At 37.0% G+C, this 64229-nt stretch overlaps 2 protein-coding genes and 4 pseudogenes across 6 annotated transcripts; 1 reads left to right on the forward strand and 5 right to left on the reverse strand.

Annotated features, from left to right (window-relative positions):
* Positions 1-4402: 4402 nt before the first annotated feature.
* On the reverse strand, positions 4403-8960 carry LOC143575411 (apyrase 2-like; annotated as a pseudogene). Its single transcript, XR_013142751.1, has 9 exons — positions 8805-8960; positions 8017-8145; positions 7878-7934; positions 7708-7800; positions 7418-7623; positions 6961-7052; positions 6691-6886; positions 6422-6611; positions 4403-4565 (listed from the first exon to the last, which is right to left on the reverse strand). The product of XR_013142751.1 is annotated as an apyrase 2-like (transcript).
* Positions 8961-11749: 2789 nt separating this feature from the next.
* Positions 11750-19376, reverse strand: LOC143575419 (apyrase 2-like; annotated as a pseudogene). The gene is made up of 10 exons (XR_013142752.1): positions 19194-19376; positions 18517-18645; positions 18075-18131; positions 17874-17969; positions 15652-15711; positions 14880-15030; positions 12941-13032; positions 12631-12845; positions 12343-12532; positions 11750-11979 (listed from the first exon to the last, which is right to left on the reverse strand). The product of XR_013142752.1 is annotated as an apyrase 2-like (transcript).
* An 11369-nt stretch (positions 19377-30745) lies between these two features.
* On the forward strand, positions 30746-31795 carry LOC143575420 (NAC domain-containing protein 90 pseudogene; annotated as a pseudogene). Its single transcript, XR_013142753.1, has 3 exons — positions 30746-30943; positions 31124-31419; positions 31631-31795. The product of XR_013142753.1 is annotated as an NAC domain-containing protein 90 pseudogene (transcript).
* A 1578-nt stretch (positions 31796-33373) lies between these two features.
* Positions 33374-35309, reverse strand: LOC143575430 (peroxidase 60-like). Its single transcript, XM_077059813.1, has 4 exons — positions 35070-35309; positions 34807-34986; positions 34553-34715; positions 33374-33878 (listed from the first exon to the last, which is right to left on the reverse strand). Exons 1-4 carry the CDS (start codon positions 35307-35309, stop codon positions 33442-33444), a joined length of 1020 nt encoding a protein of 339 aa, XP_076915928.1. The 3' UTR covers positions 33374-33441.
* Positions 35310-37393: 2084 nt separating this feature from the next.
* LOC143575431 (peroxidase 60-like) lies at positions 37394-38974 on the reverse strand. The gene is made up of 4 exons (XM_077059814.1): positions 38647-38974; positions 38159-38338; positions 37898-38060; positions 37394-37830 (listed from the first exon to the last, which is right to left on the reverse strand). The coding sequence occupies exons 1-4, from the start codon at positions 38869-38871 to the stop codon at positions 37394-37396; spliced, it is 1005 nt and encodes a 334-aa protein (XP_076915929.1). The 5' UTR covers positions 38872-38974.
* A 16706-nt stretch (positions 38975-55680) lies between these two features.
* On the reverse strand, positions 55681-58817 carry LOC143575432 (peroxidase 60-like; annotated as a pseudogene). Its single transcript, XR_013142757.1, has 4 exons — positions 58554-58817; positions 57953-58132; positions 57712-57874; positions 55681-56120 (listed from the first exon to the last, which is right to left on the reverse strand). The product of XR_013142757.1 is annotated as a peroxidase 60-like (transcript).
* Between the last annotated feature and the right edge of the window lie 5412 nt (positions 58818-64229).

Raw genomic sequence — 64229 nt, forward strand, 5'->3', positions numbered from 1 at the left:
AATATTTTCTTTATATATAAACACACTTAATTTTATCCCCCGTATTACGGGGGTTGTTTTACATTATTTGTTTTTAATATTTATATATGTATATTTGGATTTTAATTTTATTTATTGTTAGAAAGTTAATAATAATAAACTTAGTTTGATGATAAAATGGTTTTCACAAATAAATGATATGTTATAATCCGGTTTTAAAGTTATCTGGGTTTAGTGATACTCATTACCCGTTTATTTTCTTTTTACAAAATTGTTTCCTAATTATAAATAATATCTTTTTTTAAATAAAATAGGATATTAATTTTTAGTATATCCCTATTTTATAGGATTTTCATATCAAATATTTTATGAGATTAATTTTTAATATAATGAGATGTTATAACCCGTTTAAGAGTTATCTGGGTTTGGTGAGACATTTACCCGTGAATTCAGGTCAAATACGTGAGAAACCTTCATTTACAAATGAAACAATCTGATGGCTTAAGAAAATGCTTGTTTTACATTTTTTGTTTTTTAAAATTTAATTTTTGGATTTCAATTTTCTTTATTGTTAGAAAGTTAATAATATACTTAGGGTTTGATGATGAAAGAATTTCATAAATAAATGATATGTTATAACCCGTTTAAAAGATATCTGGATTTGGTGACCCATGACCCGCTTATGTGTTTTACTTCAAAATTGTTTATTAATTATAAATAATATCTTTTTATTTTTAAACTGGATATTAAATTTTAGTATATCCCTACTTTATAGGATTTTCATATCAAATAATTGGTAAGAATAATTTTTAATTTAATGAGATGTTATAACCCGTTTAAGAGTTAGCTGGTTTTGGTAAGACTCATACCCATGAATTTGGGTTAAATCAATGAGAGATCTTCATTTAAAAATTAAGCAATCTTGTGACTTCCATAAAAGGGGGAGCGACCACATCGCAACACATAGGATTTTAGGGGCTTCGTTTATATATATATTATAGATTAAAAGGAAGCATTAATAAATAAAATTTAAAGCTAATAAAATTAATGTAAAATATTTTTTGGGTATGTGTTTTGGGTAAACCATAAACATGTATATGGTTTCGAGTAATCAGGCTAGGCATCATCCAATCTCATACTCTGCACATACCTGCGAAAATGTTTAAATAATAATCCGACCATTACCTGGCCCATACCCGTTTCATATGTTGCAGGTTTCGGGTATACCCGTCGGGCTCAGGCTTTTTTGTCATCCCTACCACGAGGCCACCGCCATCGCTACTTCATTACCATTTTTTTTATTTTGGTAAATTTTCTTTCTTCTGAGGCATTAGTATTTTTGTCTTACGTGTTACATTCCGACGCCTTTTTTAACCTATGAAACGACATAAAGTAACGATTATTCCCATATATTAACTAGACAGTTAAATGGAATCAATGACCATTCCGTTACTTTGTCCATTTCAGTCCCTTGTCTATTTCATTACCTCATGCCAAACATACAATAATTCTTCTTATATAGAAACTGTGTTGCGCCTTGCTTGCGCGCGCGCATATAATGGATGCATGTGTGAACCCTAAAATTGGCAAAAGTGAAATTGCACTAATTTTGACGTGTAACGTCCGACTTTTTAAATAATAGATAAAGAAATATTTAAATAAAGTTTGTTATTCAATCGTCGTATTATAATAATTAATAAATTTAAAATGAGAGATGGTAGGCTTAATGGATATGGACTTAAAAATAAAACTTGGACTTAGTGAATTAATGGGCCTAAGGTCCATAAGGTAAGGGTATAAGTACCCTTAAAACCTTTCCTAAAACCCTAGATCTCACAATTCCATATCTTTCCATTTTTACCAACACACTCTAAAACACACACAAATACTCTTTTCATTTCGGATCCAAATCCGAGAAAGAAAGAAGTCGTTGGTATTAGAGCATCGTAGTGAGCAAGAAATACACCAAGATCCAACCGTATACGAGAAACCGATTCAAACCGGTTTGTCTAAGGTACGTTTTATAACGAAAAGCTTGTTCGTTTAGGTTTGGTTTGTATAAGGGATTCAAGATCTAGCTAAGACGGGCACTAAAAATCAATAAAGGCTCGAACTTTATTCAAAACGAGTTAGATCTTAGTCGTGAATGACAACAATAACAATAGAAATATTAATAATAGGAATAATGAAATAATAATAACAATAAATATAATAATGATATTATCGACGGTATCAACATGCTATGCATGTTGATTGATATTAACAATAATAATAATAATATTACACTAGTAACTAATAATAAACATTAGGTCTTTAGTGTTATGGCAACAACAATAATAATAATAAACAAACAAGGAAACAAATGGCTGTAGTCACAGCCCATCCATTCCCATTTTATCAATTTCAGCATATAAAGAATTGAGTTGATAACAATATCAACCAGCTACTATAGCAGCATGGTTAGGTCGTTGGAGTGTGAGGTCGGGGAGTGGTTCGAATCCCCGATCTCTCATTTCTTTTCGAGAGTAGGCTTAAATGCAAGGTTGGACGGGAAAGAACATGCGAAGCGAAACGAGTCCAAGCGAAGCGAACTGAGGGGTTCATGCGATGTGAACTGGGTCATTCCTAGTTAATCCAAGATAATCCAACAAAATAAACCAAACCAACACTCTTCGTTATCTCCGTATAACCCGATATATTTTAAGATAAATAATCAATTAAAGAAAAGGAATATATTGTATATTTATATATAATTAAAAGAAAGGTATATATATATACACACACACAATAATATATTAAAGGAAAGGAACATGTATTAATGAAGAAGATATATATATATATATATAATAGTGGGAGGATATGAACGCAAAATAAAGACCGTCGTTAAATAAAGTTATTTCGTTAGATTTGTTAGCCCAAACAAACGAGCCTAGCCTATCAAGTACGCTTGACTAATAAATACGAATCTAATTAATTATGTTAGTACGTAGTTAGTTAATGAATATATGTGTTAAACAGTTAGCCGCGCATAACTCAGGAAGGGCATTACTATAAACGGTGAACGTAACAGGGTCCAGATGAGTTCTAGCCCCTTTTATGTGTTATGTTTTCGGGGCTTTATACATACTATGATGTGTTTAGATTTATACACTTAACTTAAATGGTAAGTGTATATTAGATACATATTTGTGTATGAATGTGAACGTTATGGATTGATTAATTAGTATGCACGTAATGTTATATTAGTTATGATTGAAGGAATTAGAAGGAAATGAGATGAAGTTAGAATGGTATGGTATGTTAGAGGGCACCAGGCCCTAATAATAACCGAGGTATGTAGGACACTAGACCCTTATAATATCCAAGGTAAGTAGGGACCGGACTCTGAGGAGATCCAAGGTATGAAGGACACCGGATCCTTATAATTCCGAGGTATGTAGGGCACTGGACCCTTATAATATCCAAGGTAAGTGAGGACCGGATCTTTATAGTATCCGAGGTATGTTGTTAGTATGAATGTATGTATGTATGTACGTATGTATGATTGAATGATAGACGAATGAGTAAGTATCAATACGTATCTTCGGACGGTATTGGTAAGTAAGTGGATGTAATGTACGTTAATTAACTAGAACTCACTCAGCGTGGCTGACTTTTAGTATGCACGCAGGCAAGTAGAATGAGACAAGTTGCTTGATGAGGACATGTAGCAATAAGAGGAAGACTGGCATCGCTATGAAGAAGACACCGTGTCGTTTAATGATTTATGTTTTATGGATTTATGTTATGATGTTTAAGACAAGATGGTTATGTTATGAATGAATGAATGACTTTTAATTCCGCGAAAGTTTTAATTAACTCTGATTTTACGAATTATGTGAATGAGTAAATCCAACCAGCAAAAAAGTAGGGCACCCGGGTCGGCGGCCTTACATGACGTTATTTTACTAATCTCGTGAAAATAACGTTAAAAGTGGCGGAAGGTTAATCAGGCATCATGTTGTGGCGTTGATAGCCGAAAGACAACGGTACATGGATGGTTGAGTGTTATGTGCCTTATGTCCAAGGCTTGATGCAAAACTACTATCGAGCCTGGGGTCTCACCAGAAGCAGCCTCTCTATTCCTACGGGATAGAGGTAAGGCTGTCTACATCTTACCCTCCTCAGACCCTACCATGGCTTTGCTATTGGTGAGATATACTGAGTACGATGATGATGATATAGAAACTGTGTGCAAATATTTTATTTTGTATTTACAAATTATAATGACGTTCTACTTTATTTGGTTTTGATGTCTTTTAGGAAATACAAAAATTTAATAACGATAACCTTAAAACAACGTGTTGATTTAACGATAACCCATTAACCCATGGGACTCGAGTTTTATTCATGATACAATTGATTACACAATAGTAGTGGCACGAAAATATGCATATGTGGTTAGATGACGGCTTGTGAAACTGCTTCAATTCCCTTGTCTGATGACACGGCTTCAATTGCACTACCTAATGGCCATGCAGCTTCAACCAATGCATCTTGATACTTTATTTGTTTCACAAGTGTAATACTTTGGTCGGGTTGAAAGCCTATTACAAACAACACAAAAGAAGAATTATTATTATTATTATTATTATTATTATTATTATTATTATTTCATTTTGCTCATTTTTAAACAGAATATTATAGGTCACAAATTTAACCATTTTTTTGCAGACGTTGATTTGAACAGTCATTTATAATAAAATAGGGCTACCTACCGACTTCTTTTGACCTGAAATTAAAAACAGAGCTAGGTGGTTGAAGGATCCCAGCTCGACACCAGTAGACCCGAATTTTATTTTTTTGATGTTAGTTTTATATATATATAGGCAAAGTATATAATGAAAACCCATTTGAGTTGTGAAAACCCTATGTAACTTCGTTTTTTTTACACACGTAATATATGTTGTAACATTTAATACAAAACATCGAAAACATAAAAAAAATGTTTTACTATTTTTTTTTATATTTTTTACTAATTTTTATATATGTTTTCAGGAGAGAGAAAGTGCAAGTTTTCTTTTACATTTTTATTAACTTTAATTGTGAACAAGATTTAATCTTTAAAGAATGGGTTTCTAGAGTTTTCACAACTCAAGTGGGTTTTTATTCTAACCTAACCCTATATATATATATATATATATATATATATATGGGATGGTTCTGGAGAGAAATAAGATTACTGTGAGAAATGTAAGAAATGAATATGAACCACTAGTTTTATTTTATGTTTTAAATGCTTAAAGATAAATAAGGAAATTATTAATTCATGCTTTCTTTTCAATTAACTAATAAATATAATAGTTATCTATTCAATTAATATAACTTATCAAATTATTATAATTGAAAAATAATAAGAATTCATTTATTTTTATAACTTATTTTTTCTCTTTTGAATTTTTATTCTACATAAGTACAATTTATTCATACATTAAAATTTCTTTCTATCCAAAACCAATTTCTTCCAACTCAATATATTAATATCCATCAACACGTAGTTACATTGTGATAAATAGTACAAAAAACTATCTTACATGTGTTTGCATTAAATATCAACAAAAAAGTACACAACTTACACAAAAACATATAACCTACACTTGTTCTAATAATAAGAAAACATATAACATACACACGAAAAACATATAACCGACACACAAGATTCAGCATCAATAAACTACACACGCACACAAAAGCATATAACCTACACACAAAACATATAACCTACACTCGAAAATTTTATCCTACACAAATACAATTTATTCATATATTATATATCAATATCAATCAACACGTAGGTATATTGTGATGAATAATACAAAAAACTATCTTACATATGTTAGCATTAAATGTCAATAAAAAATATGCAACCTAAACAAAAACATATTACATACACTTGTTCTAAGAATAAGAAAACATATTACCTACACACGAAAAACATATAACCTACACACGTATAGGATATGTGTATCCATAATTAGAGAGTGATTTATTATGGTTATATTAGTTGTATTAATTGAAAAGAGAGAATGCATTTATTGTTGTATTTACATTTTTTTCATTTATTTTTAAACATTTAAAACCTAAAATAAAACTAGTGGCTCATATTCATTTATTACATTTCTCATAGTAACTTTATTTCTCTCTTGAACTTAAACATATATATATATATATATATATATATATATATATATATATGAAAAAAAACAATGTATTCTTAATGTTTAAACCCTATTACTTAACTCCTATAAGGCCCAAAATTTTCGTCTTCTGCCCAAAAAAAGTTAACGATCCTCAGAGATGGCCCTGTGTAAAAATGTCTCATTTTGACATGTTAGACCCACCAATGCTACCTTTATCGTATGTGATTTTCTATAAGAACTATAAGAAGGTATAACAAACTTACCAAATCCATCTACAAGCAAAGTGTATTCATACACAAGATCCATGCATAAATAGGGTAGGTCTTCGGGCTCCACATTAGGATATGTAGATTTGGCTTCTTTAAATGTCGTTTTACAAGCACGCTTAGCTGCCACAGCAAAATCTATTGGACGAGATTCAACTACACGTTCACTTGCATTAATAAAACCGACCTATATACGCAAGAAAACGTTATTAGAGAAAAACATCTTAATTTAGTTTTAATAATAATAGTAGTAGTAGTAATAATACATGAGCAGCTCGGTCATAGAAGAAAGAACCCACATACATTTTGTTTTGACCACACCACCAAAGGTGCATTCCGCGTATGCGCAAGTTGATCCATTTACTTTTAGAGCTTTTATTGCTTGTGTCCTGCACTTGTTCATGTTTGAACCAGAAGAAAGTGCTGAAACTTTGTAATCAATTCCTCCATATGAATAAACCCCTAAAAGACAAGAAGTTTAACCACTATTCATAAGGACAAGAACGGCCGAAGGTTAAAATGAAGTCAATGCTAACCATTATAACCAGCCAAGATGCACGGGTTCTCTGCGTCTTTTGCAAGATCAAGGATACCGGCTCGAGCTGCTAATAACCCGTAGTTCAAATAACTGTATAATGAAAACTAATAATAATAAGTCAATAAGCTAGAAAAAAATCGCTATGACCATGCCAAATGAGTTAATGAGTTGTAAAAAAATGGGTTAAAATGGTTACAGAAGGGTAGAACAAGTTAACTCAAACATAACCCATTTATAAAAGGGTTAGATATATGACGACCCAAATCTGAATTATTTTCGTATTGGGTTTTAATACTACTATTTCTACTGCTACCGCTCTTGTGGCCGCCGCCACCACCACCCATAATAATAATAAAATAATAATAATAATAATGAATAATAATAATAATAACATCCCATTTACAGTTTTCACCTTTTTTTTTTTTTCATATCTTAATGTACATATGAAGACAAACCTGTGAACATAAATGTAATACTTGCTTCCTTTAAGAGACATTTCTTTCACATAAGGATCATCTCCTTGAGCTACCGTTGGAGCTATGGCCGCATCTGCTTCTGAAATAGCATATGCCATTTGTACCGATCCACCACCAAGATCAACTACTCCAACAGTGTCTGAATAATCATTACCTATGTTTTTTAATAGATAATTTATGGCCACCTGTAAGTAGCCATTAAAAAACGTTTTAATATATAAATTATAAAACAATGACATGATATAATAATATGTAACTTAATTACTTACTCACAGGTAAGAACCTTCTTGACTTCCGTCCAAAACAGTTACCCTATCATCTTCTGTTTTGAAGTTGCTCTTAGATTTTAGAAGATATCTCACCTACAAATGCAAAACTTAAATGAAATTAGTACTAGATAAATATCATTAAATTTAGTTTGCAGGAGAGTTGTATTTACAGCTTGCAAAATGCTTTCTGAGGTATTGTCTCCCAGCATTCTCAAACCGGCAGTTGCCTACATATAGATGCATAATTCAGGTATATAAATAATCATAAAGCTCTTGTAAACTTATTAGCTTTGCATACAAATCACTAACCCCGACTTTAACCGGTGTATTTGGTTGCACGTCTTGTGGAACAACCTCTTCGGCTTTCTCTAATAGAGGCAGAAGAGAGTTTGCAGCCTCTTGCGAGTTGTTTGCATATGAACTCAAACCTGGTCTCACCTATATTAAAGAAGTATCATGTCATCTGAAAAATCTTAGATCTCTTCCAACAGAAATTAAGTTAGAAATGTAAATAAGAAATGAAAACAAATATCGATTGCGTAAAATCCTAAGAAAATCCTACACAAGCCGTGGAAATTAGCTGGTTTAGAAAGAAAAAAAAAAGTATTTTTATTTTTAACGCACTTGGGTAGTAGTTGATCCTGTGGTAGAAGCTTATGCTTTTGGGAAATCTAGTTCAATCATTAGACTTGGAGTTAATTTAGGAAAAAATTATATAAAGTGGTGGTGGTAACATATATTACCAAAATCAATATTTCTTTTCAAGAATTTTTTTTTAAAGTTGATGGAAGTGGTGGTGTAAGCTATGATGGTGTTGGCAGACACAATGGCAACGATGGTGGTAGTAGACTAGTAGTGGTTGTGTTGGTAACAGAATTTCAGTTTTTTTTCCGTTTTGGTTTCATGCTTAGTTGTGGTAGAGGTAGTGGCGACAAAATAATGACGGTAGTGTAATACTGTAATTTATATAGTCAAAATAACCCACTGTTTTTTTTTTGGATTATTAAACACCCACTATGTTATTTTTATTTAAGTAAACCAAAAAAAAGCAACCAATGTTCGACAAAAAAAAAAAACAAAATGGGGCAATGATGTACCTGCTCAAAAAGCTGAAGTTGTTCACCAATGTGTACAAGTTCTAAATTCTGATCAAAACGGAATCCATGAACTCTACTCCGTGAACTACCCGCATCAAAAATCACCGCATACCTATCTGGTGACAAGTCTGTCCTCAGCATGTTACGTGCCAAAAGCTTGCGGTTGGTTGAAAAAACGTCATGGTGGTGGGAGCGCACACAAGGTATCAGAAACAAAACCAAAGAGACAAGTAGGAGAGGTGTCGAAATGACCAAAATACTCCTGCGGCCACAATGCATTTTTTCGGAGAAGGGCAAGCTGATCTCCGGTTGAGGATTGTTGTGAAGAATAGTTTTTGTTCTCTTATGTAGCTAGCCTAGTTTTTGGCCTGTTAAATAAGCGCGTATAATAAGTGGCCAAGTTTAAACAAGACGCCCTCAAAAGGGACTTCTCAACCGTTTCCATTTTTTTAATTGTTTGATTTAAGAATTTATTAGTTTTTTTATTTCACATTTAATCACGTTTGTTGTATTTTTATATACATAAGTGTATATTATTATGGACGGCTTATCAAGTCCAGCTAATAGATATGATCATATCATAGGCTCATAGCCCATCTTTCTCTTTATTGTATTACTGAAATATTTGTTGTTTTATATTAAATAATATATAAAGTTTATTACATTGTTATTTGCCGATTGTGGAAGGTGATATCTTGTAATATTCCACAAAAGCACAGTTTTCCGGTACCGAAATTTGCATGATATTCTGATCCGATGTGCCAGAGATAACAAGGGGTTGAAGTATCCAGTTCTACAGGTGCACGCACATAGACAAACGTGTCAGTTATAATTCGGGCCAAGTCGTCAAGAAGTTGCCAAAAGAATAAAAAACATATAAAAAAGTCGACCTTTTCCTTGAGTTAACTTAAAAATAGACGGGCTAGCGGACTTGATGAAAATGACAAAACATGAAAAATGCTTAAGGTTTGGATGCAAATATATATATTTTAAAAGAAAAAAAAAACAGTCTTTTAAATGAAAGTGATAATTGTGACTAAACTCAAGTTTGATTTTTATAAAAGTATGTTATGCATGTATTTGTTAACTAACACATGTATGCACTTTTGTTTAAAACATGTTAAGGACTTAGAGCATTCTCAGCCCATTTCTTTAAAATATGTGAGGAGGATTTGTAAATTATATGGTATGGTTATGAGTGATTGTGAGTAGAGGAGAGAGAAAATGTTATAAGAGAAAGTTAAATTTGGGAATTCACTATTCATACCGTAGAATTTTTTAATATTTTCTAAAAGTGGTTGTGAGAGGAGGAAAGAGTAAATATAATGATAAAGGTATTATTTAATTAAACAGAAGAGAGAAAAAACAGTTATTTTTAGTGTAATTATATGATATATGAATATAGAATAGGGAATGGGTTGGGAATGCTCTTAAGGTTGTTCTTGAAGTATATCATCATCATCATGAGATGACGATGGATTTTAATTTTAAGTCATCTTTTTTTCTATTTTGTTATTAAAAATTATGGGCCGGTCATGTCATGTGATGTCTGGTTGAGTCGGGTCGCTAAATAGGTGACATTAATTGTTTTAAAATGTTATATTTGTAACACGTTTATATACAGGTTCATGTTTGATGAAAATGATATGATTGGATTATAATTATGTCATGTTTGTGTTTAGCACGTGTGCTAATAATGTCGTGTTGTGTGTGACTTGTCTAACACGCTACCTTTTATGCCAAGCCTACTGTAAAGCATCTTTCACAAATGTCTCGGGTTATGTTTTCCCTGTTGGTTCTGGTTTTTCAAACATTCGTACGAATTACTTTATTTTATTAAGAAGTGGTTCAAATTTGAACATCTAGTTTTTAGAGAGATGTACACAAACAATAATGGAGAGATGAAATTAATTTGTTAAGAGGTATCTTACAACAATAAAAATAAATTATTGTATCACGTGGACACTACTGCATAAAATATACTTAAAATGATATCTGTTGAAAGTCCGATTTAATGGTTATTTAGATTTGCATGGTTTCTATAGCAACCTTTAAAGAAGGTCAAGTCAATTTTTATTCGGTGTCATAGTGAAGACCACTTGGTATTTGAGGTGTTTAGTGTTACTTTTGGTATTTCGTTTTAATATGATTATCCCATAGATGTTTTCACAAATGATGATTTTTTACATCTTTTTATTCAGAAATCAAAGCTACTTATTTGTATCATGCAAAGACGCATGGGTAGACCGATAGCCAAAATAAAGGGGAAACCAACCCCTTAATTTTTTTGTTTTTTTCTGTTTATACGAAAGTAAAATCTTGATCGCTCCCGTAAATATTTAGAATCGCCCCCATTAAAGAGAGTGGTTGTAGTTTGATGATGAGGCCTTTTGGTGTTATTAAATTTTAATTTGGTTTTTTTTTTGTCTTTATTACCAAATCCACTCAAAAGTAATGGCAAAAAAAATAAAAAATGACGTGCGTTGACAACAATTTGCCTAGTTTTACTATTCATTTATTTATCCATACTTTCTTAGTGTATTTAATATAATTTATAACTGTTTATATTTTTATATTATAAATTCTTTTATGTTATTACTTTATATCCATCTATTTTGTATAGGTAAAACTTAAAGGACATATTATATTATTATAGTGGGATTCTATAAAAACTTAGACTACGACCCTCCTATTAAGGTTTCTAGTTATGTTATAGGTTATGCATTTGTAATGATGTTTGACTACTTTTGTTAATTATATGTAATTAGTTTGATTATCCCTTTTCTAGTATGATCCGACCCGAACCCGACTGAAAAAATTATTATATATAGATAGCTAGAACACGCCAATACAAATATAACCTACTTTATTTGGTTTCCATGTTTTCTAGGAACTAAAATACGATGATAATCTTAGAGCATTAACCGCATTGCTGATACAGCAATGACACATGTGGCACCGATTTTATTCATGATACAAATGAATATGCAGTACATAGTAGTGGTGGCGGTAATAGTAGATATGAGTAGTTAGATGGCAGCTTCTTACACTGCTTCAATTGCATTGCTTGTTGACGCTGCTTCGATTGCGCTTCCTAGTGGCCACGCAGCTTCAACCAATGCATCTTGGTACTGTATTTGTTTCACTAGTGTAATGCTTTGTTGGGGTTGCAAGCCTGTTTTAAGGAACACATAAAAGTAAAATCAATTTATTTGCGTATTTATTATACTAATATTATAGGTTATCATTTCAATCCTTTTATATTTCAATGGATTGATTAATTAGAACTTTTTTATTATAAAAAAAACACTAAATTTAATCTCGCAGTATTTAAAATTGTTTTATTTTAAAATTTATAAATTACCATAATAATATTGTTCTCTAACCATAAGAAACAATTTTTAATTATTTTTATATATTTTTAGTAAAAGGTATAAACCTTAGCTAGCAGGACCTAAAAATGACTCGTTTGACCGAAACAATCATGCATACATCTTCAACGTATGAAGAACATACAATGAAGATACAATGAACTTACCAAAGCCATCTACAAGCAAAGTGTATTCATACACAAGATCCATGCATAAATAGGGCAAGTCTTCGGCATCCACACCAGGATACGTAGATTTGGCATCTTCAAGAGTCGTTTGACAAGCAAGCTGAGCCGCTACCTTGAAAGCTTGTGGACTAGATTCGACAACACGTTCACTTGCATTAATAAAACCGACCTATATATGTGTATAAACCATAATTAGGGAAAATTATCTGCGACTTTTTATAATATATAGTTGTAGTAATATAAAAATAATGATGATAATAATAATACCTGACCAGCTCGATCGTAGAAGTACGAACCCACATACAGATTGCTTTGACCATCACCACCACCACCATTACACACACCACCAAATGTGCAATTCGTGTACGGACAATATTCATTTACTTTTAGAGATTTTAGTGCTTCTTTCCTGCACTTGTCGAAGCTTGAACCAGAAGAAGGTGCTGAAACTATGTAGTCAATTCCACTATATGAATAAACACCTAAAAGACAAGACATAAATTATAAAATAGTCATATTGTAACATGTTTAGAAATTAAGATGCACGTGTTATTAGTATTATAACGTTAACTCTAACCATTATAACCAGCCAAGATGCATGGGTTCTCAGCGTCTTTATTGAGACCGAGGATCCCAGCTCGAGCTGCTAATAATCCATAGTTCAAATAACTGCAAAATGTATCAAAAGTAGAATAAATCGATATGATAAGATGTCGAAACAAACATGAAACAAATCCATAAGAGCCCCTAAATGTTGGTGGTTTAATTGTGTCATGTTTGCTGGTTTTGTGATAATTTGTTGAGCCCAGACACTCTCTATGTATATTTATTTGTGTCAAACATTAACTATGAGTTGCAATTAACTTGTAAATGAGTTGTAATCAAGTTACAAATGTGTTAAGCAGCCTTTATAACTGCTTTATCTCACGAGTCAGATGGGTTTGCAGGTTCTAAATGAGTTGTAAATTGTAATCAGGTTGCGAACATGTAAACAAGCTAGTTAGTGGGTTGTAATAAATGGGTTAAACCGATGAAAATGGGTTAATGGGTCGAATCATTTAATTAAGCAAGTTAACGCACATGTCTGATGTCCCTTAACCATAAAAAAGGTAAATATGACAACCAAAATCTAATTAGTTTCGTATCGTGTACATGAGGCTAGAGGAGTGGCGAACTGCTTTAGAGTGGAAAGGTTTAAAGATTAGTCACTATATGATCAAGTATTTCCATCGTGACTTTGATGGGGTAAATGATGATGAGGAGGTCTAGATCACCATCGAAGGCAAGCGGTTCCACAGATAACAAAGTTCAGGTGTCTAGGATTTTTTTATCCAGGGTGATGGGGAAATAGAGAGTGGCTTGGCCCACCGTGTCCAAGTAGGATGGACTAGATGGAGAGCATCTACATAAGTTTTGTGCGACAGAGGAAAATTTTATAGGGTTACAGTTAGACCCGCGATGTTATATGGAAAAAATTGCTAGGCCATCAAGAAATCACATGCGAGTAAGCTAGAGGTAGCATAGATGAGAATCCTAAGGTGGATGTGTGGGCACACAAGGTTGGATCGAACAAGAAAGGTTGTTTTTTTTTGTTTGAGAGATTAGGAGTGACTAACATATAAGGTAAAATAAGAAAGGAAACATTGAGATGGCTTAGACATGTAAAGAAAAAACAAACTACGACACCTGTTATAACCGTAGAAAATACTAATATAGAGAGGATGAAAAGAAAGGTTAGGCGCCGGCCCATATTGACTTGGGATGAAAGGATTAGGCATGATTTGCTAGACCTTTACCTCTTCAAGAACATGGTTGATGATATGATTTCTTGAAGATTTAGGATTAAAGGTAAGAACTTTTAGAAGAAATATTATAGAATCTTGGGTTAGTACTTTGTCTTAGTGGGTTTTCTTTATCTTATTTTTAGTGCTACATGATACATTATTACAATATTTTATTTTTAAATTGGTATTTTATATCTTATTATTCATTACTAACATCACTAATTTTTTATTTTATCTATTTGTTAGTATGACTACTATTAATATTGCTATTACCTATTTATTTATTTAGAAAATCTATCAGTTTTTTATTTATTGTCTAGGGGCCTATCGTCGAACTTGGTGTTTTTTTTATTCGGTCTCACATGTTTGGTTTTAGAGCTTAGTGTCTCTCTTAGTGTCTCTTTGAAATCAACCTTTCTATTATTTGAAACAGTATGGCTTTCCACCTTTCCTAAATCCTGCTTATAGATTTGATTTGTCATCGATAGGATTCTAATGAATATGATTGTTTGTTGTATCTATGGATTTGATATTATAGGATTCTAGTGAGTATGCTATATGTTGTATCCTGTTCAGTGCTGTGTACGGATCAGACACTAAGCATCAAGATATCCAATCTGATTGTATTGATATTACGTTATCTCGCCTATTATTATTATTTTTTTTCATTTTGTATTAACATGTTTTTTTCATTTTGTCTTTTTTGTAATTAACTTATATATGGAGGTAAACCTGTGAACATAGATGTAATATTTGCTTCCTTTTAGAGACATTTCTTTCACATAAGGATCATCTCCTTGAGCTACCGTTGGAGCTATGGCCGCATCTGCTTCTGAAATAGCATATGCCATTTGTACCGATCCACCACCAAGATCAACTACTCCTAGGGGGTGTTTGGTAGAGAGATTTGAGGGTGGAGAATTAGGTTTCTCTTGTTTGGGAGAATTAGGCGGAGAATTGGGCGGAGAATTGGTTTTCTCTGAGAATTGGGTCTAGGCAAAAAGTAGAGAAATCCAATTCTCTCCATTTGGAAGAGAAATGGAATTCTCTCTGCTTCTAAATCGCGTCTCTGCTCTACTCCGTTCGCGTATGATGATGATGATGCTCCGACCGGCGATGGTGATGATGATGCCGACGTCCGGCACGGCGGCCGACGCCGCAGCCACGTCCGTTCGCGTCTCTGAGCCAAAACGAAACCCTAAATCGCGAGGCGGTGTTGCGAGGCGGAACCCTAAATCGCGGTGTTGATGTTGCGCGGCGATGATGATGACGCTCTACTCCATTCGCGGTGTTGCGACGCGTCTCTGAGCCACCATTTCTCCACCATGATGATGCCGAGGCGGAACCCTAATCACGTCTCTGCTCCCGTTTCTCCACCCATTTCTCTATTGTACCAAACAAAGGAAATGATTGTCAATTCTCCACCCATTTCTATTTCTCTCCAATTCCATTTCTCTCCCATTTCTATTTCCATTTCTTCCCATTCTTTTTCTCTGTACCAAACACCCCCCTACAGTGTCTGGATAATCATTGCCGATGTTTTTAATAGATAATTTATGGCCACCTGTACAGTAGCCATTAATATATATAAAAAAACAATGATATGATACAATAATATCATATGTAACTTACTTACCCATAAGGCTGAGGGGTGTGGAGCGCGACAGGGGGCGCGTGAGCCCATCCGCTCGCGCCCCGGGGCGCGAGCACCACACCACCGAGGCGCGAGAGGGGCGCGAGAGGGGCGCGAGCGCGGAAAAAGAGGCAGGCGCAAGAGGGGTAGCGGCTGGGAATACGCGTGAAGGAGTCTTGGGTTGCGTAAATAGAGCCGTTGGGCTCTTTGTTTATTAAAAAAAAAAAAAATTTTCTCTATAAAACCAATATCACATACCACCCAAAACCAATATCACATACCAATATCACATACCATCAACCCATTTTAACCATATCAAACACAACTTCAATCTCCAAACTCATATATAATATCCCAAACTCCTTTATAAAACCCAAAATTTTTTTCCTATATATAACCCATTTCATATAAAAATCCAAAAACAACCCATCGTCCCAATTTATTTTTAAAAATAATGTCGTCGTACTCGTCTGATTCCGACTCCTCCGAAGAGGATGATTTGCTTCTTCATGTAGGGGGAGTTTTGACCGCAACCGTGGTCAATCTCTTGCAAAATCAAGCCCATCAACCCCGACACCCGAGGGTTAGAGCACCACCTCGTGATCGTGATCGATCGGGTGCTAACGATACTTTGATGAGGCATTATTTTAGCCCTCAACCGGTATACGCGGAGTCGGATTTTCGAACTCGTTTTCGAATGAGCAGGCAATTGTTCACGCGTATAGCGAGTGATTTAGAGACACGGTATCCCTTTTTTCAACAAAGGGAGGATGCTAGGGGTCTTCCCGGTTTTACCCCTCTTCAAAAATGCACGGCTGCTATCCGTCAATTAGCGTACGGCATCTCGTCGGACGCTTTGGATGAGTATTTACAGATGTCGAAAAGGGTTGCACGTGAATCCCTTCATTTTTTCTGCCAAGGTAAAAAACATTAATTTTACTTTTTATTAAATATTTATTACATTTTGTAATATATATTGTACGTAGGAGTCATATCGACTTACGCTCGGAGATATCTGCGTAAACCTACAACGTATGACATTCAACGCATATATGAGGTGCACGCAGAAAAACATGGTTTTCCTGGGATGCTAGGTAGCATCGATTGTACGCATGTTGGATGGGCTATGTGTCCAACGGCCTGGCGAGGTCAGTTCCACCGTGGTGATCATGAAGGGCCGACCCTCATACTTGAGGCGGCGGTGTCACAGGATCTTTGGTTTTGGCATGCTTTTTTTGGTGTTGCTGAGTCAAATAACGACCTTAATGTTATCGATCAGTCACATTTGATCAACGACCTTATCGACGGGGTTGAACCACCTCAATCTTTTGTTGCAAATGGAGAACTCTTCAAGTACGGGTACTATCTGGTCGATGGTATTTACAACGAATGGGCTGTGTTAGTTCAAGCTTTTACAGATCCAATCGCCGACAAACGGAAGTATTTTACGAAGAAGCAAGAGTCTGCTAGAAAAGATATTGAAAGAGCTTTTGGAGCTATAAAAAAACAATATTATGTTCTGGCGAACCCGATACGTTATTGGACTCGGGAGAGGATAATGGACGTCGTCTACACGTGTCTTATCCTACACAACATGACGTTAGAAGACGAGGGCAAAGCTATATGCCAAAACTACCAAGGTGACATTCCGCCACAACCGTCCACAATCAGTGATCAACAAAAACTTCATAACATAGCAAATATCAAGAGCCGTGAGATACACGGGGATCTTCGACATGAGTTGGTTGAACATTTGTGGGCGTCGCGACCAGATGATCTTGTATTAGATTAGTTTTATTATTAAATATTATTGTTTGTTTAATTTTTAGTATGTTTTTTTTATTATGAATTTTCAAAAAAATGTGTGTTTTTTTAAATAATTTCTTGTTTTTTTAATAATACGTTTTTTTTAATACATTTATAAAAAAATAAAAAAATAAACCGCTCGCGCCCCCTCTCGCGCCCCTCCACACCAGGGCCCGGGGCGCGAGCACCACAACCAACACCCATCTTATCAAGTTTCTCTCTCTGCCACACGTCACAATATTATTGGCTGGAGCCCCCACTCGCGCCCCCTCTCGCGCCCCCCACACCCCTCAGCCTAAGTAAGAGCCTTCTTGACTTCCAACCAAAACAGTTACCCAATCATCTTCTGTTTTGAAGTTGCTAGATTTTAGAAGATCTCTCACCTATATATATATATATATATATATATATAAACATAAATCTAATTTAAAAAAAATATACAAAATAAATATCATCAAATTTGATTTGCAGAACGTTGCATTAATTACCGCTTGCAAAATGTTTTCAGATGCTTCATCTCCCAACTGTCTCAGACCTGCAGTTGCCTGCATCATATAGATGCATGATTTAGAAGGTACAATAGGTATGCGAATCGTGCTTGAGCCATTTTAAAAAACTTTCATAATTACGCTCAAAACCCCATAATTACCCTCAAAAACGTTTTCCGTGAAGAAAAGTCAAAATTTGATCGATTAGCATCCAGATTTGTTTTTTCGGTGAACCGATGATTAATTGAATATATCTTGACGACTTCAAGATCATGTGATGTGATTTCACGGATCATTTTTATGAATATAGGTATTTTTGTACCTGATGTATGATAAACAATTATTATATTCTATCTTTACACACACACACACACACACATATATATATATATATAATCATAAAGCTCTGGCAAACTTATTAGACATCATACGAATCACTAACCCCGACTTTAACTGGTGTATCTGGTTGCACATCTTGTGGAACAACCAATTCCGCAGCCTCTAATAGTGGCAGAAGAGAATCTGCCGCCTCTTGCGGGTTGTCTGCGTATGAACTCAAACCCGGTCTCACCTACATTAAAGAAGTATATCATGTCATCTGAAAAATCGTAGATCTCTTCCTTTAGAAAGTTAGAACGTAAATAACTGTCGAGATCAAATATTAACATTGTAACACTTTAGGAAAATCCTATATCTGCTGTGAAATGAGTTGTTTTAGATAAAAAAAAAAGTATTAGTATGCGTGTATTGTTCACCTGTTTGAACCCCTTTGAAGTTAATTAATAGGTTATATATTAGTGACCAATGATCAGACGCAAACTGACGTGTTGTATATATATAATAGTTTGAGGCCCGTGTATTACTTGATGAAAATTTTAAACTTTAACCGTTAAGTGAAATATAACCAACAAAATTATCATATATTGTTAATACATTTACAATTTACATTAAAATTACAGAAATTAGGTAACTAATATTTACACAAGTATGTTACAAATAAGTAAAATCTTCCTTGTATGTATAAATTTTAAAAAGGACACGCAAGCAAATTTTTTACTTAAATCAACTCATTTATCGACGAACCGTAAGAAAAATTCAACAAAATGGGGAGTGAGGTACCGCCTTGAAAAGTTGAAGTTCATTGCCAATGTGTATGAGTTCCAAATCCTTATCAAAACGGAACCCATGAACTCTACTCCCCGAACTACCCGCGTAAAAAATCACAGCATACGTATCTGATGGCGAGTCGGTCTTCAGCATGTTAGGTGCCAAAAGCTTGCGGTTGGTTGATAAAATGCCATGGTTGCGAGAATGCACACATGGCATCAGAAGCAAAACGAGTGAGACATATAGGAGAAGTTTCAAAATGACCGAAATACCCCAGCGACCGCTATGCATTTTGGCTGGTTACGACAACGTGACAGTATATGGTCATTCCAGACGCCTTTTCAGGCGCGTGGGCGCGAGTTTTCGGGCGCGTGGCCGCGAAGTTTACGGCACGCGTCCTGTCAACAGCTGTTGCCAGCTTGCTCTTTGCCACGTGTCATAGTTTCATTGCACCTGCGATTTCTCTCTCTTCCGCATTAAATTCATCGCATTTATTGCGATGAGTATATAAAGGGGGAGAGAGTGCATCTTAATCCACACTTTCACTTCTTTCTTCTTCAAGCGATTTCCGGCGAATACTCTAACCTTTCTGTCGAGCATTCTCCTGAAATCGTTGCCTTTCATCCTTCCAGAATGTCTTCTTCCCATGATGTTGAGGCTACTGCCGAGGAGTCTGACGTGTTCGTCGAGAATCCGTCGTCCACTTCTGATAGGGACGATAAGAGTACTGCTGGCGAGTGCCAGTGTGCTCTTCCCGTCGGCCAGTATCAGTATATCGTCAGGAAGTTCATGCTCGAGCCTTTCGAGCCTGAGTTTCCTGAGCCACACCAGACAGTGTATGATGCCCCCAAGGGCAAAATAGGGGTGTATGCTGCATTCTTCATCTATGGGAATCTCAGGTTCCCATTGACGAAGTTTGTATACCGTTTTCTGGAGAGACACGGTGTGCACCTGACGGAGGTACACCCAATGGCCATCGCAAAGATCCGCCATTTTGAATGGGTGTGCCTCATTCTGGGCGTGGAGCCCCATGTCGACCGCCTGATGACCTTCTATTCTTGGAGGTGCATCCAGGGGTGGTATACCTTGGTCAATCGGATCAAGGGTCTGAAGATCTGCGCAACCGAGCGCAGTCTTCGGTCTTGGAAGCGGGAGTTCTTCTATATCTCCGCTCGTGTCGTCCCGATAGCGATGACGTTTAAGAACGGGAGAGCTCTCCCGAACCTTCACGCCTCCAACTATGAGGAGGCGGAATGGTTCGCCAAGATTTCCCGGATCCAGTCTCCGGTTTACCGCTTTGCGGAGTCCGGGATGGTGATGCTAGGGATGAGCCGGGTGTGGAAGAATGCTGGGGCGGAGGCGCCGCAGATTCCCATCGTCCTTGAATACGGTTTGAACTCTATCCCTTACGGTATGCTCTGTCTTCTTTGTTGATTTAGGTTTTTCTTCTAACTGTTTCTTTTTTTATTTCAGAGGGGAATGACTTGCAGTAGCTCCTGCATCCGCGGGAGGCTGATGGTCCCGCTCGGATGGGTACTCGTGCTCTTGATGAGAACGAGTTGCCCATCCTGGAGCAAACGAGGGATCGGTTTGTGGAGGTCTACCCGCCAGGCCACCCGATTCTGAGCGCCACGCGGCCAGGTAAAGAGTTATTTAACCCTCGACCTCTCAATGCTGAAACCTCTGCTGGAATTCCTCTAATTCTGTCATCTTCTGATGAGGAATCCGCAGACGGTCCTTTCTTGACGCGGAAGAAGAAGGCTGCTGGCGGAAAGGGCAAGGCAAAGGTTGCCTCCACCGCCGATCAGGGGAACCGGTCAAACTCGGAGACCGAGAGCGAGGAGGCGGCGGGGAACCCAGGTGGTGTTGAGACCACTGCTCCGGAGGCTGAGACGACTGTCACCTCCGAGCAGCCCAGGACGACGACGGTGACCGGTATGAAGAGGCCGGCTCCATCGGGTTCGTCCCCGCCTATTCGCACCTTTAGGCTCAAGAAAACCCGTAAGTATAATCTTCCTTTACTTTAACTGCATAGCTTTCCACCATTATACTCATATCTTCTTTGTGCAGGCGTGGATGCTACCGCATTCCAGGGTGGAGCGGGGAGGAGCACCTCCGGACCCATGACGGTAGGCTTGGTCAACCTACCTGAGGCGATGACCCAGGCGACTGCGCCTGCTTCAGTTATTGGTTCAGTTGCTCACCCGGTTGAGCTAACTGTTCCAACTGTGACGACGTCCCCGCCGGCTGTCAGTGCCATATTCACTGATTCCTTCACTGAGCCGGTGATGAGTGCTTCTGTAGATTCTTCCACAGCCGCGGCCGCGGTCGTGAGTTCACCTCCGGTGAGTTCACCTCCGCTGGTTTCAACCACGGCGGCCTCCGCTATGCCTCCTCCGGCGCCGGCGACTACGGCCGGTCCTTCAGGTATGTCCGGGGTTGGGGCGTCAAGCCAATCTCTGCCTCCTTCCCATCTGCCTGATCTCTTGGATGGATATCCGTTAGGTTCGGGTGATGGGTTTGGCGGCTACAGGCCTGTCGTCGACCCTACAGGTGCGTAGGGTTATTTTGGCCTTTTATTATTTATATATATATTTTTTTTTTCTTATCATCTTTTCCTAACTGCTTTTTGCTTTTGCAGTGTCGAATTCCAATGAAGTGTATGTTCCACGATGGAACATCCGCCGAGGAACAACCCTTCGGACGCCTGTAGAATGCGTCGAGTGGGCGCGCCACGCCGCCCCACGGGGGGCGCTGGGGGAAGCAATGTTAAGCTACCAGGAGGGTAGGTTGACAAATGAGCTCCGGATTCTCCTAGCCCGGATGCAGCCGCGCGTCGAGCTGCTTTGTCGTGAAAACGACAAGTTATAGGCATCTCGGATCCAAGAAGTAGCTCAGGCGCGGGCTGTCCGAGAGGAGAACAGGAGGCTCTCCGCTGTTGCTGCGGAGAAGGAGAAGGCCTTCAAGGCCCTTGAGGTTGAAGTTCAGGCCCGTCTCGAGGCCCGTTCCAAGGCTGCCCAAGCTGTTAACGAACAGCTTCGGCTGGCTAAGGAAACTGCACGGAACGCAACTGAGAGGGCCACCAAGGCTGAAGCTGTTGCTGAGCCTCTACGCCTCGAGAATGAGGAACTTAAAGCCAAATTAGAGAGGCTCCAACAGGCTTATGATGCCTTGGCCCTGGAAGACGCCAAGAAGCTCCAAGAGATCTTAGACCAGAGGGGCGTGCTTGACCATACTGAGCGTAAGCTTAAGGGCGTCGAAGAGGCTGCGGCTAAAGAAGTGTTGCTTGCCAACCTTAACAAAAGTGAAGCCGAACGCGCCCGTAACCAAGCTCAAGCTGCCCTCCAGGAGGCTCTGGTTACCAAGGAATGGCTTCTACGAGAAGCGTTGTCGCAGGTAAGCTTAGCTTCATAATGTCTTCACGCTTTTCTTTATACTTAGAAAAGGTTTTAATACTTGTATTTTGTTTTGTAGGTTGTGCATCGAGTCTTCACGGACACATCATATGACGATGCCATGAGCGCAGCCCTCAACGCTTCTCATGAGGATGGGGAAAAGGCCGGCTTCCTGCTTGGTCTAGGGTTCGTTGAGAAGGGCATCCCGCCTTCCAACTTCCCTTTATATGATGTGGATACTGAAGCTGTATATGACCAAGCAGTGAACCAGTATGCCGCCTTCCCGCATTCGGTGGTGGAGAAGGTGAACGAAGTTGCTGCTGCTGATGATGGGCTAACCATTTTTAAGACCTTCCTTGAACCGCCACAGCCAACTGATGGTGCGGGTACAAGTGGGTTTGGAGGGAGTGGTCCTGAAGCTTGAACCTTTAGATCCCTTCCCACTGTTAGGATAGGTTTACATTGTATAGATTTATATTCTTGTAGGCGGGTAGATACCCGGCCATTCTTGTAATACTTGAATTATTATGGAATATAAATCTATGTGCGGGTAGGACCGCTACTTTCAGTGGATGACTTGCTTTATAAACGTTATATGACTTGCTCATGCATACTTTAGTTTAAATTAGCAACTTTCCAAGTGTTCTGAATAAGTTAACCTTTGAATGTGGTAGATAATAGGTTGAAGTTTTGCTTCCTCCTTCGTGATTGTGCGGGTAAGACCGTCACGTGAACTTAGTAGGATGGCTAAACTTTACCTATATCTGACCTGCGTGGAGGTTTTCCTCATCTTCTCCTTAGAAATTTTCTAAGTGTTTAGAATAAGTTAACCTTTGAACGTGGTGGATAATAGGTTGAAGTTTTGCTTCCTCCTTTGTGATTGTGCGGGTAAGACCGTCACTTGCACTTAGTAGGATGGCTAAACTTTACCTATATCTCACCTGCGTGGATGTTTTCCTCATCTTTTCGTTAGAAATTTTCTAAGTGTTTTATAAGTTAACCGTTCGACGCGCGGTTGTCAATAGGTTAGTTCAGTTTCCTCTATCATGATTTGTGCGGTTAGGACCTGCACTTTCATTTAGTGGGATCACCAAACTTTACCTATAACTGACCTGCGTGAAGGTTGTCTTCATCTGTTTCTTGTGTTTACGCGGGTTTTGCCGCCGTCCACACGCAACGATTTCTTTACACTTATTTATGCGGTGAAAACCGGCATCAGTGTTTTGAATAAATTAACCGTTCGACGCGCGGTTGTCAATAGGTTAGTTCGGTTTCCTCGATCATGATTTGTGCGGCTAAGACCGGCACTTTCATTTAGTGGGATGACCAAACTTTACCTATGACTGACCTGCGTGAAGGTTTGCCGTTTTTTGTGTTTATGCGGGTTTTGCCGCCTTCCACACGCAACGACTTCTTTCCCCACTTATGTATGCGGTGAAGACCGGCATATCAGTGTGGAAAGTTCATAAGTATAAATGTAAGACCATCAGCGTCAATGTGATAAGGAGAATCATTTCCATTAGAAGTGGCTCTGGGCCTTTTCTTTTACAAGTTTGGAATTGATCTACATGCAGACTGTATAATTGAGCTCCATTCCATGTTCTTGGGAGTGTCATCGAGCCTTTCGAGCCGATATGCACTTGGTTTGGAATCTCGTTGTTTACGCAGTATGTAGTCTCCGATATTGAAGCTGCAGTTTTATTCGCGTTTTCCCCAACTGGGGTTCTACACGCATTAGCCTGCTCAGCGTTCATTACGCCACGAGGTGCGTGAGCGTCCCATCTCTGACAAATGCTTCGACGATGTCCTTCAAGTCTATGCATTCTTCGGTGTTGTGGCCTTTTGTCCTGTGGAAGTCACAGTATTTGCTCTGATCAGCATTGTGACGCTCTCGGATTATTGGAGCCTTTGGCCATGGGAGCCTCTCGGTGTCGAATATCTCGGTGACGCTTTTGGTAAGTGGCGTCCATCTGGAGTTACGGTACGACGACCGCATGTTATCCTTTCCGCGTATCCCAGGTTGCGAGCCGGATGAGGTGTCAAAGTTTACCCTTGACTGCCAAATGCCTAGTACATTGTTTTCTCTTGTTTAGTCGGGCGGTAAGGACATTGTTTTCTCTTGTTTTCTGGGTGTAGAGGTTTGTGCTTTGGGGAAGATCTCTACCCAGTTGCTTTTCCGTTTCCGCGAAGCGTTTAGCTGCTGTCATGATGGCATCCCATGTGGATGGCATGCCATCTTTACCCGTTAAGGTGCGGATGAGCTCTGGGTCTTTTGTGCCCTGGATGAAAGCAGCGCGAACAAGATCTTCGCTAATATTACCCAGACTTAGCTTCTTTGAGTTGAAGCGAGTGATGAAGTCTAGCAAAGATTCATCTTCCTCTCGAATGCAATTGAGGATTGTCCATTGCTCTTCGGTATACTTTCTTTGTTGGCTGAAGTGTTGGCTAAACTTCTGTTGGAAGTCTGCCCAATCGTAGATGTGGTGGACCGGTAGACGGTCGAACCACGCTCTGGCTGCTCCAACCAGCGTCATCTGGAACATATAACACCACGTGGGTTCCGTCCAGTTGCTGACGGTTGCCCCCGCTATGAATCTGTTCAAATGATCGTCTGGGTCAGATATACCATCATATGTGCCGATGTTTGACATCTGTTTGACACTTCTTGGGGCGATTGCTTCCGCAATGTCCCTTGCAAACTTGGAGGTTCCCGCATTTGCAGCGGTTGGTCTGAAGGTTTTAGAGAAGTCACTTGGGTTTCCACCCGCATTTTTTTGGTTTGAAGGTTTCTCCAAAATTCCTCGGTTGGAAGTCCGTTTCCTTACGCTTCCCTTTCGCCCTATGGCGAGGGTTTGCGTCTGTGTCGGATTCCCCCGAATCATCGTCCAAGTACTCGCACTCATTGCTCATGTTGAGCTGTTGAGTGCTTCAGAATTCGTCAGCCTGTTGGAGTGAACGCAAGCGTTCATCCAACTCAGCTTGGAATTCCCTTTGACGTTTTTCCGCCCACGCTTTAACTTGTTCAAGTGTTTGGCGGGGGGGCCTCGTCTGTTGTCTTTCCACCTGGGTATCAATGAATACCAGGGGAGGATTGTTTACTGCACTTGCCCCGGTTCGGGTAACCGGGGTAGTGTTCGTAAAATTTACTGCACTTGCCCCGACTTGGGTAACCGGGGTAGTGTTCGTAAAATGTGTGTATTCGCCGGTGTTCCCCCCAGTAGCTGGGGTTGTGGTTACCGGGGTTTCTTGGTCATTCGCTGGCTTTGGCAACGGAGTAACCTTAACCATCTTTTCGGAGGTTTTGAAAAAACTGAATAAATTAGTTCTAGCTTTTATGCACGGATGGCGCCAATGAAGAAACACTAATCGACCCCGGGCAGATTACGGATAATCTGGGGGTTAAATAGATGTTTCCCACGAGGGGTTAGATCCGGCGAAGATGGTTCTTCTGATAACCTGCAAAACAGACACCGTGAGCTCATCACTGAGAAGGGGGGGTACCTCCTTGTGACCACCCTCCGGCGTGAGAATCAGACTAGATTGCTCTTGAATATAAGTGTATATTAAGAGAATGACTAGAACATATATCAGGTAATATATCAAGATATGAGATATGAGATAAGATGATACCATTCCAAGGTGTTGGAGTATTTATAGCCGAAAGTAGGTTTCCAAGCAGGTACAGCCGGCTGAATAGTGTTCCTGTTCTGCCAACTGTGGGCTACGCACATGCCATGCTGGTGGTTGGTGGGTAGGCAGCGGCTGATAGTGACCAGGCCGGCTGTGTACTATTCCTGTTCCACCAGCTGCAGGCCATGCACGTCCTCCGACAGGTTGGTGAGTAGGCAGCGGCTAATAGTGACATACAGTACAAGAGCGTGCTGCTCGTCATACTGTTGTCAGTGAGCTGTCGTATCTTTGGTCAGATCTTTTGTCCATACCTCGTCAGGTACAGTACAAAAGACCCTCCAGTATCGTACGGACTGGCTTAATTGGGCGGGAGTTTTCCCGGCTTTGTGCGGGAGTGTTCCCGGCTTGCTCACTCCTTCTTCAGGTGACATTACTGAATTATTTAAGAGTTAAGTGCCTTGTGCGTGTAGCCTTGCTGCGCGTGTAGCCTTGCTGCGCATGTAGCATTCCCTGATGGCTTGTATCCGCAGCTGCGGGAACAGGCGGAGTACTTCACCATTGGGAGGCTTTTCCTGCGGGAACAGCTTGCGTACTGCGCGTAAGGACGTCACGTCTCTGAGCATGGTGGGTCCTGCGGGCCCAGTTGGTTTCTGCGCAGACGTCCCTCTTCAAGGGGTTGCGAGTTTAGCCTTTGCGCAGACGTCCCTGTTGAAGGTGAGTCTTGCGGGTTCAACTGCGCAGACGTCCCTCTTTGAGGTGAGTCTTGCGGGTCCAACTGGGCTCTGCTGGGACCTACCTCTTCAATCTGCCAAGGGATCGAGGCGAGGAAAAGGCTTAGTACTAGCTGGGGATGCTGGGATATTATCTTATACTATGTCTGGATAAAGTATATATGGTGAAGAAATCCACAAATTATTCGTCAACCACATGAACATCATTTGTAATCTTGTCCTTGTGTTGAAAATTTAGAGCACGTTATAAGTAATGAATTTTGTTCATGGCATTTGGTACTTGGCGTTTTGGAAGAGGACAATTGGAGGAACACGTCAATGAGTAGGTAGATAGAAAATAGACACGTGATAAATTTAGTGAGTTACTAAAACTAGATATTTATATATGTGGATTTCATTCCATGTTGATTTCACGGATTTCATTCCATCTATGATATACATGGGAGAGAATTTCTAAAATAATCCATTTTATGAGAGAGAAACATATTTTGATTTAAAATTCAAAATTTTTTTCAAAATAATCAATTGAAAACTCATGTAGGCGATATACATTTGGAATCATGTAGATGAATTTCGCTATCCACTAATTTTCTGCACGTGTTAGTAGTCTAACCACACTCGATATTTTTGTAACTAAATTCATCTTTTCCGTTAGTTTTGGTATCAAAAACGTCTCCACAAAAACCATCTCCTCCGTGATTTTTGAACATGTTTTCATCTCCTACGTGAGTTTTCCAAAAATCTTGAAAATCGTATTTTTTTAAAATTCATTTGACCAGAGGAATTTCATCTTTGGAGACGATATTCGAGCAAACTTAGTGTTTTCAACTTGGTGATTCATTCATGGTTTGCTTCAAGATCTTTAAGCACTAGCCTCATGTACTCATTCGCCCAAATACTACTAACTAATTCATCTTTATAATTTGATCAATATCTTAAATGTTCTTGGATCTCGGATGAAAATATTAGTTCATCTTTTAATTTTGTGTACAAATCACAGTTACAGTTGATGAATCCATTGATGAGATTTGAACATGGGCTTTCAAGATCGTATTAATAGATTGGATTTCAATGTTATCAATCCAAAAATAAAATATTAGAAGACCAAATCTAAAATAATCGGACCTATATGGATGTTTGCTTGAAATCGTCTCCAAAGATGAAATTCACATGAAATTCGTCTAGTTAGATGAATTTAAAAAAAACATGATTTTTAAGATTTTTGGAAAACTCACGGAGGAGATGATAACAGATTCAAACATCATGGAGGAGATGGTTTTCGAGGAGCCGTTTTTGACACCAAAACAAATGGGAAAGATTAATTTGGTTTCAAAAATATTGAGTGGGATCATACTACTAACACGTGCCAGAAAATTAGTGGATAGTGAAATCCATCGGTGGGAATCCAGCCGTATGGCCTACGTGAGTTCCAATGGATCATTTTGGGATTTTTTTTAAATTTTGGATCAAAATGAATTTCTCTCTCCTAAAATGGATTATTTTGGAAATTTTCTTTATACTTGTTAAGTGTAAACACTTAATTGGTAAGGTAGCCGTTGTGTTCTCATAATCCACTATCTAAGATAGCAAATAACCTAAAAACACTTGAAAATTTAATCAACTACCTAAAAATTAATGAAAGTTTAGTCACCTACCTAAAATTACTTTTTTTTTTCTATAGCGTCACCTAGTCCAGAAAAAAATAATCAAATAATGGATGGTAAAATATTTTCAAGAGTTGTGGTAGTTGGTGGTTGATGGCTCGATGCGTTGAAATCTTCAACCCTAACCCGTCCATATATTTTGTGTTATGTCGTGTGAAATCCATTTAAAATTGTGTTGTGTTTCATATCGATCAGTTTAATGTTAGTTTGTGAATGAGTAATAAATTAATAGCGATTTTATAACAATTTATACTGTTAATTACGCCAACTAAGATGAAACTATTGCAATGGTATGGTTTAATTTTGTTAATTCGCCTCTTATTCCCAATTTCAAACTTGGGCTTATACATTTAAATGTTACAGCCAAAAATTTAATATTTATTTTAAACAAAATAAGCCAACCAAAATTGGTCTCAAATTATAATTCTTAATTTAATTGAAACAAGGCTAGTGATTTAGGCAAAAACAACACCTTGGACTTGTTTACTACTTTGCTGAAAACATGACATTGTTTTGTTTATATTAAAGTGTACAAAATGCATGCCAAAAGCATTTAATTTAGATTTCTAGACTACAAGTTAATTAAGTCGTTTACAAAGGTTCGTCCTCAGTACGCACATGACCCTGTTCCGGTAATATCGCCTTGCACTACTAGAAAACTGGGCATTTGCAACCGCCGTTTCGGTCGCAAGTCGGTCGCATATGCTCTTTTGCGACCGAATTGCGACCGGCTTCAATGGTTGGTTATACCCTGGTCGGGAAATACTTTGCGACCATTTTTTGCGACCGAAAATATTGTTGCGACCGGTTTTGTGACTAGAGTTTCAGTTACAAATTTGGTGACCGAACTTGCAACCGAATATTTTTTGCAACCAGTTTTGTTACCGAACCATTAGTGACTGAACTTGCGACCGCAATTTTTCACAACCAGTTTTCTGACCGAACATTTTACGACCAATTTTGCGACTGAACTGTTAGCGACTGCAAGTGAACTTTTTGTTACCGAACTGTTTATCGATCAAAATTGCAACCAAACCAATTTGCAACTGATTTTGTGACCGAGTTCTTTGCAATCGATTGCAACCGAATTCTGGTATAAAATTGTGAGCCATTATTTCGGTTAAAACATTCTCCAGAATTAAAATAATAAATTTTTTTTCATATTTCAATAACATGAGCAAATGGTAAGGCTGAGGGGTGTGGAGCGCTAGGAAGGGCGCAAGAGGCCAGACGCTCGCGCCCCGGGGCGCGAGCACCACACCACCGAGGCGCGATAGGGGCGCGAGAGGGGCGCGAGAGCGGAAAACGAGGCAGGCGCCAGGGTGCTAGCGGCTGAGAATGGCGTGAAGTTTTCTTGGAAAGCGTGAATAGAGCCGTTGGGGGGGGTGATTAATTAAAAAAAAAAACGTTTTTTTTTCCTATATATAATAACAAACCCATATCAAACCCATATCAAACCTATATCAAACCCGATTTTGTTTCCCTGTATTAAACATATATCAAACCCAAACCAATATCACATACCAATATCACATACCACACCCAAAACCCGAAATCACCCCATCTTCCAAACCTTTTTATATATTAATGTGTTTTTTTAATTAATGTGTGTTTTTTTAAATAATTTCTTGTTTTTTTAATAATACGTTTTTATAATACATTTATAAAAAAATAAAAAAATAAACCGCTCGCGCCCCCTCTCGCGCCCCTCCACACCATGGCCCGGGGCGCTATCACCACTACCAACACCCATCTTATCAAGTTTCTCTCTCTGCCACACGTCACAATATTATTGGCTGGCGCCCCCACTCACGCCCCCTCTCGCGCCCCCCACACCCCTCAGCCTAATACAAATTTACAAAATTATACTGATTTATAATCTAACCAAACATTAAGTAAAATGACAGATTCATCTAAACAAACATATGTATAATAAGAAAGACTATATACAAAAAGATCACATGCTTAATTATTTAAAGGAACTAAATAAAAAGGCTGACTGGTTCAATAAAACAAGGCAAAGTAGTGGACATGGTAGCATGAAGGTCTGGTCATGACTTGTTCAAGACCTTCTGTCTTTGTCCCATTTTTCCAATTTCACTCGGCAACTGTCTCATTCAACAACGCTATATAAATACACACTTTTACGATTAATTCACCAACACCAACAATGGCGGAACAAGATCCCCACCTGAACTCACTCGTCTACCGATTCTACCCAACCGAAGAAGAACTCATCTCGTTCTACCTTTCAAACAAGCTCCAAAATCACAGGACACATGATATCCACCACGTAATCCCCGACGTCAACGTCTACGAACACAATCCTTGTCAACTTCCAAGTAAGATTCAATGGCAATATTGGATTCTTAACACCACTTTATATTGGAACGTATAATCAGGGCCCACATGCGCTTATTAGGTTAACTAGGAAACCATAATTAACCTGATAAGCCCATGGGCCAAATACGTTCTAACAAGTTTGGGTTTACGGATCATAGTGTTAGTGTTTTTGCGTGTAGGGTTAGCTGGAGAGTTATGCAGACGGGACACTGAGCAATGGTTCTTTTTTGTGCCGAGACAAGAAAGGGAAGAGCAAGGAAGACGGTCTAGCCGGACCACAGCCTCTGGCTACTGGAAAGCGACTGGTTCGCCAACGTATGTCTACTCGTCGGATAACAAAGTAATCGGAGTGAAGAAAACGATGGTGTTTTATGAAGGGAAGTCTCGTAGAGTGAAGAAAACCAAATGGAAAATGAACGAGTATCGAGCGATTAAAGAAGAGGTTGATGGTACCAACGGTGTCCCCGTTAGAAAGGTGCTACATGTGCTCATTAATTTTAATTAAATCCATGAAAATATTATTTCACTTAACACAAAGTAACATATATTTGTCCAAAAGGTGGCTGAAAACTTATGATAATAAGAAAACAGAACTGTTAATACACCAAGTATTCGTATGAATATTTCATTAGAAAACAGAAAGGGAATGGTTTTAACTAAAATCCTTTACAAATTACCTTTTGTAGCTACGCCACGAGTTGAGCTTATGCAGAGTTTATGTGGTATCCGGAACAACACGAGCTTTCGATAGAAGACCTTTCGGGATAGGGCCAATAGAGATGGTCAGACCCGAAGGGAGTAGGGGTCATGCGCCGTCTTCAGGAAACATCAATCCAACAAACATACTATGAGCACTTTCAATTACACATGTAGCTAGGTCCTATCCGTACTATGAAATTGAGACTCGTGACCAAAGGAGAGGGGAAACATTTTGCTGGTTGAATTTTTAATTATTAATTAGTAATATAAAAATTAAAAATAAGCGACCAAAGTTGTTGGTGTTGATGTTGCCTTAAATTAATTAAATATATGTGGTAGTGCTAACCGTACCGTGGTTATAATATCATGTCTCTAATATTTGAAATGGTCCATAATGCATATAATGATGGAAAGAGATATATAAGGCAAATTGTCATGTTTCGAGGTAGACTTGGAGTAGAATTGGGACGTGAGTGAGAATATATTATTTTTAAATAATGAATTAATACGGGCCAACTTATAAAAAGAATATTAGTTGTAAGAAGACGTAAGCTATTGCGTTGATTTAATTTACCTTACATGTAAATAGTCAAAAAGTTGAACACGTGCGCGGACATACATGTATTTGTTGTTAGAATATTAGTATACACTCATGAAAATTATGAGTCTTGAGTTGTAATTATATGGTCAACCATATAGAGATTTTCGCTTTACCATTATGAATTATTGAAAAGTAGGGCTGTGCAACGGTTTGGAACTGCGATAACTGAACCGGAACCGTTAAATGCTAAATATAAGAACCGGAACCGAACCGCATTTTAACGGTTTCGGTTCGGTTCGGAACCGATTTAAACGGTTCTTGTGTAAACGGTTATTGCTAGAACCGGTCTTTAATTAAAATTCTAAATATGAACATTGGAAGGTGAAAGAAACAAGCGACATCCCATAAAATAAAGCATTATCATATCAACATATTATATTTTAATGAAGGGGATTAAGAATAGATTAGAATGGCTCAAAATATTTTAGAAAACAATTATTTTTTAAAACATATTTAGGGTCGTAGAAGATGATTATCGTTTATGATATCGTAAGAGATTAAATGTAACCGGAAAAGTGAGAACGTGGATGGTTGCTCGTACGTGGAAGTATGAAAGCCAACTAAATAAATTGGATTTTAAATATAATCTTCAAATTTCAAACCTAACCTGGTTCTAGCGGTTCTATAGTTGGAACCGTGGGTTCTAACCGGAACCGAACCGGGAACCATTTTCATCCAAATTTAAGAACCGGAACTGGATCTGAAATACAATAATACAGTTCGAATCTAGCGGTTCAGTTCCGGTTCTCCAGTTCTCACGGTTTGGAACCGCGAATTGCTCACCCCTATGAAAAAGTGATGTTTAGTGCAACTGATGATAAAATCAGTTGACCATATAATTAACATCGGGCTCGATCAAATCTCTAGGTAGATATTTACATTAACGAAGTTTTGACAAAAACGCAAGGAGGGACACCGAAACACAATTATGTAAATCACAAATTACAAATATCAATATACAAAAACATATTTAAACATTTATAACGCTCACTTAAGTCTAACTGTCTAAGTAACACTAATAACATATTCCAAAAATCTTCTAGTTAATTAAAACCTTTGCAAAAGTTGCAAAAACACATTACTGGAAACAAATCAAATATGCATTATTAAGGATATGCCAATGACGACAATTCACACCATCAGATAAAAATGACCAACAATAAAATTAAAGAAATCAACTTGCAGTTCTTTTACCAATCAATTAATTAAAGAAGTCAAAGTTAGCGGGTTAACGGCTCGGCATGATTTCCTTATCTCTCCTTGTTTTCCTGTGAGAACTTGGATGGCACCCATCTTAACCATGGCTTGACCGAACTTTGTGGTGAAATCAGAAGAACGAGAAATGGCTGCAACCGTGGACTTGGTCAAACTGTCCAACGCCAAGTCTTGATCGAATTTAAGAACTCCCCTATGCAACATAATCTGGCTGTAGAAAGATTTGTCAACAACTGCAGAGCTAAAAGGATTTTGATCCAAATTTGCAGTGCGATCAACAGTTGCATTCTGAGCACAAGTACGCCTCAATGAGCTTAACAACGCTAAATCCATGGTCGGGTCTGGTTTTCCAGTGTTCTTAAAGTTGTAAAGACGATCTTTAATTAAAGAACAGTGAGCAACACCGATTGTGTGACCACCTATAAAAACAAATATTAAGAAAGAAGTTATGCGAATTTATTGTAAAAGATTCAAATTCATTTTCATATTCATGGCTCATTTTGGAACGTAACAATTTGAATGCATTTTTATCTCAAACTGTCAAAAAAATATTAGCTAAGATGAAAACATGGAAACGTATAAAGTAATCTCTTAGTTTTAACTATTTGTTTGTCATCTTATTTAAACATTTATATTATTGTTATAATAATAGGGAGGCATTCCAATGCAAACAAAAAAATGTTGATAACTGCTATAACCGCATAATAAAATTGTAATTTTACTTTTCATGTGATACAGAAGCTAGGTAAATAAGCACCTAATAATTAATATCACTATCTCATTGAATCAGCAACACACTAGGTACAAGTGATTTATACGGCTATCACAGATTTCAAAATAATATGTTTCTAAAAAGAATGAGTCTGTTTTTTAATATAGCAAAGCATTTAGTATGTAAAAAGCTTAAGCTAGTTGGGTAATAAAGTGATTGCGAGAGATCATAACCTGAAACTGATCATTTTAAGATGTGTAAAAATTTAATTCGTTTTCACTCAACTTGTTTTGTTGAGTTACGAAATTCGCCCACCCGACCATATCCTTAAACAACCTCTAGCAATAAGTATAGAAGAAAAGGTCTAATATTGTGAATTACCAAGAAGATAGACCATGTCCGTGGCACTGAGTCCTTTTTGGGCAAAAGTTTTAATCGCACTCGACACCGATGCAGTTGGAGGTGGGAGAATTCTAGTATTTTGTGCAAGAGACACTGTGCCATCCCTTCTTCCTGTTTGGACACTGTATCTGCCTCCACCATTCTGCATTAATCATATGTTTTTAAAATTTAAAATACAGTTAACTATACACTTCTAATAAGATCAAATTAATGCATTTAAAATGGCAGCTTACGAATGAAACAACATCTCTTGTAGCCATAACAATTATATCCGCACAAGAAACCACTCCCGGGCACACCTTCTCAACAGCAGATTTTGCAGCATCAATGACATCATAACCTCTAACACTTAAGTTTGGAGGTGCGGTTTTCTCAGAGTTAGGCCCGTCCAGTAGAATCGACGCGTCACACCCCTTTTGATTCATGCAAAGATAGAATGATTAGTTATTGTTTTCTTAAATTAATTTGCATTCATGAAAATGAAAAAGAAACCTACATTGACAAAGCAATCATGAAATTGCATTCGAATTAGAGCAGGAGCAATGGTTCGGTCTTTGAGGAACTTGGAGTACACCGTGTTTCTTACGATGGCTTCAACATCTGAAGCTTGACACTTGCCATTGTAGAACCCATACTGGAGCCCTCCATAGCCGTAAGAACCGTAGCATTGGCTAGCAAAGTTCAAAAGGACGAACCCAATTGCTATTGCTACTGCTTTAGTATTTGCCATGGCCATTTTGTTATGCAAATATGTATTGTACTTGAACTGGAGTGAATAAGAAGAAATGAGTGTTTAGTATTTATAAGGATGAGAGGGGAATATTAGTGCTTGAATAATAAATATGGCTTTCACGTTGTGTGTAGTGGGCGGACAATCTAATTTTGTTAAATATGTTCAATACTAACATGGTTTATTAAATTCCACTTGCTGATGGGAGCCAAGGGGCCAATATACTTAGATTGACAACGACAGGGCTCAAGTCATTGTATAGGAACCATATGTCTTTTGGCCTACCGGTATTGGTGTCTCCTCTATTCTAACTGATGAGGGTTTGTAAAGAGTACTAGATGTGATCGATAATTGATTTGTATATGTAATATTAATAACATATTCCAACACGAACATCACGACAGTTCATTACAAAGGATGCAATGGTTCACATGTTATCCGAAATACTTAAAGGCTCAATACTTCACAAGAACCGACATTAGTAATGTATATAGACTTAGGTTACTAATGGTGCAACATAAATAACTAGCTTATAATGATAATACTCCTGTCATAAGCTAGATATCCCCAACTCCAATCATGTTCTTGATTCTATTGAAATCTTTGGGCTAAATGCCTTGATGAAGATGTCTGGCATTTGATTAATGTTTTACATAATAGAACTTCAAATTCACCATTAGAAATTTATTCCTCTATGAAGTGATATTTGAGTTTAATATATTTGCTAATTGGTCATGCTACGGTATACTGGATTCTTGGATAGGGCAATAGCAGACTTTTTATCAAAGTGAATAATAGTCGGTTTCCTTTGTGGATTGTAGAGTTCTGCTAGTATTCCTCTTATTTGAGAGCATTAAGTTTCTAGTGGAAATAGAAAGAGCTTCCAAACCCACAAGCTCTCCTTTATTCCCATCATTTCAATATAACCAGCTTTGATTGTTGGAAGTTTATGTTAAATCTTAGAAAAGTGAATCAAGAACATCAAAGACGATATTGCATAAACCTTACGTGACTTTTTTTTAATTAATAAGAAAGAAGAACATAATACATACTACTACCTAAAAATAAAACTTTTGATAGTTTATAGCACCCATAATTCTAATCATACTCAAACTAGAAAACATAATCAAACTAGATTTTTGTTTTATTTAATAATAAATAAAAGATAACTTTGACATCAAGTTATTCAACTTAGTCCATGACTTTAGATCTCCACCAAACCGTCCCTTAAGATCTTCTGTACCACCCTTGTACTTTTTTTTATTAACCATTCGGGTCATTCAAGTTGGTATTACATCAAGTTTTACGGTTTATTCTTGATTTTACAAGTGAAAGGATTTTTTTTTTTTTGGGTTCACTTGAAAACTTTAAGGTCAAAGGTAAATATAGGTGTTTTAGATAACAGCATCAGAAGACAAAAATATATCATATCGTCTTAAAGATTTGGCTTGATTAGATTTTGTTTGGTAAGAATTAACCTAGCTAGGAGAGTAGTTTCCTTATTAAATTAGAGGTCTTGTAAGTTGAGTTAACTTGTTTAGGAAGGATTGTATTTAGTATAAATATAGGTTCTAGGGTTCATTGTAAAGTTTGGTTTTGTTAAAATATATTCTTAGAGTCGTGTCTTGAGTTTAGTCCCCCAATTATGGTGTGTTCTTGTGTTGATATTACGATTCAGACGAACTATTGGTATTTGGTATCAAAACTTAGGTGAAGCTCATACCCAAGAGAGAAGTCGAAGTTCAGACGAACAACAGGGATAAACAAAACCGTCTGTCAACCTGTGAAAGATTTTTTAAGTTTGAAGAACTTAACGTAACCACATTAAAAAAAAAATAGCTTACGGCTAAAAATGAATGGTCTAAATTCCCTACACCAACAAGAACAAAGTATTGAGTTTTATTGACCGTGATAATATATGTTCCAATACTTACTTACAATCAAACACTCCCAAACTCACAAAGCATACCTCAAAAGAGAGAAAAAAATATATATATGGTTAAAGAAACGTCAATCAAAAAACTTCACACCATTAGATACAAGTCAATGTATGTGAAAAGAAAACTTTAAAACCTCTTTGAAAATTTTAATTAGACTTTCAAAGGAATCAAGTTTTGCGGGTTGATGGCTCGGCATGATTTCCTTATCTCCCCTTGTGTTCCTGTGAGAACTTGGATCGCACCCATCTTAACCATGGCTTGAGCAAATTTGGTGTTGAAATCAGAAGAAGCAGCAACGGCTGCAACCTTTGACTTGGTCAAACCGTCCAATGCCAATTCTTGATCAATTTGAAGAACTCCTCGACGCAACATAATCTGATTGTAGAAAGATTTGTCTATCACTTTAGAGCTTAAAGGATTTTGATCCAAGTTTACGGTGCGATCAACAGTTGCATTTTGAGCACACGTCTTTCTCAGTGATGCTAAGAGAGTCGAATCCATTGTCGGGTCTGGTTTACCTGTGTTTTGAAAGTTGTAAAGACGGTCTTGAAATAAAGAACAATGAGCAACTCCGACTGTGTGGCCACCTAGACCAAAAAAAATGCACGCGTTAAACACAAATTTAAATCATATCAACAAAACTTAGTGAATTACCAAGAAGATAGATCATATCAGTTGGGGTGAGTCCTTTGCGAGCAAAAGCTCGAATTGCACTTGACACCGATACAGAAGGAGGTGGGAGGGTTTGTGTATCTCGTGCACGAGATACACGTCCATCCCTCCTTCCTGTTTGGACACTATATCTACGTCCACCACTCTGCATAATTAATTTCCATGATTTTACAAGTTAATTTATGCATAAGCAAAGTCAACTAGAAAGCATAGATTGGATCCGGTGTATTTATTACTACTTACAAAGGAAATAACATCTCTTGTAGCCATAACGATTATATCAGCACAAGAAACGACTCCTGGGCACACTTTCTCCACTGCGGCTTTGGCATCATCAATGACATTGTAGCCTCTCACACTTAAATTTGGTGGTGCGGTTTTCTCAGAGTTAGATCCGTCTAGTAGAATCGATGCATCACATCCCTTTTGGAACATGCAAAGTTGATATGATTAATTAGGTTTTACTTTATTTATCGATCTATATTCTTTTTGTTAAACATGAGAACCCGTTATCATCGAAAAACTCATGAACCCCGTAATACCCTCCTAACCAGCGGGATCAAATAGATTGTAGTTAGAGCCTAAAACCTCTCCAAAAGAAGATCAGACGCTTACCACTGTAACACTCCTTTAAAGTTATAGGTTTCAGAAATGTATAAGCAATTATGCATGTAAAATCGTGTAAATTACGACTAGTGCATGTGTCATGCATGAAAATGGAAGAAACTTACATTCACGAAGCAATCATGGAACTGCATACGAATGAGAGCGGGTGCGATAGTTCTGTCTCTGAGGAACTTGGAGTAGACTGTTCTTCTTACAATGTCTTCAACATCTGAAGTTCGACACTTGCCATTATAGAACCCAAACTGAAGGGCGCCATAGCAGTGGCCAGTTAGGTTCAAGATGATGAACCCAACTGCTAATGCAATTGCTTTACTGCTAGCCATGGCCATTTATTATGTAAGTTCTTAATTGAACTTGAATATGAGGAAGAAGAAATGACTGTATGGTATTTATAAGGATGAGATTATTGCAGGAATTTTTAATGGCTTGCACGATGGGCGTGTTCTGGTATTGGAGAAATTAAGAAAAGACGTGTGGGCAACATTGTTTCCTTGGGGGTCCTTTTTCTTTTTATCACTTATTTTACTACTTGATGACATACAATTAGTAACATATTTTTATATCAAATTAAACATAAAATAATTATCTTTAAAGATGGAGAATTCATTAAGTGGTAATATACACAAGATGAAAATATTGATCGATGAACACGAAGAATAATAATTAATGACCAAGATCGAGGAAATACGCGAGGGAATTAGTCAACGAATGACATCATGACTAAAGTTCCAGAGTTAGATACAAGTGAAAACATAAAAATCATGGATACACCATAGAAAAACATTAGGGAAAATCATCAAAAGTACCATTTTGACCTATGTGTATAACAAAATAGCTTTGACTTTTTTTATTTATAAAAATATCACTTGACTTTTTTTTTCATTTTTCCTTGCCAACTTCTACATAATACAACGTGCTGCACCGATGTAACATATTTCTATGCTATATGTTTTTTACTGACACAGAAAAAAACAGATCTGATCTGATGTGTCAAATAAAAATTTATTGCGTCAAGGTTGAAAGATCTTTGAAATACTAGTTTGTCAGGAAATTTTGAAATTAAGTTAAAGCTATTTTGTGAAGTTAAAATGGCCATTTTGATATTTTTTTTAAATATTAGAGGGTTGGTAAAACTCAAACAAGGTAATAAGATACCAAACTAAAAATCATTAGATGTAATTTTTTAATTCTTAAAATCATGAAATCAAAGGACGTGTATTAATAAACATATGGTATATATATACATAGGGTGGAGTTATAATAAGAAGTGGAGTGTGTCTAAAAAGTGTAGGAAGTAATCAGGTGCGTTAGATTTGATGATCTGATAGTCTAGATGAAAAGTGTGTTTTTTAGGCGCTGTGTTTATTTTAATACTTGTTTTATAATACTTCATGAGGCATATTCGTCCAGTGTGTTATAATTTTTAAACACAAGACCAAGAATATCAAGAACAATAACAAACTATTTTGAACAAAAACACAATAAACATCATACTAATGCATCAACTTTAAACACTCCACGACACGTTATTCCTCTTTGGTATTTCATCAAACAGTTAGCGTGCAACACATTATGTTAAACATGATGAACAAAAACACAATAAACATCATACTAATACATCAAACACTCCACGACACGTTATTTCTCTTCGGCATTTCATCAAACATTTGGCGTGCAACCTCCACCGACAGCCAAATCAATCGACTCCATGGTTTCCGGCACCAACCCGATCCGGCAATCGGCCAAAATAACCCGATCCGGTACAAACAACCTTTTCCGACAACTCCATGGTTTCCGGCGCCCCCACCTTTTCAGGCGACTCCATGGTTTTCGGCGCCCCTACCTCCGTTCCCATGTCGACCAGCCACTGCTACCAACCATGTCGACCACCGCCACCCAGTCACCAACCCGATCTGGCACCAACAACCTTGCCACCGCTACCAAACCCTTCAACCCAATTAACTCATAAATCAATAAGTAAGCAGCAGATGTCACAGCCCCCGATCCCTATACCCCGGGAGGGGAGTCGCGAACGTTGAGTGGTGGTATCGATGTTTATTAAAATAATTTGCAGCAGAATATTTAATCAGAACCGTAGTTAGAAAAATTAATCAGAGTTATAAAAAACACCATAATTCTTATTTCACAAACTGGGATAAAAATCCATTTTTATACAAATATAAGTTTTATAGGGATACACCCCAATTTACAAAACATGTTTTTTTATTCTGGTGACAAGCCACTTATTTAAGCTGGAAGCCCGCAGGCATCATTCCATTGCCTCTAACAAGTCACCTGAAACATGTTTAAAAATATTTGATCAGCAGGAAATACTAGTGAATACATTCATTTATGAATGACACGTTTTACAGTTACAGCATTAAGATGTTTTTACATCTGCCTTCTTACAAATTACCGAAAGGTACTTGTCACCCGACCGTATCTGTGAATGTGGTCATATTACTTATTGGCTAACACTTGTCCAATAAGTAACGTGTAATAGCCCAGTAGGCAAGCCTTGTATACAAAACCCCACAATACCAGTAGTAACCATTGATGTTCGGTTTATTTGTACATATTTATTTGGGTTAACGTATTTGTTTTACTCGTTTATTTTAGGAACTTTGGTACTTCATACATGTTTATTGTGTTTCAGGTCACAGGTACTTAACACGCTTAATTTGGACCTGTATGAGCATGGAATGAAGACCCGGGATGTCCAGCACGCTTATCGAGGCAGTTAAACGAAGTTGCTGAGAAAAGAGGCCCATCGCGTAGCGCGATGGGTGTTGAAGGTGTGGCATCGTGCTACGCGATGCCCTGTAAGTTCCTGCGTTGACTTTGGTCCATCGCGTAGCGCGATTGACCAGGAGAGGAGGCCATCGCGCTACGCGATGGTCCCTAGAATCGTGAAAGTTAGGGTTTGTTTTATATTACGTTCTTGACGACCCTAGACGGCATTCTTCACCTTCCAGGGCGATTTCCAGAGCAGAAGAGCAAGTCCCGATCATCCCCAATCATCTCTAAGTGTCCTACATGGCCTACCAGATCATAACCGAGGCCCGAGAGATGCCGATGCGCGGCTAGTTTCTTCGAGTCATACCCGGGATATAGAGTATTGTATCTTTCAGTTTTTCTCATGTATTTAGAATGAATTGATTGTAATGATCTTTGATTAATCTATGAGTATTGACGTCTAGTATTATTGTGCACTCAGTCGGTTTAGGTTTATTTCGATCAGAACGATTATTGTGCCAGTTGCTATGATAATTGCTTATAGGATTGTTTTGACTAGTTGAATGTGATGAAGCATACGCTTTCCCTTAGTTGAGTCACACTGGCAGGGATTGTTTGATAACCAGTGCCGTGTGTTAGTAAGCGTTGATGCCTAAGGTTTGTCTAGCTAGTCAATCAGTGATTGTTAATCTGTTAAGTTGCATGAGTTTGCTGTTAGGTTAATTACTTGGATTCCCGGGTGTGATTTGTCTTTGTTAATTGATTGAACAAGTGATTACTTGCTTGCTTGTTATATCATATAAACCGTTTGCTAGTGTGATCAGCACTTTAATTGAATTACTTCATAAGTTTAGAAATTGATTTCACTTCACACTGACCACATACTCCTGGTGGATACGATACCTGACTTACCCTAGCTTCTTAGGTTAATTAGGTTTTTGCATGACTCAAACGACGGTCATCAACCATCCCGTAAGTCTACAGAGACTTAATCACTGTAATGTATTTAAAATCGTTTGAAAATATTTGAACTATCTGTCATGAGTTTAATAGATTTAGAAAAGCATCATGACAGCTTTGGAAAATCAGTTGTCTCACGCAAATGTGAGTTGTGCAAAAACTCGAATGTCTCACCTTACAAGTTTATATTTAACAAGCCTTCTGATGTTAAGCACCTAGATTAAGCACAATGTAGTATATCTCTATTAGTATAAACCCATAATCATAATGATAATCACGAGACATGAAACTTTAAACGATGGCACAAGGTCATACCTTGATTAGGTAGAGCTTTTGGATTCGTGTTATAAAAGTTCCTTTCAATCGGAGAGGTACCGTTACAACTACTCGGGTATAATACTAGCCTTATATATAAGAAATTTTGAGAGAGAAAATGAAACTGAACGATTTGTGACGTCCAGATTTCAGCCCTATTTATACTTGAAATTGAGCATCTTCGCGTATCGCGAAAGTGCAAAAATACTAAGGCGGCCCTTAAGCGGCTCGCTGCGATGCGAGCGTGCGAAGTGCGCCATCAAAGCGCCACATTGCTCCTATCGCACTTCGCCCGAGCCTGAGCCAGTGCCCGTGTGCGTCGGGTGCTTCGCACCCTCCGCTAAGACTACTGGGTGTGATTTGGCACATAAGAATATTATCATGTGAACTCTCTTCCTTATAAAGAGCTTACAAGTTTTGTAATCTAGCGATGTGGGATAAGAGTTAGAAATCCTATTTATACCATGGTGGAAGCCTTCCATTTTCTTCACTCCACCAATGTGGGATGGAAATTTTCCTTTATATTTTCCATTCTTCCTTTTACTTCTTCTCTTTTCTTTCTCATTTCTTCATTTCTTTCTTTGATTAGTTTATTCTTTATTATGGTTTGTTATAGTCTCCCCTCCTTATTTTAAATCTCGTCCTCGAGATCTATTGAAATAGGTGTGGGTACTTCCGCTTCATTTCTGATTCTAATTCCCAAGTATATTCTGGTCCACGTTTTGAATCCCATTTTACTTTAACCAGAACTATTCTTTTATGCTTGAGACTCTTGATCTTCCTATCTTCAATTTGTAATGGTTTTTCAACGAATTTCAATTTTTCGTTTACCTTTATATCTTGAAGGGGTACTTTTAATGATTCTTCAGCTAGACATTTCCTTAGGTTGCTTACATGAAATATATCATGTATACCAGCCATTTCTTCTGGTAACTCCAACTGATAGGCTACTAGTCCAATTCTTTTAATAATTTGGAATGGTCCAACAAACCTTGGACTTAACTTTCCTTTCTTACCAAATCGGACTACTCTTTTCCATGGAGATACCTTTAGTAACACTTTATATCCAACTTGAAATTCTAATGGTTTGCGTCGATGATCTGCATAACTCTTCTGACGATCTCGTGCGGTCTTTAATCTTTCCTTGACTTGAATTATCTTGTCAGTAGTTTCTTGTATGATTTCAGGACCTGATAATTGTTTTCCTCCTATTTCTGCCCAACACACCGGTGTTCTGCACTTTCGTCCATAAAGTGCTTCAAATGGGGCAGCATTAATATTTGTATGATAACTGTTGTTGTAAGAGAATTTTATCAGTGGTAAATGGTCGTCCCAATTTCCACCAAAATCTATTACACAAGCTCTTAGCATGTCTTCCAACGTTTGAATGGTCCTTTCACTTTGACCGTCAGTCTGTGGATGGTATGCTGTGCTCAAGTTTAACCTCGTTCCCATGGCTATTTGGAAACTCTTCCAAAAATGAGAAGTAAAACGGCTATCCAGATCAAATACGATGGATAATGGAACTCCATGTAATGAGAGAACCTTGTCTACATATAGTTTAGCTAATTGTTCCATTTTAAAAGTTTCCTTCATTGGTATGAAATGAGCTGATTTTGTTAATCTATCCACAATCACCCAGATTGTGTCATTACCTCTTCTCGTTGTAGGTAATTTGGTAACAAAATCCATTGTTATTAATTCCCATTTCCATTCTGGCATTTCAAATTGTTGAAGTAATCCTGATGGTTTTTGATGTTCCGCTTTAACTTGTGAACAAGTTATACATTTCGAAACATAATTAGCTACGTACGTTTTCATTTCTATCCACCAATAGGTTTTCTTTAAATCTTGATACATTTTATCTTTTCAGGGATGCATCGTATACTTGGATTTATGAGCTTTTTCGAGAATCCTTTCTCGTAAATTTTCAATGATTAGTATCCAAATTCTATTCCCAATTCGGAGGATCTCATCATTTCCTTTTGTCAGTTGGTCAATTGTACCATTTCTTTTTTCATCAGCAATGTTATTTCCTTCCATTGCTTGTTTTTGAGCATTTTTCACTTAATCAATTAAATTGATTTGAAGTTCTATTCTTAGAGCTCGTACTCTTTTAGGTTTCTCGTGCTCTTTTCTGCTTAATGCATCGGCTACTACATTCGCCTTTCCTTCACGATATTGGATTTCACAATCATAGTCGCTAAGAATTTCCATCCAGCGTCTTTGCCTCATGTTAAGCTCCTTTTGCCTAAATATATACTTTAAACTTTTATGATCTGTGAATACAGTAAACTTACTGCCATACAAATAATGTCTCCAGATTTTTAGGGCCAAAATTATTGCTCCCAATTCTAAATCATGTGTTGTGTAATTCTCTTCATGCTTCTTCAATTGTCTGGATGCATAAGCAATAACCTTTTCATGTTGCATTAACACACATCCTAATCCTGACTTAGAAGCATCACAACACACTGTGAAATCTTCAGTTCGTTCTGGTAATGCAAGTATTGGGGCCTTTGTTAACTTTTGTTTTAAAGTTACAAAAGCTTCTTCTTGCTTATTTCCCCATTCGAACTTAACATTTTTACATGTTAACTTTGTTAACGGAACTGCTATTCGAGAAAAGTTTTGAATGAAGCGTCTATAATATCCTGCTAATCCTAAGAAACATCGAATTTCTGTAGGAGTTTTAGGAATTTCCCATTTAATGATCGCTTCTATTTTGGTAGGGTCAACATGCATACCTTCCTGATTAATCAAGTGACCTAGAAATTGCACTTCTTGTAACCAAAACTCACACTTTGAGAATTTAGCATAAAGCTTCTCTTTTCTCAATAGTGTTAAAAGTGTATGAAGATGTTTGACATGATCATCACTAGTTTTGGAATAAATAAGTATATCGTCTATAAAAACGATCACAAATTTATCCAAATACGGTTTACATATCCGATTCATCATATCCATGAATGCAGCTGGTGCATTGGTTAAACCAAACGGCATGACTGTAAACTCGTAGTGACCATATCTGGTTCTAAAAGCAGTTTTAGGAATGTCTTCTTCCTGTACCTTTAATTGATGGTATCCTTAGCGTAAATCGATCTTTGAAAAATATCGAGCTCCTTGAAGTTGATCAAATAGATCATCAATTCTCGGTAAGGGATACCGATTCTTAATTGTGACCTTGTTTAATTCTCTATAATTGATACACATATGCATCGATCCATCTTTCTTTTTAACAAACAGCACTAGTGCTCCCCAGGGTGATGAACTTGGTTGTATAAAACCTTTCTCTAGCAAATCGTTTAATTGCTTTTTCAATTCTAACATTTCTGTTGGCGCTAAGAGATACGGTGCTTTTGCAATTGGTGATGTTCCTGGGATCACATGAATTCTGAATTCTACTTCAGATCAGGCGGTTGTCCCGGTAAATCTTCTGGAAAGACATCAGAATATTCTGATACTATCGGAATTTCTTTTAGCTCCCTTCCTTTGGCGCTAATGATTACAGAAATCATATATACTATACCCTGCTTTCTTAAGAAATTTTCCGCTTTCATTATCGATATAAACTTTGTAGGTCTATGATGTGTGTCTAATAACCCTATAAATATGAACCTCACAACTAAGCTTTAATATTAAAACGAAAATCCTAAAACCACACACAACTGGCAAGTGTAGCGATCGCAAGTAGTATAGACTTAGGAAGTCCGAGTATCGAACACGTGGACACGTCAGAACGCTAAAGATCACTAACCCTAGACAAGACCTACCTTAGAATAATAATTATATTGATTTTTGATTTTTAAATACTTAACTGAACTAACTAGACTGACTAACAAAACTTACCAAAAATAGAAAACTTAACGGGGAACTAACTGTGTTAACTTGGAATGGAGAAAAACGTCTACCTAGGTCTGAATCAAATTGTAGGCCTAACAAGCTAATGGATTGAATGATATCTAGACACCGGTCCCTAAAGATGACACGACTAAGGATCGTTCGGGCTCACTGGATTACCTCTCGGTCTCACACAACAAACCCTAACTACTCAAAATCGGCTAAAACGACCAAACCGGGAAACAATTGCTAACGTGTTCTAATGAAGGATCACCTCTCGGTCTCACCAACACTCGACCCTAATGGCAATGAATACTACACAACCAAGGATAGATGAACAATTCAACTTAAACCAAAATAGATCAACTAGTCGCTCAAAATACCTAAACCTGACAAGAAACGAACTCGCTCTCGCGCAATCCTTATTCTAGCATGCAAAGGCAATGAGACAACCTAACTTCTTATCACCTCTCGGTCTCAAAAAAGGTGTTTAACCGCTGTACTTAAATCAATTAATCATGCAACAAAACCCTACGGTGGCACCTACCGCAAACAAACCCTAAACACAAAGTCTAGAATCAAACAATGCACTGATCAATCAATACAAAACTAATCAATTAACACATGGGGTTTATGCAATGAATCACTAAAATTTCCAGCCCTTAAACACAACCTATTTCATGTCTAAATCAAACTTTACAATAGCAATACAAGTCTATTAATCAAACAATCCATAAAACCTATCAAACACTAACAATAATCATCATTCCTAGGTAGAACTAACAAGTTTAGCCGAGAATCAGTTTTGGACAGCAGCAAACAATTAATAAACACATCATTAATCCCACACCAAACATCTTAACAATCATCCAATGATCAACAATAATCAATAACAATTCAATCTCTCAATCAATTGCAAAACAAATCAACAATTAAACAAGAAAATCAAAGTGTATGAACAATGAAAAAGATGTAAGGATATGGATGTTTTCGGGGCTGTTCTTGCTGTAAAAAACGATGGGGATTCAATCCCAAGGCTTGGTTCTTGTGTTTTCTTCTTTCCCTAGCGCCACAACCTTCAAACCCTAGCCGAAAAAACTTTTTTTCTTTTTTTCTCCCCTGCTGCTGCTGCTGTTCGCTGCTGTCCCAGCAGCTAGGGTTCTTTAATTTTTTATATTATAATATTATAATAGTATTTGGGCCTCCATGATGCATACAGGTTGGGCCTTGAGCTTTGTCTTGAACTTGTATGCGTAAAAGGCTCGTAAAAAGCTCGAAAAGTTCCGGTTTCTTCATTTATTTTACCCAAAACCTACAAGATTAATAAATGTCTGTAAAACCTATCTAAAACGTGTAAAAACACATAAAATATAATATATTACGTAGATAAAATGTGCGGAAAATACGTGTGTTTTACAACACATCAGTCTACGAACTTTGTCTCCTTGAATTGTAATAATCTCTCCTGTTGGCGTACGAATCTCAACAGAATTTTTATTACATTAGATTCGAGCATGATTGGCTGCTAACAAGTCCATTCCTAATATAACATCGAATCCGACCAAATTCATTGGAAGTAAATTTGCCTTAAACTTGTGACCTAATAAATTTATATTCTCTCCTTGAAGTACTTCATGAATATAAGTAGGATTTCGGTCGGCTGTTTCTACTATGCAAACTTGTTTAAGTCTGGTTAATGGTTGGTTTAGGACTTGACAAAAATTCATGTTTATGAAACTTTGATTTGCTCCGGAATCAAATAGTGCTTTAGCGTAAACGTCATTAATAAGAAACGTACCCGCAATGACGTCCGGAATCATTGCTGCCTCTTGTGCAGTAAGCTGAAAAGCTCGTACGCTCCTCTAAGGTCCATCCGTATTCTTAGCTATGTTGTCAGGCAACTTTATCAACTTGGGACATTCTGGACGGATGTGGCCAGGTTCTCCGCAATTATAGCAAACATGGGTTTCCTTTCATCTACACTCTTCATCCGTATGATCAGCCATCTTACAGTAGTTGCAGAATTTGGTCTTTTTAAAAGCACATTTTCCTGAATGCCTCTTTCTGCAAACCTTGCAGAAAGGCTGAGTATAGGATTGCCCTGTCCCTTTCTTTCGGAATTCTTGAGAAATCTTCTTGGCTAAATCCTTCTTTTTGTTTTCTTCCTGTGTTCGGGTTAATCCGTCTGTCATGGTATTGGCTAGTTCAACTGCTTCCTCAATAGTCTGAGGTCTAGCCAATTTTACCAGATCACGGATTTCACTTACTAATCCCCAAATATAACGAGAAATTAGTACTGTTTCTGGCGAAGCCAGAGCCGGTACCATTCTTGCATATTCAAAGAATTTTGTTGTATACTCACGACATTTCACACCTTCCATCTTGTGGTTCAAGAACATAGTAGCAATTTTTTCTCTTTCATGTGGAGGACAAAATTTTCTTTCTACTATTTCTTTGAATTCTCCCCAGGTCATAATGTCAACTATGTTGCTTCCTTTTGCCTGGAGGACTGTATTTCACCATTCTAATGCTTCATTAATAAAGAGATTAGAAGCATACAATATTTTATCCTCTTCAGCACATTTACTAATTCTTATAACAGCTTCTGTCTTTTCTAACCAGCCTAGTGCTGAAATAGCTCCTTCATTTCCAGAAAAGTCGGTTGGCTTACAGGCCAAGAAATCCTTGTAAGTACAACCATTAGTTTTTAACTTTTTAGGCTGTTTATTTTTATTTCCTCCATTCACACTATTACTAGCTTCAGTGTCAGATTTTTGTTTATTTCTCTCGGTTTTATCTCTAATGACAGTTATTGGTTGTCTAATAGCTGTAGCAATTTGTGGGATTGCTTCAGCAATTCTTTGAGCTATCATATCGTCAATAGCATTCATATTCAGAGCATTTTCTTGATTGGAATTTTCGTGATTATTTTCACGGTTGTTAACAGAAACTTGATTTGACATCTGAATTTCAAACAAGAAAGAATATTAATATCATAATTAAATAATAAAATAAGCAAGGTATTATCCACACATAAGCACAAAACATGTTAACACATAGGCACAGAATATGTCAAAATCATCGAGCTTTGCGACATTTACTCCTTTTTATATATATATTTATACATATGCGTCACTATATTCTATATCTAATCTATATATATGCATCACTATATTTTATATATACACACCATATTTTTTTTATACAAAGAGGAAATTACGGTAATAAACATATATATATATATATTATATATTAGTTATATTATATATAGGGTTCTCTATCGTAAAATCGTCAGATCATGCTATCCCCGATTTTTCTCAGTCGGTTGGCGGTTTCATTTAGTTCTTCCCCGTATTGACGGAGTTGTGTGGTCAGCTCCGGTGTCATCGTGGAGTAGTTGGCAGTTTCCAGCTGGAATGGTGCGTATGGGTTTGTGGTCATTGTGTGGAATTGCAAATCGTTTGTCCACCATTCCTCAAACTGAGATTGGTTTATGAGGTCATCAGGGGGAAGTGGGTTTTCTTGGTTTTGGTTTGGGTTGGTCAAGGTTCCTACTCCCATGTTGTTAACTATTGGTTGGAAGAACTCACACTGATCTAGGCATCGGCCTAGCCTTTCTTCCATGGAAAGTTCAGCGATGGGTTGTGTTGGAGGGGGTTGTGGTTCAGTTGATGGTTGAATTTGTGGTTGTGGTTTTGGTTTTGGAATGATAACGTTTCTTTTTTGTTTTCTCATTCCTTTTCTCCAGTCCATATATCGTTTTCTTCTTTTTGGTTGATTTGGGGTTGAAGTCGAGGATTGGGCAGTGAATACCATTGGTTCATTTGGTTTTTCTTCGGTTGTTGGGTTTAATGTCTCCATTTCCTCCGTACTGACCGATATGTTCTCAAAAGCCTCTATAAGCTTACTCATGTTGTTTAATCAAAAACAATAAAACAACGACTTCCAAAAGAAAATCATATTCTTTATATTTATGTGTAGTTAAAATTTCATCCATAAAGTTAACACATAAGTTAACACATAGGTTAATACATTTATTTCCTAACACTTAATTAGATATTGTTAAAATACCTATATTGCTTAAACCAGTGGCTCTGATACCACTTCAGCTGTCACAGCCCCCGATCCCTATACCCCGGGAGGGGAGCCGCGAACGTTGAGCGGTGGTATCGATGTTTATTAAAATAATTTGCAGCGGAATATTTCATCAGAACTGTAGTTAGAAAAATTAATCAGAGTTATAAAAAACACCATAATTCTTATTTCATAAACTGGGATAAAAACCCATTTTTATACAAACATAAGTTTTATAGGGATACACCCCAATTTACAAAACATGTTTCTTTATTCTTGTGACAAGCCACTTATTTAAGCTGGAAGCCCGTAGGCATCATTCCTTTGTCTCTAACAAGTCACCTGAAACATGTTTAAAAATATTTGATCAGCAGGAAATACTGGTAAATACATTCATTTATGAATGACACGTTTTACAGTTACAGCATTAAGATGTTTTTACATTTGTCTGCTTACAAATTACCGAAAGGTACTTGTCACCCGACCGTATCTGTGAATGTGGTCATATTACTTATTGGCTAACACTTGTCCAATAAGTAACGTGTAATAGCCCAGTAGGCAAGCCTTGTATACAAAACCCCACAATACCAGTAGTAACCATCCCGTAAGTCTATAGAGACTTAATCACTGTAATGTATTTAAAATCGTTTGAAAATATTTGGACTATCTGTCATGAGTTTAATAGATTTAGAAAAGCATCATGACAGCTTTGGAAAATCAGTTGTCCCACGCAAATGTGAGTTGTGCAAAAACTCAAATGTCTCATCTTGCAAGTTTATATTTAACAAGCCTTCTGATGTTAAGCACCTAGATTAAGCACAATGTAGTATATCTCTATTAGTATAAACCCATAATCATAACGATAATCACGAGACATGAAACTTTACACGATGGCACAAGGTCATACCTTGATTAGGTAGAGCTTTTGGATCGTGTTATAAAAGTTCCTTTCAATCGGAGAGGTACCGTTACAACTACTCGGGTATAATACTAGCCTTATATATAAGAAATTTTAAGAGAGAAAATGAAACTGAACGATTTGTGATGTCCAGATTTAAGCCCTATTTATACTTGAAATTGAGCATCTTTGCGATTGCGCCATCAAAGCGCCACATTGCGCCTATCGCACTTCGCCCGAGCCCGAGCCCGTGCGCGTCGGGTGCTTCGCACCCTCCGCTAGGACTACTGGGTGTGATTTGGCACATAAGAATATTATCATGTGAACTCTCTTCCTTATAAAGAGCTTACAAGTTTTGTAATATAGCGATGTGGGATAAGAGTTAGAAATCATATTTATACCATGGTGGAAGCCTTTCATTTTCTTCTCTCCACCAATGTGGGATAGAAATTTTCCTTTATATTTTCCATTCTTCCTTTTACTTCTTCTCTTTTCTTTCTCATTTCTTCGTTTCTTTCTTTGATTAGTTTATTCTTTATTATGGTTTGGTATAGCAGATCTTGAAAAACACTTCACAAGGACATTTCGGCTGTCGTGTGAACAACCGACCGCCGAAACCGCCATTTCCAGTTGTCTCCTTGCCTGAATTTGGGCAACGCCGGCCGCCGGAACCGCCATTGTCGGCTGTCGTGTGAACAGAATATTAAGAGAGAGAGAGAGAGGATGATTATAATAAGTTTTAAATTAATTCCAAAAATAATAAAATTGATATGGACAATCCTACCCTAATAATCTATAACTAATCTAATGGTCCAGATCACTTCCGACACTTCTTAGACAAACTTCACTTCTTATTTTAACCTTACTCTCTCTCTCTCTCTATATATATATAAGGGTGGGATCAAGTGACAACTCTTCTTAAAGAAAAAACTTAAAAACTCCTAAAAAATTATTTTTAACTTTTTTAAAAAAAAAAATTTTAAGTTTTTTTTTCCATTATTCTTATATGTTGCTATTTGATCCAAAAAAAAATCTTGTTCTCGTCGTGTAGTATACATGTGTAATAGTGTGTATTCCATATATGCAAACTGTTGTATTGCATAGAATACAACACTATTGCACATATGTGATACATACTATTGTATATATGCAATATAAGACTAATACGCACATCGAATACACATTAGTACGTATGTGTAATACAACATTAACGCACATGTGCACTACGTCAACTTTTATTTTTTATTATTTTTTTGCATATAATACAACACTACTACACATATACAATACACAAATATTGAATATATACAATTAAACACTATTGAACTTATACATAGTAATACACATATGTAATATAACGGTTTCGCATAGTAATACGTATGTGCATTACAGCGGGGGTTTTTTTTTCAAGTTAATGGTAAGAAAATATAAGAATAATGGCAAAAACAGGAATTTGAAAATATTTTTTTATTTTTAATTAAAACTTTAGGAGTTTTTAAGTTTTCTCTCTAACGATGAGTTTTCTCTTGATCCTCACCCTATATATATATATATATATAAGGAACGGTTATTGTACAAATAAAATTAACCTACTAAACATACAGATAATATAGTGTCATTAAAGTTCTCAAGTAGAGTAATTATGTTATAAAAATAAATAGTGCAATAATAATTACACTACTCATAAACATAATTACACTACTGATAGTCTGACACAGATAATTACACTACATCATTATACCAAATTAAGCTCCTTGTTTCAACTAAAGTAATTATTTTATAAGTAGAGTAATTGTAGTATCTGCGTCTTCTTCTATAAATTACACTTCTTGTTTCTACTAGAGTAATTATATTGTAGTTAAAATAATTATTGAATCTGCTTCTTTTTCTTCGTGTTTCAACTAGAGTAATTATTTTGTAAGTAGAGTAATTGTAATATCTGTTTTTCTTTTATAAATTGCACTATTTGTTTCAACTAGGGCAATTATATTGTAGGTAGAGTAATTACTGAATCTTCTTCTTCCTCTTCAAATATCCATGGACATTTTCTTCTATTGGAAAATTCTATTAGCTTCAACTGATACATTACTTTGATTCGTAGATTCAATTGAGCAATAAATGATTCGCAAAAAGATTCAATTTGATCCACAACATTGTAGCCTAGGAATGAACGACAGCAATACGAAACGACGATCGAAGAGGCTCGATGGCCAGAATCTAACGGATGCGGATGGTGACGGAATTGATAAGCGATTGATGGTGGGGAGTTTGAGGCAGAGGCATGGTGGTTGAAGAATCAATTGAATTAAGCGGGGGCGGTTGACGTGGTGGCCGGCGGATTAACTGAATTAACGGAGGCAGCTGGCGTGGTGGGGAATAGCGAAATTGTTGGCCATCATCATTTATTTTGGTTTTTCTTCACTTCGTACGTTTAGCACGTAATTTTGATTTGTATTTGATCTTTCCCATATATATATATACATGTATATATATATACATATATATATACACATATACATATATATATATATACATATATATATACATGTATATATATATACATATATATATATATACATATATATATATACATGTATATATATATACATATATATATATATATACAGGGGAAAGTTAACGTACAAATGAAATTAACGTGCTAAACGTGAGAATCAAGTAGAGTAATTATATATACAAGTAGAGTAATTATGTAATTACATCATAGAGTAACTATGTTACTCTATGATGTAATTACATAATTACTCTACTTGTATATATAATTACTCTACTTGATTCTCACGTTTAGCACGTTAATTTCATTTGTATTTGATTCAAACCCTATATATATATATATATATATATATATATATATATATATATATATATATATATATATGATTAAACACAATAAATGGTTCTGATTCATTTCTCGCACTTCTCGCTATAATATCACTTATCGCATGATCCTTTCCATATATATATATATATATATATATATATATATATATATATATAACATTTTGCATTAAAAACTTGTATTTTGGGGAAATATGTAAAAAATCCTATATTTATTCTCCTTGTTTCTTCTATGTTATTAAAGATTCATTCCATCACAAGTGTTTTTCCTTTAGTTGTTTAGAATGATAACCTTTTTATCTTATCATGCATGATGAAGAGTTGTCCATGGGTTATCAGAGTTACATGGATCAACAAACAGGGCAAAAAAGGTTCGCCAAAACATCAAACGAACATAATTTGGGCTAGAGGTGGAGCTATACTAGGCCAATGCGATCATCGGACCAAAAGGAATCAAGAGCGGGGCCATGTGATAAACCATTTATAGTGATTTGGTCCAACTCCTAGACCAGAAATCCTTCATTTAATGCCCCGATTTTGTCAATAATTTACACCCAAATTAGTTAATCTTCAATCATTTCATTTTTTGGTCTCTTATGTGCATGTAGCTGATTAGCATATATGACTTACACTTCTATATTAGTATTCGGTTTTGCTATAAAACTTGGGAAGGAGGCTGAGCTGGCAGTGGTTATTGTAGGAATATGTCTTTGAAAATGAAAGTTTGCAGTAGCAAATTGAATAACCTGCTAACATGTTCACCTACAATGTTGTTACTCTAAACTGCCGATGGTTGTTTAGTAGTTTCAAGAAACTTGCATTTGGATCTTGATGGGGTTCAAGTTTTAAAAGGCTAACATGTTTATATTCTTCCATTACAAAAGATTTCTGAAAAACATGTTAAAAACCCAACATCGAGATCAATAGGACCTCAACCAGGTTCTACGTACAGCAACAAGACTCAAGCAAAATAAGGGTCGCTAGCAAACACTGGCATATAATTTGAGTTTCTTATGGCGATAATATATTGTCCCATGCTTTTTAGACCCTCTCCAACTAAATGTCTATTGGAGCATGTGGAGTGACATTGGGCCGCCTGTCAGAAGGGTTTCGTTGGAGGAGAGCGCTAATGAAGAGTAAAATCCTTTTGCAATAGCGAGTTTGGTTATGTTCTATAAGAAGGGGGGAACAGTGCAGTTTTGGTCGTGAAGAGGAGGCGAGTGATTGACTGTCAATCGACATGGAGGGTAGTTAGAGCGTGTGTCACCCTCTACCTAATTAGTTGATGGATAGCTTGAACTAAAGGGTGTGATTAAGAATTTAAGATACAAGTGAAAACCCCAAATCATGAATCTTAAATACAAAAATACAATATAGGTTTGATGAGTACTCAATGGTGTCAAATCACATGAAATTAAATGACAATTAAGTCATTAAATAAGACAAACAATATTATATATTAGTTAAATAAAGAAGCCAATGTTGTTGGCGCATTAACTGCTCGGCATGATGTCGTTATCTCTCCTTGTGTCCCTGTAAGAACTTGGGTGGCACCCAACTTAACCATGGCTTGACCAAACTTGGTGGTGAAATCAGACGACCTAGCAATGGCTGCAACTGTCCACTTGCTTAAATCATCAATTGCCAATTCTTGGTCAATCTTCAGAACTCCCCTACGAAGCATTATCTGATTGTAGAAAGACTTGTCTACCACTGCAGAGCTAAAAGGATTTTGATCCAAGTTTATAGGGCGATCAACCGTTGAAGTTTGAGGGCATGTACGTCTTAGTGATGTTAGGAGTGCAAAATCCATGGTAGGGTCCGGTTTCCCCGTGTTTTGGAAGTTGTATAGACGGCCTTTAACAAAAGAACAATGAGTAACTCCAATGGTGTGACCACCTATACCCAACAAACGTTAAAGCAAAAGGTTTTGCATTAATAAATATGAATGAAATCTAATGCTTTGTGTGTAATTTGTATTAATATTTAGGATAAGGGTGGAATTTAGGTAAGTGTGTTTTCAGTCTACTTTGCTAGCTTTGTGAATCATGCATATTTCACTTTCAGATTAAACTATTTCGTAGATACACGAAATAAATAATCGGATAAGATATAAAGTGTCTTTTGAGAAACAAGATGCTCTTCTTAGTGAAATTTAAGTTGTAAAATCGTTGTTGAAATCATATAAGATGAATTCTTTGCATAAGGAACAACCATCACTAACATGTAAGTTGACGGTTGATGGGTGGTTTTAATTGTTTTACAGTTGTCATTTAGTGGGGACACCATTGGCAATAGCTTGATTGCTATAGATGTTCGATAACTTGTTGCTATCGATGTTTTGTAACTTGTTGTTGGCCTTCTTTATACTACCGAACCTCAGTGACTTTCTTGCTACTGACCTTCAGTTGCTCACTTACTACAAATTTTCAGCAACTAAGTAGCTACCAATCACCAGAAACTTGCTACTAACATGGCATTAAGACCCCACCCAGTGGCGTTGCCCTTTGAACCCCACGAAGGCTAGCCACTTGTCCCCGCCAGGGTAGTGCCCCTTGGAACCCTTTATGGTCTTGGGGCTTCGACCAATGCAATCTTAGTGGTTTCTTATATCAAAGCCATAATATTTAACGAACTGTACTCCATACCTTAAAATTATGTCAATATTTATTATGATTTTTCATTTGGTCACCATATATGAATCCTGAGTACTCAAAATAACTTGATGACACTAAAATCACCAACAATAAGTCATATTGTGAGCTTCCGATTTAAAATTATTTTTAATGAGCTCTGAGTCTACCGTACGTATTATAAAACTCCATGCTAGAACTCTCCGGCCTTAACGAAGTTACGTTTTTACACTTTAACCTTTTGTGTGGATATAAACTTCATAATTAAGCACATGTACTACATAAGGGATTACATGCCTAATTTAGTGTACACTTTGAGCGACTTTTAGCTATATCCGCTTTTAAATCTATTTTTCAGTCTACTTATTTAGCCTAATCGAATAAAACATAACTCAAATCTTAAACGTCTTAAATATAATTGGCAGAATATCATCATCATCATCATCATCATCGTACTCAGTATATCCCACCAATAGCAATGCTATGGTAAGGTCTGAGGAGGGTAAGATGTAGACAGCCTTACCTCTATCCCATAGGGATAGAGAGGCTGCTTCCGGTGAGACCCCCGGCTCGATAGTAGTTTTGCATCAAGCCTTGGACATAAGGCACATAGCACTCAATCATCAGGGACACCGGCTGACTGGTGCATGTGCCCTTGTCTTTCGGCTATCAACGCCACCACATGATGCCTGATTAACCTTCCGTCACCTTTAACGTTATTTTCACGAGATTGGTAAAATAACGTCAAAATTAGTTCAATTTTACTTTTGCCCACCCGAGGGTTCACACATATATACTTTATATGCGCGCACCGCAAGCAGGACGTATAATTGGCAGAATATATATATTCTAATTACCTAAAAGATAGATCATGTCAGTTGAATTGAGTCCTTTATCACCAAAAGCTTTAATTGCACTTGATACCGATGTAGAAGGAGATGGGAGGATTGCAGTGTTTTGTGCAAGAGACACTGTTCCATCTCTTCTTCCAGTTTGGACACTGTATCTATTTCCTCCACTCTACAAATAATATAAGGTGATTTTTAAAGTTAAAACATGCATATTAAAGATAGCATTAAGTCATTTGATATCACTTACAAACGAAATAACGTCTCTTGTAGCCATAACGATAATGTCAGCACAAGACACCACGCCCGGGCACACATTGTCAACCGCGGCTTTTGCAGCATCAATCACGTCGTAACCCCTAACGCTTAGATTTGGCGGTGCGGTTTTCTCACTGTTGTTTCCGTCTAGTAGAATCGATGCATCACACCCCTTTAAAAGCATGCAAATTGGTATTAGTTTGTTAGGGTTTTCTAAAGTTCCTACAACATTTTTTAATTTGTTCAAGCGGCTAAATTTGCTAACCCTTCAAAAGCAATATCCTTATGATTTTATGTGAATTTTTTTAAAAAAATTGTGTTTTGTGAAAAATAGTTTCATTTTTCAAAGCCTTTTTCACATTTAGTGTTTCCGTGGTTTGAAATCACGGTCACACTAGATGTGAAAAACGTCTCAAAAGATGTAAAAAAATAAAAGGATTTCTAACAAAACATCATTTTGACAAAAAAAAAATCCATATATGTAAAACTATACATTTTTGTGTACTTAATTTTATTTTATAAACACGTTATGGTACTGTTCATTTCAGGAAAGTGATTACATTGACATGAATTAATGGAAGAAATTAACTTACATTCACGAAGCAATCATGAAACTGCATGCGAATGAGAGCGGGGCGATTGTACTGTCACGAATAAATTTAGCTAGAACTGTTTTTCTTACAATATCTTCAACGTCTGAAGTTTGACACTTGCCCTTGTAGAACCCAAACTGGAGATCACCAAAGCAGTAACCAGTGAGGTTCAATAAAATGAACGTAATTGCAACGAATGCAGCTGCTTTAATATTTGCCATTTGTATCTTCTATGCAAGTTCTTAATTGAATTGGAATGAATAAGAAGAATGGTATTTATAAGGATGACAAAACGAGAGAGGGATTATTGCTTGAATGGCTTGCACGTTTTGCTTGTAGTTTGGAAGACGTGCATTCATGAGGACATTATTAGTTTACAACATAATTTCTAAGGACTGGTTATTAAATAATATATTTGGTAAAGAAAGCAAATATTTTTTACATATTCTTTTTCTTCCTATGACTTATTTATGATAAACTATGTGAATTCTGAAAAAGAACCAAAAAAAAATCTTCATCTTTTGGGTTCTCAATATTCTGTAAGGGATGAAAAAGAAAAAAACGAACCTAACAGGAATACCAAAAATCTAAAACATCTAGGATGGATAGCGGGACATGCATTCAGATATGGGATTGATAAAAAAATTTACAGGTTCAAGTACAAGTACGATATTGGTGATGCTCGCCAAGATTACCCAAGCTAAACTTGGCAAACGGGGTGGGTTGGGCCACTTTGGATGAATGGTCAATGCAAGGTAAGCAAAATGAGTTAGTAATAGAGTACATCATTTAAAAAATATATGTGTATACAAATTGGATTCATGTCAAACGGGTTTTTGCCAAATTGGAGTCAGGTTTAATTAGTGGGTTGTTTTAAAAAAATCATCAAAACAGGTTCATCCGCTATGTATACTTTTTTTTATCATGTCTATTATTGACGGTTGGCGTCGGCGGGGGTGGATGCTCTTGTTCGAAGCTGGTGATCCAACCCTTGCATTATGCCTTGTTCTTTTCATCGTTTTATAAAATATTGTTCCAACTTGTTGAGTAATTTGTATGACCATCGAGGGAGTTTTTTTTTTATCTATTTCGTTTATTCCAATATATTTTTATTACGTTTAGGGTTAGTTAGAATTGTGTTCAATGAAACTTTAACCTATTATTTGTCTTTTTTCTGGTGTTGGGTGGTTTTGGTGGTGGTGGTAGAGACAACGGTGATGGTGGAGGCAACGGTGCCAACAACAAAAGAATAGAAGAGGTGGCAGTGCTGGTTGTGGAATGGCGATGCCAGCAGTAGTAGTGACAGGAGTGGAGTGGCAACAATGGTGTTCAGGTAGGGAGAAATTTTACTCGTATCTTTTGGGTTCCTCAAATGTTGTATACTAGGTTTTATTTCCTGTATTACGGGGTTGTTTTACATTTTTTATTTTTTATTATTTATTTTTTGAATTTTAATTTTTTTATTGTAAGAAAGTTAATAATATACTTAGAGTTTGATGATGAAAGAGTTTCACAAATAAATGATATGTTATAACATGTTTAAAAGCTATCTGGATTTGGTGATCCATGACCCGCTTCTTTTTTACTACAAAATTGTTTCTTCATTATAAATAAGATATATTTTTTAAAATAGATATTAACTTTTAGTATATCCCTATTTTATAGTATTTTCATATCAAGTATTTGGTAAGTTTAATTTCTAATTTAATGAGATATTATAACCCGTTAAGAGCTATATAGGTTTGGTGAGACCCATACTCGTGAATTCGGGTCAAATGCATGAGAAGTCTCCATTTACAAATAAAGCAATCGGATGGTTTGAGAGAATTTAGGAAGCAACCAGAGGGCTTTTAAAAGTTTCGTTTATATATATTATAGATAAGGGATGAAAACAAAAAACCGAACCTGACAAGAATACTCGAAAACTTGAAACTAAAACAAGGTATGAAGTTACTAATAAAGGTAGTGATCACCTGCAAGCTTCTCTCTTTAAGCATGAAAGAGATCGCTACTACAATGCAGGGCCGGCCCTTGGGGGTGGCAGGGTGGTCGACGGCCACAGACCCAACACCCCACTAGGCCCGAAATCTTTTTTTAAATTATATGTATTTTTATTAAAAACAATATATATATTTAATGTTTAAACATAATTACATAACCACAAGCTTGGTCTAGTGGCAAATGGGTATTACTCACACCAAGAACCAAGAGGTTATGGCTTCTAGCTTCACTTGACACGTGTTTAATTCTTTTTTTATAGAAAAGTTTTTACGTGGCCCAAATTATAACCAATTAGCCCATATAAAAATTAAACTGTTTAAACCTAACAAAATACTCCTTTTAGTTAAGGCTCAAAAAAATTTTCGTCTTCGGCCCAAAACTTTTTTTGCTTTCTCAGAGCCGACCCTGCTACAATGCTTTTATCTTATAGGGTATAGATCATTAATACATATCTTGCAATAACGGTAAGTTGTGAGGTTGTGGTGAACATCATAACCACTAATGAAGGATACCCTCGATTCTTCTCTTCCAAATCTAAAATCTTTCCTTTTGGATGGAACATGTTCTTAGAACAACATGTGACACGTCAGATACTTGAAGATTGAATCTACTCTATCAATTTGTGTTTTAACCGCATTTACTCAAAGGTACTCTTGCGTATCTTAGGGAGTGTTTCAATTTAACTAACGAGTGTGCACCGGAAGGGCTTACACTTCTCGGTCTCATTAATCGGGAGTTGTAGGCATTAATTCTTCTTATAAGTCCATGGTAGGACAAAACTAGTGACCCAAAATCAGGAAGCATGGGTTTGTACACATGGCCCCACACAATGACTCAAGGTGGATCTATGTAAGAAATGGGTGGTTACTCGAGACCACCCGGGTTTCGAAATAATAGTGTATTTATATATAGAAAATATTAGGGGAACCACCTTATAAATTATGAAGGAACCATCCTGTTTACATTATAGGCACTGGTCTAGCCGGTAAATTGTTGGCTTCATAAACTGAAGGTCACATGTTTGATTCCGGCTTTAGCGAATTTTTTGAACTTTTTTATTTTTTCTGATTCAGCCTTATATCATATACCAGTTAGGGGTTTTATAAAACACAATGACACGACGCACCTGCCTCTCTCCCCTCTTCAAACTCACGCACACCAGGGACCACCACCGTTTCCCGACCACCGCTGCTGCCTGCAACTTTTCTGCCCGACCACACACCACCATTGGTCAGTTGCTCCTTCCTCCTGCCTTGCTACTCTTCCTTGAATCCTCACACCTTGAAGGTAAGTTTACATTCATTTGTTAAAAGTTTGTTGTTCTTTATGTTGTTAATTGTTAAATTTTAGATTTAATTTGTTAGTTTTAATTTGTTAATTTGTTAGTTTGTAATTGTTGATTTGTTAGCTTTAATATGTAACTCACATCATCATTTTCACTTGTTCTTAATTTTTTTTCAAAACCGTACCCTATGTGGGTTTTTGTTGGCTATTTGATCTTGTATGTTGTTTAAATTACCTTAGTGCTTTTGTTATACACATGATTAGGAAGGTATATACATGAGTAATTGGATTGATGTTGTGTTTAGTGATGATTTCAAATTGTGGGTTTAGACTAGCCGAACCCTAAGTGTTTCATAATTGATTCATCGGCTTGGACCATCGAACTTCGAACCGACCTGAACCTTGAACAGACCCGAAATTCTTTATACCTGACTGTATGAAATTGAAGCATCTAAAAGTATTGCACCGCCTGAAAAGAATTCATGGATCCGCCACTACACAACGTAGGGTCTTGTAGGGTCTTGCAAGACAACTTTGTAAAACTAGTATCAAGGCGCGTCGAGTCCCCAAGTGGTTAGAAAGTCAAAGCCACTTTAAGTTCTTAATGATTGCTAAACAATGACGGTGTTTCCGAATTACCCAAGGTACCCGCATGGGTTTAACCAAAAAGCACGTTTATGTAGAGGTGTACAAAAAAACCGGTTTGGGACCGGTTTTAGGCAAACCGAACCGAACCGGTTTGGGTTTAAAACCGGTTTCACCCAAACCGACCCAAACCGCCAGTTTCATGACCGGTTTCCCTTAAGATCGACCAAACCGGTATTAAAACCGAACCGGTTTGAGGAAAACCGGTTTAAAACCGGCTAAAACTGGTTTAAAACCGGTTAAACCGGTTTATAAACCGAACCGACGTGACCAGGTCGACCTATCTTGTGTCTAAACCGGTTTATAAACCGAACCGGTTTGAGTCAAACCGGTTTTGACCAGGCGTTGACCAAACCGGTTTGGTTTATAAACCAGTACGGTTTGGGTTTAAAACCGGTTTTATACACCTCTACGTTTATGTAATGTCTTTAAAGCATTAGTATTTGAAATTGCCCAGACGGGCCAAGCTAACTTACCTCATATGCTGGCCCACCCATCAAGCAATTTTCAAAGCAATAACTTAACTACAAAGTTCCACTATATATGGGCCTACATTAAAACTTAAAAGGTCCAAAATCTTTCAAATAACTGCATTGTATCATTACATTAGGCTTCATTGAACATATTTCGTGATATCTTTCTCCACTAAATCAAACGTTCTTTGATAGATTTTTCTTAAGATTTGTCGGTTTGTTTAAATAAAATATAAAAAAGGTAATACACTTTACAAATAAAAATTTATAACCTTATGTTAAGAAAAAATTTGTTGATTTCCTTGATTGGTTATTTTATTAATTTTTTTTTTCTAATTTATTACTTCTCTGTACATTTCTTTTTCTTCCTCCTATATGTTAGGACATTTGTAGCCTATATCTCGTCAAACTTGTCTGCTAGCTTTAAGATATGCTTTCCCCTTCAACAACAATACTTTCGTTCCAACCCTGCTTTAGTTTTAATATTAGGATAAGTCATAATCCACAGTTAACTTAGAAAGACTCTAAATAAAAGATACCATGGCACCGTAATATATAGCCATTGAACCAGGATCAAACTAGACAAACACTATCCACGTTAAAACTACATTGTAGCTCGAATACCAACTTTGGGGATTTTTTGAACCAACTTCATCGAACCCAAGTACCCAACTACATATTAGATGATGAGTGATAATGTGAGATGTTAAAATCTTAACAAAATATAATATGATAAGATGAAAAAAAAATATTTAGTATATTCTAACGTTGTTCAAAAGTTTGTTTTAAAATGAAAATAAAATACTTAGTTAGGGTTTGGTAACTACAAGGGCAATTAACAATTCAAATTTTACTATATATATTAAAAGGCGACTATGATTTCCCTCACAAAAATACTATTCAATTTTCCTTTGTTTTAATTGGTATTTCCATCGTTTCATCCCTTGGCCATTGTCAACCAATATAGGGGCATCCATGGTGTAATCCGCAAGGGCGGTTTTTGAGTATGCGGACGTATGAATCGTACGTCACTCAAGTTATAGAGCTTGGAACCCTGCCTAAGTGTTTTCTACCATGAAAGGACTAAGGGAGGATGTACTCTGAGTCACACCCGAGACATGCTTACCATTAGTTCACCTCTCACCAAACCTTCTGAACTTGTGCAAACCAACTGCGACTACTTTGGCAGTTGCTTTTCGTGCTCTTCCATCTAACACCATCCCCCCTCCCCCTGGCTTCCTAATCGACGTAGGTCAACACCCCTCTCGTGACA

Source organism: Bidens hawaiensis, unplaced genomic scaffold, assembly GCF_021521415.1.
Source record: "Bidens hawaiensis isolate Kalapana, Puna unplaced genomic scaffold, B.hawaiensis_p1.1 tig00027376_1, whole genome shotgun sequence".
NCBI classification, from domain to species: Eukaryota; Viridiplantae; Streptophyta; class Magnoliopsida; order Asterales; family Asteraceae; genus Bidens; species Bidens hawaiensis.

Excerpts from the sequence above, each read along its gene's own strand:
- LOC143575430 (XM_077059813.1), bottom strand. The coding sequence starts at position 35,309 with ATGGCCATGGCAAATACTAAAGCAGTAGCAATAGCAATTGGGTTCGTC. Across the intron at positions 34,987-35,069 it reads TTCATGATTGCTTTGTCAAT|GGGTGTGACGCGTCGATTCT; the intron begins GTAGGTTTCTTT and ends ATGAATCAAAAG. Across the intron at positions 33,879-34,552 it reads GGACATGGTCTATCTTCTTG|GTGGTCACACAATCGGTGTT; the intron begins GTAATTCACAAT and ends TTGTTTTTATAG.
- LOC143575431 (XM_077059814.1), bottom strand. The coding sequence starts at position 38,871 with ATGGCCATGGCTAGCAGTAAAGCAATTGCATTAGCAGTTGGGTTCATC. Across the intron at positions 38,339-38,646 it reads TCCATGATTGCTTCGTGAAT|GGATGTGATGCATCGATTCT; the intron begins GTAAGTTTCTTC and ends ATGTTCCAAAAG. Across the intron at positions 38,061-38,158 it reads CAAGAGATGTTATTTCCTTT|AGTGGTGGACGTAGATATAG; the intron begins GTAAGTAGTAAT and ends TTAATTATGCAG.